The following is a 72089-nucleotide window of genomic DNA, read 5'->3' as shown; positions in this document are numbered from 1 at the left end:
AATGAATACAAACAGGATTATTCCAGGTGTATTGCCCAGTAATTGTGTGTGTGTGTGTGTGTGTGTGTGTGTGTGTGTGTGTGTGTGTTCATAAATATAGCCTGATCGATCAGTCCCTTTAATATTACTTGTTGGCATGCTTTCATACTGATTGTTTGACTCTGGATACCTCATTCGTATGTCTAACCTAAGGAAGACCATCTCTCCTACAATCTATCCACCTCCTTTTCTGTAGTCTTTCCTGAGTCTTAGACATGAGAGTGTTTTGTAGATGGGAACACATATCAAATTGTATAGTCTTTCGAAATGATTTTTAAATTCATTGAAATGCCCAGATGTTTGGGAAAGACACTTTTTTTTTCTACGTTTTTGCCTCTTCCCTTACCTTGTTGCTTTAAAACTGAGATAGGTAAAGACGTATCAAAGAGAGAACAGATGCTTCTAGTCTTCTGCTATTGTTTGTTTCTGGAGTAGGAAAGTTTATTTTTTCTGCATTCTGTTATCTTTATTGTTTGTTCTTAAGGATTTCATTACGTATTTATATTCTATGTTCTATAAATTTAAGTATCTCTTATTTTGTCATAGATAGACTTTTTATTTATTAAGTGGTGTGTGTGTGTGTGTTCTATTTTTTTTTTTTTACATTTTAGTAATCCCTTATACATAATATCACCAGGGATTTTTTTTTTCAAGTTCCAAATTCTAGTGCTTTGTTATTCTCTGAGTGTTTGAGGTCAAGTAAGCCCCATACCCTGCAGCCTTGATGGCTTTAGTTATATGGAGAACCAGGCAGCTAAGCGTTTGGGAAACCCTGTATAATTTATATGGTATGAGATATGATGTAGGCAATATCTTAGGCACTCTGCATGAAGTTTCAAGTAAAATCTTTCTGGTCTCCTATTATATTGTAACACCTTTATATCTTATATGAGATCATCAAAATCATATGTGCACTTACGTCTTTGTAAAACCTTCCATGTGAGTAGGGTATTGAAACCCAACATGATTTTTCCATTGCTGCCAACTCTAAGGTCACAAGTAACTCTGACTCCAGCTGGAGAGATAACATTTTATTTCTTAAGGTCTTTTAAGAGAGAGAGAGTTTCCATATTCTTTATAACCCAGGCCACAGCATAGAGTATTTGTGAATACTTATTTGTGAATAAGAGACTGTTTTAGCTTCTGGTCCAACCTCCTCAAGTTCACATAGGTTTTATATTAACCTCTGGGTTTTATATCATCCTTTGCTTCCTATGGTGTACAAACAGTCACAACGCAATATGAAATAGAACGTTTAGGATTTCACTGCCTGCTTCACATCTACACTTGAAAAACAGAAGTCATATGAGAAAAAAAAAGTTATACAAAATGCATCTGTCCAGGTTTCTAGTGGAATTTGCAAAGGCTCCTACTATAAACTGAAAAGTTATATACTGGCCTCCCCCAAACTAGCTGCTGATAACCTGCTCCATCTGTCTTATGTCTGAGAGCAAAGCTTCCTTCAGAAATCAGGCAATTCTTCCAACTCAGAAGTCAACATGAGAAGAAACAGTGACAGCACATGAGCTAGGTGATTGATATACCTTTGACTCCCCTTACCTTCGGTGGACATGGAAGGCTTGCGCTGATCTTTCTGCCCTTCTAATGCACGATGTTCTTTGACTTCTTTTTCCTTGTAGATTAGTAGATACGTGACTTAGTGATTGTCTTTACAACAAGGCATTAAATACATTTCAGTGTATATCATCAGTCATACTATTTAGCTATTAGATGGCTCTAAATACAACTGATAATTAGCTTATTCTCATACTGAAAAGGCCTAAAGCTAAAAGAATTTTAAATAACCTTCCCCACATCACATATTTAATAGGGACTGGAGTAGAGGTCTAGATTTCTGACCCGTTATCTGGTACTTATTTTTCTATGTGAACATAAGAAGAAAACATTGGTTTAGTATTCATACCAAGAATCTTGTTCCGACATTTGGAACCAAATATTGTAAACCAATTCTCAACAAATCCTTCTATTTGTATTAGTGTAAATCAATTAACTTCATTTACTTGTGGCTGAAGGTCTCAAGTTTCAAATGGAATGCCCATTAATTCTGACCACGAGCCCTCTGTATTACAACAGCAAACACAGCACTGAGATATGTGTTGACTGCCCTATAATCTATCTGATTTTGGTCAGTATCCTTTTAAAAGAACCAAAGGGAATCAACCTAGACTTTTTTTTTCCACAGCAGCAATTTGAGTGATAAAACAACTGTGGTGAGTGACTTTTTTACGTATAACTGATTTTATTCAAACAATTTTCAGCAAGTCTGCTGATGCTAGAATGTTACTATTCTATATACCAAGTAAGCAGGTTTCCAGGTCTCACAGGTGTACTAGCAAATGATTTTTAATGCTTAGTGGGTTTTGCCCTTCGATAAAGTAATTCTACTCAGTATACTTCATTAAACAAAACAGGCTACAGAAATCTGTCTGACATACAGTTAAGATGCTGAGCTGCAGTCAGGCATGCCGAGGAGAAGTTTTCCAGCTTTAGAAGAGGACATGGTCGCTCTTTTCCAACTCTTTCGTCTTCTACTTCTCACTCCTCCGTTCCTCTCTCCTCCATTTTCTTCCTCATTCTTCTTTTCCTTTATAATGAATATATTTATGTTTTTTTTCAAATGTAACTCTTTCCAGATTTGTAAAATTCTAAGGGCGTTACATAAGCACATGGCTGCTACATAGTCTGTGACAATAGATCATGGGTAGATAAAATTCCATGAATAATCAGTTTTGTGTGCCATCTTGCTTGTATTAAGAAATTCTCAGAAGGAGAATGAAGAAAGAAATATCTAGGTATGTCTATGGTAGCAATTCTATGAATGATTGTATCAAAAGTATTTGACCCTGTCAGTAGAATGATATTTGATGGACTCGTAATTGCCTTACAGGGAAATGGGAAAGGTAGGAGGTGCTATCCCTGAAGGAAGTAGGCACCTGGGACCTACCTTTAGAGCTGTATCTTGCCTCAAGTCCTCGTGTGCCACCACCATGCTGCCCACTCTCCTTCCTGCATGTCAAGTAGTAAAGAAAAGTCTTCACCAAATGTTTCCACGACCATAAGGTTCTGCTCAGGTGCTCATGGAATGAAACTTTGAGACTACAATCAAAAGAAATATGAGGAGGTTCCCCCTCAACCACAGTCACAGGGGAGGGGAGTAAGGGGAAAATTGGAGGGAGGGAGAAATGGGAGGATACAAGGGATGGCAAACAATTGAGATGTAATATGAATAAATTAATACATATAAAAATAAATCTCTCCTGTTGTTCATGTCAGACATTTTGTCATAGTGATAAGAAAGCAAATCATGTGGCCAGATATTATTCACTTAAAAGCACTTGTGAGAATACAGAATAAATGATCAGAATTTCACTTAATCACTAATCTTTGTACACTCATTGTTTGACAATACCTGGTATACACTGTATTTTTTCAGTAAATCAATGATTTGCAGGACTGAAGAAATAGCTTAATGTAGGGCCATCCTGGTTTACATGAGTGTGTTCCAGGACAGTCTGTCTGAAAACAAAGCAAAACAAAAGAAAACCTTCAAAACACAAACAAATGAAAAGCTTAAAGCAGAACACTGAAATACCTGATGAACTGAGGTGCTGTTCTATCAACTGAAAGGACAGAACTGGACAGGAAACATTTGTTCTCTAGAAGTCAGAAAACCAAAATTATGGTTGGCAACAATTAATTGCACATCTCCAAAACAGTTAGTTGAAAAATTATGAATGTTCCTAAGACAAACAAATGCTAAATATTTGATATAATGAATATTCCAATTATCTTTATCTGACTATGACATTTTGTTTACATGTAGACATACACAGTAGTATGCATTGCTCTTTAATGAGTGGTGAAAATGCCCTATCATTTCATCAAATTGATCTTTGTAGAATTAGAAACATATTAAAAAAACATTGGATTGCATACTTTAAATAAATAAATTCTATTATGTGGAATTATACCCAAAAGATCTGTGAAGAGCAATACAAGTATTTGTTTATCATTCTCATTTTGTTATGTGTTCAGACTAAAAGAGACAATATTTATCTTCTGTCTAAAACAGGATAAACAACGTGAAAAACAAACTTCTATGTACACTATGCACCTTTTTCTGTTAGCAAAAGTTCATCAAAGGAGACAATGTGTTATTATTGTCTTAAGGCTTATATTTGACATTTGAATTACAGTCATTTCCCACAGAAGAGGATTCCTGTGGTATCATTCTGAGTCTCATGACACGTCTTTGTTGAATCATAAACTAGAAGCAGCCAAATACTTGTGGCAAAGCTACTGAGAAAGAGTGTTTTTGTTTGTACAAGAAATCTGACTCCTTCTTAGCCCCAGAGAAAATGATGGTTAGCTTTAACCAATCATAACTCTAGCATCCCACTGATAGAATCATGAAAAATCAAGGAGCTTTAACCTCAGAAGAGTAGACACAAAGGAGGCACAGTCTTCTTGTCTTTGAACAAGGTCACAGGAACACAAAACATGTAGGCAACATAATTATAAAGCTGGATGCACAGAGATATATCTAGAATTTCTGGGACTCCAAGTCTGGGGAGAAATTAATGATATTTTTAAGCTTGGCAGTAACAATAACATTCATGCAAATCACTTGTAGAAATTGATCAATTTGTGAGGATAATCAAGGGAGTTATTCATCAGATGATGGTTATGCAGCTTGCTTATAATCTATGGTGTTGGTGATAAAAGTTTAGGCTTCAGGTACATTGTAGCGAAAACACATCATACATACAAAATAGGCGTAAGTGTTGAAAACCAGATTTTTCTCTATGTGCCATCAAATACAAGTTACATAACCAGAGTGTATGGAGGCCAGGGGTTGATTTTCAGTGTCTTCATCAAATTCTCTCAACCTAAATTTATTTTAAATTGTTTCATTTGTGTGCTTTGCCTGCATATATATTCATGTACCATAATGCTTATGGAGGCCAGAGAGTGTCAATCTCCTAGTAACTGGAGTTACAGATGGAATCAAAGTCAGGTATTCTGGAAGAGTACCCTATGCTCTTAATTGTTGAGCAATTTCTCTAGCTATGCTTTACTTTTTAAGATGCTTCACACTGAACATGGTGCTAAATGATTCGGCTAGACTGGATAGCCAGAAAACGTCAAAGAACGTGATGTCTCTGCCTCCACAGAGTTGGAAATACAGGAGGCATGCACCAAAACCACAAAAATTTCACTTGGGTGTTTGTGATCTAAATTCAGGTCTCTTTGTGCAGCAAACGCTTAATTGAATAAGGCATCTCCATTGCCCCACGAGGTCTTTGAAACCCAAAAGTTATCAATGAGTCATACTTACTCTAGGGACCTTTCTATGAGAAAGCAATCAAATGCCTCTATTCTGTGATAACTTTTATATACATGTGTGTGTGTGCATGCGCATGTGTGCATGTGTTAACTTCTTTTGAACTTCCAGAATTGTCCTGCCTTTGCTAGAGAAACAACTTTTTAAAATTGATAGGTATTGTAAACTAATCATGTGGATTAGTGGGAATCCAATCAACTAAGAAACAAATGTGTTAACTTTTGGGCATGTAGCAGGTAGCTCAAAATAGACCCATGATGAGCATACATCAAGACATTGGATTCAATCCCCAGCACCACAACCAAAGGAAATACTGTTTAACTAAATTAACTGTTTGGGTAGCATTTCAACCATTTTAAAATATTTATTTGATTGTTGAATTTAATGTATTGACTTCATTTATCCTTTCCCTTTCTCTCCTTCAAACTCTTCCATATACCCCTCCTTGATATTTTCAAACTCATGACCTCTTTTTTATTAGTTGTTGTTATATGCATATACATATATTCCCAATTATAGCTTGTTCTATTTGTATACTGTTACGTATGTCCTCAGCACTGTGCCTTTGGTATTGGATAACCAAAGGTTTTAGATGCCAGATGAAGTAGCACATACCTTTAATCCTAGTACGTGACAACCAGAGGCAGGCAGCTCTCCGTGAGATCGACGTTAACATTGTCTACATAGAAAGTTCTAGGACAAGCCTGGTCTATGGAGAGAGTTCCAGGACAGCCAAGGTTACACAGAGAAACCCTGTCTCAAAACTCCCACCCCCTTACAAAAAAAAAAAAAAAGGAAATTCTGGTCCAGCTAGAGGAACATAAACTGTCTCATTTTTTTTCCAGAGAACTTTTAATGTAGACTGGAATCTATTGGAACAAGTAAAATACACTTAAGTCAGTAAAGAATAAAAGATGACCTGCATTATTTATTTTTACATGTCTCTTGTTTTTTTAATAAATTCTTTAAGAATTTCATGTAATATTTTGTCACATTTTCCATCTACAAACTCTTGTAAGATTATTGCATCTCCCTACTCACCCAGCTGCATGTTCCCTCTCTCAGGACAACAAAAAACTGCAAAAATCAAAACAAAACAAAGGGAAGATAACACACACACACACAAATGCACATGAGTCTATTTGTGTTGGCCAACTCCTGAATATATATGTATTTATGGGGCTGGCTATGAAGTGTAGCTGGTTTATCCACTATCATTCAATTGAAGAAAAGCGGCTTTCCCTATCCCAGACATATGTAAAGTTACATATGGGACATTTTGCCCACATCCTTTTCTCCATGCTGAGATTTTGTCTGGCTTGAGCTTGTATAAGTTTTGTGCCTTCTGCCATGGTCTCTGTCAGTTCCTGAGCACAACTAACTTGGTATGTCTGGAGAATGCTGCTTCTTCATAATCATGCACTACCTCGGGCTCCTACAGTCTTTCTACCTCCTCTTTTTAATATAGATTCCTGAGCCTTGAGGGGGAGTGGAGCGGTGTGGTAAACACATCCCATTCAGATCTGGGAACTCTGATGTTCTGTGTCTATGCACATTTTCCGTTTGTGGGTTCTGTGCTAAGTAACATTCGCTGCAAGAAGCTTCTCTGATGAGAGAGAGTTGGGAAATGCACTGATCTATGGGTATAGCTATGCATCAGAAGTCACTTCATTGCTATGTAAAAATAGATTTTTTAATGCAAGTTTTCTTCTTCAGGTCTTTTATTTTGATGCATCACAGGCATTGTCTGTGCCAAGCAATGCACATTTTATGAGGATCCCTGAAGTGAGGGGAAACAGAAGGATTGTGGCACAAGGGTCAGACTGGCCTGAGAGAATATGCATGTCCTCTTGTTGGACTAATATAGTGTGGGTCCAATATAAAACACATTCTTCAGTTGTTTACTTGATATTTGGAGGAAAAGAATGCTGTCTGCATGCATTGTGGCTATTGTTGTCAGTCCAATATCATGTATTTACCATATAAAATATGCCTTGAATAGTGAAAATGAGTGGTATAATTCCATCATGTTATTTTCCATATTTTCCCAATTGAAGTTAGGTTCAGAACCAAAGGTCCATTCTTTTCTGAGAATAAACAACTCTCTGCATGAGCAGCCAACGCAGATACAAGGCCAACCAATGGGTGATGGAATTAGTTCAGCAATCCAAGAACATGTTGTTGACTTTGGCCATCCTTTATGGAATGCTTGTCCATGTATTCAGGGTGGAGCTGTCTTTAGCTTTTTTTTTTCCTGTGAGCAGGATGCTTAAAATGAAAACTCCTTCTGCAGACCTCCTTCTTATAAATCACTATTCCCTGAAGAGACTATGTATTTAAAATTTCAATGAATTTTATTTTGTAAAATCCTGAGTTTTGATCCATGATATATTGTAACTCAATAACTGTGTAGGTTCCATCTAGTTTTTTAGATATGTAATTTCTAAGGGTACATTTATTTTCTGCTTGTCCTTACAGAAACAAGGTTGGTTCCATGCTCTAGTCAAACAAATTATTTTATGCTGTCCATCCAGAGAAGCAGGTAAGCTTCTTGCAGATTTCCACTTCTCCCTTCAATCTTCCCACCCAACAAATCGGTTTAGACCTACTACAACCATCCTTGGCAGCACTTTTTGCATTATCCCAACACCTAATTCCAAAGACATTCCCTGAAAACCCTCAGGCCATTCCCACCAGAAAAACAGGTAGACTAACTACACCTGTACCACCTCTCCTCCAAATCCAATCTGGTAACCTTATCCCCAGCTCTTTAGCCTAAGACCTGCTATGGTCTCTCCTTCCTTCCTGAACTCCATCCCCAACAGATTGCATAGACCTTCTCTTCCAAATTTCCTTCACCCATTGATCTCCTTTTCTCCGCTTCCAACAAAAACAAACAATCCAAGGGAACCTACAAGACAGTCCCACCAGAGAAACAAATAGGTTGATTGATATATCTCATTGTCAATGTTCTCCAATTCCTCAATAAAAAAAAACCCACAGACTAACAGAAGGGTTGTGAAACCTGCATCCATCCTTCTGCTGTATCTAGATATATATCTCAATTCAAGGATAGAAATCACCTTAGGAAAACAAGATGCAAAAAGATATCCCAAGCAAATGGACCTAGAAGCAAAGCTGAAAGGCCATTGAAATATCTAACAAAATAGACATCTTATGAAAAGCTAGTCAAAAGAGACAAAAAAGGACACTACATACTCACTAAAGGATACATCCACCAACAGGACATTGCAATTCTTAATATCTATTCACTCAAAAAAAAAAAAGGCACTCAGGTTGATAAAAGAAACTTTACTTACACATTGACCACCAGACAATGATATTTAGAGATTTTAATACTCTAGTATTGCCAATAGACGGTCATACAGACAAAAACTAAACAGAGAAATGCTTGATATAATTGATATTATAAGTCAACCCATGTATAAGTCAACAGATGTTTACAGAAGAATATAACAAATGTTTACAAAAGAATATAACATCTAAGGATCTCATGGAATGTTCTCGAAACATTCTCAACATGATTAAAAATGAAATAACATCCTGCATCCTGTCTGACTACCAAGGATTAAAAGTGGGTATCAAATCTTACAGACCAAGGATTAAAAGTGGGTATCAAAGCTTACAGAATCCAGGAAATTGAACACCTTAGTACTGAACAAAGAATGGGTCAAGGCAGAAATAATGAAAGAAATTAAAGATTTTTAAGAAATGAATTAAAATATATTCATAACATACTCAAACGTGTGGGACAGAATGAAGAGATTCTAAGAGGTAAAGTGCACAGCAGTAAGTGCCTACAGTAAAAGACAGAGAGACAAACAGACAGACAGGGATCTCATACTAGTAACTTAATGGAACATCTGAAAGCTATAGAACTGAAAGAAAAAAATGCACCCAAAAATGAGTAGATGGCAAGGCATAACCAAACTCAAGCCAGACATAAGAAAATAGAAACAAACAGAAATTAATTAGAATATATGAGACAAAGAATTACTTCTTTCAAAAAAAAATCAGTAAAATTGATAATCCCTTATCCAAATTAACTAAAAGCTATAGAGAGATACTAAACAAATAAATACAATTAGAAACCAAAATGGAGATGTAACAACAGACACTGTGGAAACCTAGAGAATCATAAAGACGAAGGGTAAAAAGTGGGGAGCACACGGGGGTGGTTTGAAAACCTAGTGCAGTGAACACATCAGAGAATCTACGAGCGTGACCCTATTTCGGACTCATAGGAATGAAGGTTATGGGGTATGAACCGACCATCTTTTGTAATTATTCAAGTCTTCCAGTGGTGGGGAATGGTTGTGTTCAGTGGATTTGTTGAACAAGAGGTTTCCATGGAGATGGGAGATGTCCAAATATCCCAGTCTCATGCTGGGGCAGAGGGTAGTTCTCCAAAAACTGTCAGCAGGACACCATTGCCAAGGACAGCAGCCAGACAGCCCATTGAATGTGGAAAGGCTGAGCTGGTACCTGCAAGGAGCTGTCACCCATACATTCTAGTCTCTTTGGTGCAGGAAGGTACTCTTCAGACTACCAAGAAAGAAACATGGATGACAACCCAGTGACAAAACCATCAACTTACAATCTGTACTGCCTGCAAGAAGTACTAGAGCAACGGTGGTGAAGAGCTTATGGGAGATGCCAAACAATGTCTGGTTTAACTTGAGGATCTCATGCCCAACTACCTGTGTGTCTAGGAACCAGAGGCTGTATAGCTCATAGACCTAGGAAAGAATATTCCTATCTGCAAATGACTAGTGGACTGAGAAAGAGGTTTGGGCAACAAAATCTTTCATGTAGCCTCAAATTATATAAAATATCTTGGAATAGCTGCAATCAAACAAGCAAAATATGTCTACAATAAAAACTTCAAATCATTAAAGAAAGAAACTAAAGAAGATATCAGAGGATGGAAAGATCTCCCACGCTCTTGGATCAGTAGAATTAACGTAGTAAAAATGGTCATTCTATCAAATTCAATGCACAGATTCAATGCAACCCACATCAAAAGTCCAGCACAAATCAACACAATTATTTACAGACCTTGAAAAGACAATTCTTAAGTTCATATAAAAAGTTAAGACACTCATGAATAATGAAAGAACTGCTGGAGGGGTGGTCACATCATTTCTGATTTCAAGTTTGTACTACCCAGCAATAGTTAGAACAACTACAAACACCCACATGGTATTGGCATAAAAACAGACATTTTGATCACTAGAATCCAACAGAAGACTCAGACAGAACCACACACATATAGCCATCTGATTTTTGATAAAGAAGACAGCCAGAAATAAACACTGGAAACAAGACAGCATCTTCAACAAATGGTGTTGGTCTAACTTGATGTCTTTACTAGAAGAATGTAAATAGATCCACTGCACAAAATTGAAATCCAAGTGAATTTAAAATCCTCAACATAAAACCAGATGCACTGAACCTGATAGAGGAGAAAGTGGAGAATAACCTTAAATGTATTGGTGCAGAATCAATAATTAATAAATAAGACCAAATGAAACTGAAAAGCTTTTTAAGATAAAGACAGTGTCATTAGTACAGCAACCTACAGACTGAAAAAAGATTTTTACCAACTCCACCTTCAATAGAAGACTAATCTCCACAATATATAAGGAACAAACAAACTAGCATTCACAAAAACAAATAATTCAATTAAAAATGGTATACAGATCTAAACGGAGAATTCTCAACAGAGGAAATTTAAATGACTGAGAAACACTTAACGAAATATATGGCATCCTTAGCCATCAGGGAACTGCAAATCAAAATGACTCTGAGATTCCATCTTACACCTGTCAGAGTAGCTAAGATAAAAAACATATGTGACAGCTCATGCTGGTGAAGATATGGAGCAAGGGAAACACTCCTCCATTGCTCGTGGGAGTGAAAACTTGTACAGCCACTATAAAAATCAGTGTGGCATTTCCTCAGAAGATTGAGAATTGATCTACTTCAAGATTCAGCTATAATCACTCAGGCATATACTCAAAGAATGTTCCATCCTACCACAAGAGCACTTACTCAAACATGTTTAATACTGATTTATTCATATTAGTCAGAAACAGGCAACAACCTAGGTGCCCCTCAACAGAAGAATAGAAGGAAAACACAATACATTTTCACAATGGAGTATTTATTAATCAGCTGTTAAAAAATAACATCATGAAAATTTCAGGCAAATGGACAGATCTAAAAAAAATTATTCCAAATGAGCTAAACCAGTCCCTGAAAGATTAATGTGGTATGTGTTCATTTATATGGGGGATATTAGCCATTAGGTTAAATGATAATCATGCTACAGTCCATAGGCCCAGAGAGGTTAGGTATAAAGAAAGAACGCAGGGCAAACACATAAATCTCTCTGAAAAGGAGAAAGAATAGATTTTACAGGGAGGAGGTGGGGACAGAAATGGGAGGATTAGGTGGGGAGAGGGAGAGGAGATAAAGTAGTGGACAGAAGGCAGGGAGAGAAAGCTGGAATTAAGTGGCCCCCAAGGGAGGGTATGGAAACATAGTGGATATGCTTCCTAAAACATATCAAGGTAACACTAATGAGGTATCCTAATAATTGAGGGCTATGGAGTCTCAACTTATCCTCTCTTGTTACTAAAGGATGTTTTCATTAGTGGGAATAGGTTGCGTTCAGTTGAGTTGTTTGCCAGGGAGGTCCCATAGAAGTCTCCAAAAAAAAAAAAAAATCCAGGATGCTGCTAAGACAATGAATGGATTGTTCTCTACAAACTGATGGTGGGCCCCATTGCCTAGGACAACACCCACATGGAGAAGCTCTGCTGGTGCCTGCATAAAGTCTCCACCACCATGTTTTAGTGCCATTGGTGCACATATATTTAGTGCAGGCTAGCAACAGAGAAATATAAGCACCAACCCATCCTCAAAACCTTTAACCTACAATGTGTCCTGCACGCAAGATATACTAGGGCAACCAGCGTCTGATTTGACTTAAGACTGACTCCATGAGATGAAACCCACACTTCATACTGCTTGGGTGGCAGAGAACCAGAGACTATATAGCCCAGAGATCTAGAGTGTTAAAAAAAGAAAGAAAGAAAGAAAGAAAGAAAGAAAGAAAGAAAGAAAGAAAGAAAAGAAAGTAAAGGAAAGGTCTCTATCACACAGCAAATTCAGTATTAATGGAACCAAATACTTGATCAAATGTTAAAATCATTGATAAAGAGGTGAGAACAAGTAATTTTAATTTAAACTTGCTCAAATATATAGCAGAGATTCATCCAAATTCATCAAGCATAGTGCATGGCCAAGCTATGCTCATGGGCTCAAGTGTCATAACATCATGGTGATATTTACCTGTTCTTCTTCATAGGATTTTTCTTTTAGATCTACTTGCTTTGTTTTGTGTATGACTTTTTCCTGCATGTATGTGGTCTATGTGTGTGACTCGTGCCTAGAGTTCAGAAGAGGATGTTTGATCCCTGGAACTGGAGTTGTGATTGGTTCTAAGCCACCATATAAGTGGAGGAAATTGAACCCTTGGCCTATGCCAAAGCAAAAAGTGCTCTTAACTAATCACTCATCTCTCGGGTCCCTTTCATAGAAATTTTCTGGAGGAGGAAGGATCATGCTGGAAACTGTACAGTGAGATTGGTGCACTGGGATCGTCAAGAATCCCATTTGTATTGCATTCCCTGTTTATTGTTATCATTGCAACCAAATAATTGACACAAATTAATTTAAATGAAGAGAGATTTATTTTAGCTTATGATTTGAGGGGATACAATCCAGCATTGTGGAGGCATGGTGATAGATGGCTCATGGCTTTGGAAGCATGTGCCCGGGATTCCTGACCTCGTCGTATTTCAGTAGAACATGAAGCAGAGACCAAGTAAGCAATGATGCTCTTTAATTTCCCATGGCTGGCTATCTGAGGGCCAAAGGTACCACCAGTTTCAAAGGCAATGGCCCTCAATGGGAATCCCAAACTCTCTCTAACACTTGAGCATATGGGAGACATTTTACATTCAAACTGAAGCATCAAATAACACAAAAATCAGATATTTCATCACCTTTTAATAAATACATTGATGCATAAAGCTCCATGCTTTGATTCTATGTTAATTTAAATGTTCATATAAAGTGACCATATAAAGATTTAAAAATACTTTAAATGATCAAGGTGTGACATCATAACAGTGAACACTTGGAAAATAGAGATAAAACTAAGATGTACATGTGTTGTGTTTCAGATGCTCCAAGTGGTATATTTATAGTTAGAGTCTTCGCTTCCTTCATACAGAAAAAGAGCAAGTGAATAAATCAATTTGTGTTTAAGCTTCAGAAGATGCCATGGACCATTGTTATACTACAGGTTACTGTGGCTATTGTAGAAAAGTAAAATTATATGTCACTGATTTCTTTTTTATGAAGAAAATCAATATAAAACAATTTTTCTTGAGCTGTGATTTTCAAAATTATAAACAACTGCTTCAGATTCACTGAACAGCCAATTCTGTGATGACTATAACAGGGTCATCAGAAACACTTTATCCAAACAAGCTATTACAGTAGAATGTGTTTAGGCATCATACAGAGCTTATACACATTAGTTTTTCTATAATTAAAGAAGCATGCATAATAACAATCACAGACCTGCATGATAGCCTACTTTCTAGAATAGCACTTATCTTGTTTGGAAACTATAATAATGCATCTTCAGTGTTGGCTTGAGCATCTATAATAATAGCTTATATTACCCACTGAGTCCTTGCTAGGAAGCAAATGCTGTGCAAAAAGCTTGTATGAATCTCTATAGGGCAACAAAACTCTGAAATGCAGCTGGGTTCTTTCTTTCTTCCTTTCTTTTTTTTTTTTTTTTTTTTTTTTTTTTTGTCTGTTTATTTCATTTGCTTTGGTTTTTGGTTTTTTGAGACAGGGTTTCTCTGTGTAGCCTTGGCTGTCCTGGACTCACTTTGTAGACCAGGTTGGCCTTGAACTCACAGAAATCTGCTTGCCTCTGCCTCCTGTGCGCCACCATGCCTGGCTAGAAACTGAAGCTTTAAGTGTTTTTATGTCTAGACAACATTAGTCAGTATTTGTAATCACATTTGAGTCTAAGAATGTGGACTTCAAGGTATCATGTCTACTTCTGGTGGGTTGTTTTATATTCTTGTCATTATTATCATTCCTCTTTTCTCCTCCTCTTCAAGATCATCATCATCTTCATCTTTCCTGTGTGTGTGTGTGTGTGTGTGTGTGTGTGTGTGTGTGCGCACGCGCGCACGTGCCTGTGACATGTGTTTGTATGCACTCGTGCAAGTGAATGAGTTCTGTCTCCACTGTGGGTTCGAATGATTGAGTTCAAGTAATCAAGCTATCAGAGTAAGGACTTTCATGCTCCTGGTCATTTACTGGTGTTATTTTTTAATCAGTTTGCATGAAGTCCTCACCCAGTTTTGAGGTTGGAAGATAACTGGCCAATTCTCATTTGTGAGCAATGGAACAGCTATGTCCACAATTAAATCCTAAATCCTTTAGTATTCTGCCACTTTGAGCTCTGTATATCAACTTCAGTTATCCCAGGGTTAAGTGTCAGAGTGCCAGAGCCATTTCCTTTATCCTGGACCGCCTGAAATTATTAAGTTAGCCAGTCACAAACAGCTCAGCACAAGGAAAAATCTTCTCTCTTTGGTCATACATCAGCTGCCTCTCCATCTCCAACCTGCTGTTCCGCCTATCCAGGGAGCAAACCTCCATGCCCTCTTAGGCCCTGTCTGGCGGTAGGACCTGTAACGCACCAAGCTCTACCTTTCATCTATCAACCTGGCCTCTTTGTGTTTTACCTTTCAGTCTTAAATCTTTTAAAGCATAGGGTCACTCCTTCCATCCTCTGTACTCCCAACCTGAGACTGCATCATCAAAGTACTTAAAGAGTTATTTATCATCTTAGATCAGTTATTGATATAAGCACTAGACCAGGACTATAAATTATAAATCAATTAATCCTACTTTCTATATCTATCAGGTTGGCCTTGCTTCTTCTTAGCTAGAATTTGTTGCTAGAATTTCACTAAGATCTTTTCTCCCATGGGGGAGTAGAGATCATATTTAGAATATCATTACATTTAACAAGGCAAAAAGGTGGCTATAAAATGAAATAAAATGAGCAGGCTTTAAATAACAATGGTTTGTGTCAGGTTTGTGAATAACAAATGGTTAAGCAGACTTATCAGAAAAGTAAAAGAATTATTATTATGTATGAGCAACCACTAATGAAAATGTGAAATAGCTAATATGAAACGTGAAAAGGGAGTACTAATTTCAAGTAGGTTCATTGCACTGGAGCAGTTCATAGATAAATTTATTAGTGGTGGTTCCTCCAAAGGTCAGAAAATGGTGACTGAATGGTATAAACAACAGTGAAGCTCTTTAGCAGAACAGAAAACTCATGAAGAGTCAAAGTATAAATGTTTTGAAACTTTGGTCTGCAAGGTATCAATGCCCACTATTCCACTCTGATTTTGCCGTGTACAATTATGAGAAGATGTCAATGAGCAATGAGCAATGTGTCTGTCTTATAGTAAAGCTGTATATATAAGAATAGGCCACAGATTGATCATCATCCATATATTATATTTTTGCTGACCAGTAGCTTAATATTTGGAATTACGATTTTTAGTTTCCTCTTTCATCTATGATGTACTGACATTGATATAAAGAACCACATGCCAGCAACAAAATAAAACTGGTTTAATTAATTGCAGGATATACCTCTCTTTTAGAAAAATATTTATTAGTTCTTTGCGAACATAGTTTATTTTGATCACATTAACCTTCTATCCCTGCACTCAACTCCTCCTGTATTATGTCTATTTTATTTAATTTTTAAAAATGATATTGTCTCACAGTAGGTGTCCTGGTCCTCAGTCTTTTGTTTTTGTTTGGCTTTTGTTTTTATGAGACAGGGTTTCTCTGGGTATCCCTGCCTGTCTTGGACTCACTTTGTAGACCAGGCTAGGCTGGAACTCACAGAGACCCTTCTGTCTCTGCCTCCCTGAGTGCTGGGATTACAGGCGTGCGCCACTGTGCCCAGCTGTCCTCTGACTCTGACAATCTTCCTGTCCCCTCTGCCCAGCTGTCCTCTGGCTCTGACAATCTTCCTGTCCCCTCTGCCCAGCTGTCCTCTGGCTCTGACAATCTTCCTACCCCCTCTTTGGTGTGAGAAAGGAATAACACCCTTTCATGCTATGTAATTAATATTATGAAGAGCTGCTGTGTGACATCTTATTCTTCTGTCAAGGAGTCAGATCCATTTTTCTCAGAAGCCTTCTCTGCTGGCACAGACATCATCTTCTATTCTCTTTTAATTTTCTATCCAAAGAGACCTTTGAGGTTTCTTCATATCACAGTGCTTATCACACTCTGAAGACCTCATTATTATTTCTTTCATAAGCAGAGGCAAGCACAGGCTTCAGAACACATATAATTTATTCAACATTTATTCATGCATGCACAAGGTTATCTCAATGCCTAGTTACTAGTAGACTCTTATGCTTATAAAATAAGAGAACAGATGCCTATTTTGGTCAGTTTGCATCTTGAAACCTTTAGGAACCTGAATCAAGGGAGCCTGTCTAAGGCTAAGCTGTATGAGAGGCCCCAAATCTTTCCAGAACAACCGAGGAGTTCCAAATCTATGTGAATGCTTCAATCTAGAACTTACAGCAGGATAAGATATAATGCATTTCATTCCCCGGGGTCCTATTCTGATCTTAAGTTGGCTTGTTCAGTCTCAGGAATAAGAAAGCAAACTGGGGGAAAAAAATGATGACGTCAGAATGTTTTTCTTGTCTGCTCCCTGCTTGTTTATTGTTTATCAGAGTCTGGGAGGGAGAGCGCCTGTGAAGATGTGTGCAGATAGGCTACTAAGAACGAAATCCCAATTTAACCTTGGCACCGACTGAGTTCCTCCCCAAATGCCTTTTACAATGTGCTGACTGTAATACTTTGAAAAGAAACCGCTGGTAATAACAAGAAATTAGGCCCTGGATAGAAACATATTACTGCTTTGCCAAATCTACGGTGGAATTTAACAACTACATATTTTAGGTCAAAGAAAACTAGATCTTCTGCATTTTGGCCAAATTTGATTTGAGTTTCAGACTATCTCCAAGGAAAAGTTTAGCTGATAATTCATTTTATGCGATTAGTTTCACATGGAGATATATTTACGCTATGCTTGGGAAATATATATCTTTGTAGCAAAAAAAAAATGCTTTAAAAGTACACCTAATTCTACAAATAACCGATGGTTCCTTAGGAGAAAATTCTAGTTGTCTTGGGGGGGAAAACAGAGACAGATAAATAGGAATGTTGATATTTGGACATTTCATCGAGGGATGAGCCCATGCAGAGACAAAACAAGTGAAATAAAGACTACGAAGAAGAACAAAACCAAACAAAACTTCTGAAGTCCTCAGATTAACCTCATTCCAGGTTAATACTTAATTCTCTAATTCTGATTTTGGTTCACTAAGCCATGTACTTGTGACTTTTGTATTTGACGTTATATTTTTAAAAACCTTCCTCCTTTAGTTCACTGTTTCTCTTTCATTTTCTATGCAATAATAAAGTGAGAAAGCAGGCATCTAGGCTGTATCCCTTGAATGCAGTGAAATGAGGTACAATCTGGAACAAATATATATAGCAGTTTTTCATCTACCACACTGATTCAGTTTGCATATTGTGATCATTAATACTCTAGGAAACATTTCATTAGCTTTTCACCAAAAAGAGGGGCAAAAAATACTTAATGGAAGTAGTTTGTGCCAAGGAGAAACAACACTTGATTACTTACACATTTGACAAATATTATATGGAGTGTTCACTATGCAGAAGTAGGTGAAAGTAATTTTAAGACAATGTAATGCATAGTCCTTTCACTGGAGGGGCTTAATGTATTGTATAAAAAAAAATTTACAATTGACGTTTAGTGCCATGTGTTCTCAGACAATTTCCCTCCCAAATTCCAACAAAGATTATCTTCTGTGATAACCCTGAACACTGAAGCCACTAAGTTTTGTCTGTTTAGTTATTCATGCAGTTCATCTTAGTACGTGCTTTCTTGTGTTCATTAGTCTCCATCTGTCACTCCTTGACAATTTTACTCACTACTAAAAAAAAAAAAAAAAAAAAAAAAGTCTTTAAAGCCAACTGCCCTGCGTGCTGTAAGCTCATTGCCAATCTAAGAGCTGTTAGTGAGAAGGAACATGGATATTTTTAGGTGCAAGTGATTTAACTTAGGCTAAATTAAATACGCTGGCTTTAATGATAACACTTACTCATGGTTCATTGTCACCACTGGGACTGTTACTGAAAACACTGTTTGTGTTTAAAGAGTAAAAACTTTCCAAAATTTTATTTACTTCATTATGTTAAGAAGGCTTAAATATAGACTTGGTAAATGTTGTTTTGGTAAATATTTGACCTAAAAACACAAAAAGGTAAAATTATATTTTGAATCAGAGTTTCAAAGTTTTCAGTTGGTGGTCAACAATCTCCCTTCTCTATAGACTTTACTGACGTAGTATATTATGATAGAAGACTATGAAGAATTAGGTTGCTCATGGCAGAAAAGAGGTGTGTGTGTGTGTGTGTGTGTGTGTGTGTGTGTGTGTGCGCGCGCGCGCGCGCGTGTGTGTGTGTGTGTGTGGTGTGGTGTGTCAAAAAGAATCAGAGACAAAGAATGGCTAGGGAAGAGAATGAGCCAAGGTATAGAATATCCTGCAGAGATTTGTTCTCAGTGGTTAGAAACCTCATTTCTAACATACTAATTCTACCTCATATTAGCCAATTTAGTATTCACTTACAATAAACTAACTAGCAGGTGATGACAAAATTCTCAGGATGCCATCCTCTCTCAGTAGAAACACCAACTAATGAATAAACCTTTAAAACGGAAGAATCCCTTGGGGACATTTCATACACAAACAACAACACGGCATATGGATACGTGAACAGAAAATAGCTAATTGAAGTAAATGTAAAAAGGAGTGCACAGAACAAAAATGCCCAGTTTCTTCAGAATTTAATATAGTCATATGTTATACGACTAGGTTTTCAAAAACCCAGTTGTGTTTATTTTTGAGTTTATTCTTCTGGCTTCCACTCTTATTAGATGAGCTAGAAGTAAGCTCCCAATATCCTTAATTTTAAATAAAATTCATATTTTAAATGTACTTACTTACTTACCTAGTGTATTGGGGTGGGAAGGGTGGGTCTGCCACACTAGGTGTATGGAGGTTACAGAAGAACTTGTGGGAGTTACTTTCCCTCTTCCACCTTGTGGGCATCTGAAATTGAACGCATATAACCCAGGCTTGACAGTAAGGCCTTTACCCACTGAGCCATCCTGTTGGCCAGGGTAAGCTTAAGCCTTTTCTAAAAGAAAAAAAACAAAAAACAAAAAACAAAAAAAAAACAAAAAGCAGTTTTTGTTTTTTTAAACCTCTACCTTGTAAGGCCTGTAAATTACCATATTCATAGTGGTGAAGAAAAAAATCTATGCTGAACATTGATCTTCCTCTTAGATTTCTGTTTATACTTTAAATAGATGGCTGCTGTGGATAATATTAAGAAAATAATGATAATCAGCAACGAGAATTCAAATAATTTGCATAAGATCTGGAAATAAGGAACCCGTTTACAATCTAATCTTCCTGTTAGCCAATAGATATTCCCCACAACAATAAAAGCTAATATTGAAAAATTGTAATATATACAGCAAAGCATAAGTTATCTACATAAACAAACACTGATTCCTATGCATATAAATTTATAATTAGGAATATTTATTTCCTGATTAAAATATATAGAATTTTCAGGTACAAACTGGTAGATTTGAAAATTTGCAGAGCTATCAAATAATGTATTCTAAAGAACACTGACTCTGGACCTAAAAAGACATATGTTCTGACTTATACTCTACCCCGCTTGCTATGTGACACAGGGAAAACATTTCAGCTCTAAAGCTTTGGCTTCCTTATCTCTTCAATTTCTCCCATTCAGCACTTCCTCTTGGCTGTAAGACTATATAGATATAAATGATCTGGTTTGAATAACTTCAGTGTATTCAATTGCTACCTAACTTCCATGAGTGCAGCACTGTTTTATTTGCTTGCTTCTCATAGCATGGTCTTATAAGATGACTTCATTGCATTTTGTCATTAGCCAAGTGCTTGATTACATGTTTTGAGTCAGAGAAGATTCAAAGTATTAATTGAAAGATGAAGTAGAAATACTAAGACAGGTTTGTGTAGTTACAGGTAGTGATTTGAAGGTAAATAGCTTATATTGCCAAGATTGTGTGTGTGTGAGAGAGAGAGAGAGAGAGAGAGAGAGAGAGAGAGAGAGAGAGAGAGAGAGAGAGAGAGAATATGCATGCGTGCATGAGTACATATGTGCATGTGTGCATGTACACATTTCTGCCTGCCTGCCTGTCTGCCTGCCTGCCTGTCTGCCTGTCTGCCTGTCTGCCTGTCAGTCAGTCAGTCAGTCAGTCAGTCAGTCAGTGAGTGAGTCTGTCTGTCTGTCTGTGTTTGTGCACATATGCGCGCAAATCCTGCATATAGACAAAGGGTGCTATTGGGTGTCTTCCTCAATCTCAATTGCTCCCCACCATATTCTAATTTTCCCTTAAAATATTTCTAAAACTTCTTAAATAGCAAACCATCATCCTTTTATATCTTCAGTGAACCTCAGCTTGTTTTTTAAAATGTGATTCCAGCTCCCATAAATACATAGTCTTTTTTTTTTCTTTTGGTCATTTTGATTTAAAATAGCTTGCTTTCTTGCTGCCCTCTGACATGGATCCATCCTTAGGTTCCTCCAACTCCTATTTATGACACTGAAACAATGTCCTCCAAGTACATGACCTCTAATTTTGAACCCCACCTGAGGCCCAAGTTTGTTTAATGCAGTATACTTGTTTCATGTTTCCAATAAAACCTTTAAATTCAACATAAATAGAAGTAAATTTGAAACATGAGTCCTCCCAAAAATATCTTTTCCTCCAATATTTATTTTTAACACTAGTTTACCAATATGGGTTTTGTTTTTGTTTTTGTTTTACCTTCCAGTGGCTTTAGGAAGTGCCAGAGATCATTAACATTAAGGGGGAAAAATACATTTAATTTGGCTCACAGTTGTAAGGTTCCAGCCTACAGATTTCTTGCCGCTTGTTTTGTGCCTCTGGACATGCAGAATATCATTGTATGAGAATGTGGCTTAGCAAGTTGCCAGACCACAAATGAGAGGCATAGGGAAGGTATCACAATCCGTTTTGAGGGGACTTTCTCAAGCCTTACTTTTATTAACTGTAAAGTAGCAGTAATAACACTATTTGGATGATTCAAAATATTAAATCTATTATATATGATATTTTAGGAAGTACAGGCAGAGTGAGCCCTCAGTAATATGTTATCATCAGCATTATGGGATACCTCTCTTACTTGAGACTTCTTTATTCTCTTTTTCATCCTCCCATGGTATCGTTATTTTATAAAATCTTCACACTACTCTTATTTTGGGTGATTCTCCTTCATAATTTACAGTCTATTCTACTACTAGAATAATTGTTCAGTTGTTCATCAATCAACCCTACAATCTGATCCTGTCATTTGATGTTCTTCTACCTCATTAACATTCATAATGAGATGGATAATAAGAAGAGAGATGCCATGGATGTCATTTAATTTCTTGAGTTTGGTATAGAGCTAATACATGCACTGAAAAATCATGGTTATCAGACTTGACTTACGAATGAACGTACTGAACAAATACAGGAAGTGAATACTTCTCGCTCCTGTGCTCCATTAAAAACCTATCGTGCATGTAACTTTCATGAACTCCAGTAATCTGTAATTTCTAAAAGTTCTAAGTCTGTTTGGTTTGAACGTCCTACCCCATTTTGTATGTATTTCTGCCTGAAATTCCCAGGTCTAATCTGAACACTTCCTATCCAAACAGCCTTTAACCATTGCAGGAGGCCAATTAGAAGCCACTTGTTAATGTTTTCTTAGAGAATTAAGAATCCATGATAAACTGGCTCAGAATAATCCTGTTAGGCAGCTCAAGAACTTTAGGGAAGGCTGAGCGCAGCCCTCAGAAACAAATATTTGACACCTATTTCTTCTCTAGAGTATTCAGGATAGCACAGCAAGACCTCTCATTGGGGAAGGGATATGCTAAAATCCCCAATCCACATCTTACTCTGGTTAGCTAGCATCTAATTGATTGTTAATAAAAACTAATGACACCTTTCACCCTATGATTACTTGTTTTGAAAACAACAGACTCAAGGATAACTTCTCCAAATTTGTACTTTGATTATGCTCTGCTTATGCCAAAGGAGTCATTAACTTCTTCAGTGTAAGCAATTGTTTTAAGTGACCCAGAAAATGTGTCAGTCTATTCGATTATTTCACAATCAAATTTTTATGTGATCCTAAAATTATAATCAGGACAACAGTGCAGAGCATTGCATTATGTCTTTTATTAGCCTTGAAAAATAATTAGTGCCTTCTAGGAGCAGCCTTACATATAATTATTTCTTTTATGGTGAAATTTCTGAGATAGACAGGACAACTTTTCTTGGATTGAATGCTAGAGCAATTCACTTCTCAATGAATAAGGATTTCTGCATAACTGCCTCAATTATCAGACCTCAATAGTTCCTGCCTCACAAACTTGTCTGTCAGGTACATTGGGCCAGAAGGCTGAAGAAGATGCGCCAACTTTATAGAGAATTTTGGGTGACTGTTCAGGAGGCACCCAATTCTGTCTTTATTTTTTCTCATTTGGGAAGCTGCCAAGCTGCACTCCCTGTATACTCAGGTTATTAATTTTATTCCTTCTCAAATTTCTGATGGGATTGAAGACAAGGTAGTTTAGTTTTACAATTAAGATTGGTTGTTTAGGGGTTAAGATGTCTTTAGGTAGAGATAGATGTTTTATGTTGATAATGACAAGATATGATAGATACTGATTTACATTCAGAATTTTTGACACACCAAGATAGCCAAATACAAATAGCCCAAACACTATGAATGTAACATTTATATAATTCCTTATTGTTTTGTGGTTCTTCTTGCTGTAGGTAGTTTATTGTATATATGTGTAATAATATAAATATATATGTAAAACTATTTAAGAAAAATATTTTAAACTTCTGTGTCTTATGTAGCTGCTACAAAATCAGAGTCAACCATAGAAAGTTGCCTAGTATTCCAAGTACCTATATAAATTCACCAACAATGTCTACCAATACCATGCTCATTTTCATTTTTTAATATTTGAGGATTTAGAGTCATTTTTATTAAATTAGAAGCCAAATACAAACAGCCAAAAGACTGTGAATGTAACATGAAAGTAATTCTTGAATGTTCTGTAGTTCTTCTTGCTGTATGCAGTTTATTTTTTAAAATACATTTTATTAATTTATTCATACTACATCTCAATTGTTATCCCATCCCTCGTATCCTCCCATTCCTCCCTCCCTCCTGCTTTCTCCCCTACTCCCTTCCCCTGTGACTGTGACTGAGGGGGACCTCCTTCCCCTGTATATGCTCATAGGGTATCAAGTCTCTTCTTGGTACCCTGCTATCCTTCCTCTGAGTGCCACCAGGCCTCCCCATCCAGGGGATGTGGTCAAATATGGGGCATAAGAGTTTATGTGAGTCAGCCCCCACTCTCCACTCAACTGTGGAGAATGTCCTGTCCATTGGCAAGATATGGGTAGGGGTTTGAAGTTTACTGCACGTATTGTCCTTGGCTGGTGTCACAGTTTGAGTAGGACCCCTGGGCCTATATCTGCCCATCATAATGTTCTTCTTGTAGGTTTTCTAGGACCCTCTGGATCCCTCTATTTCCCCATTCTCCCATGCTTCTCTCACCTAGAGTCCCAATAGGATGTCCTCTCTTCTGTCCCACTTTCCTGGTAAGTGAAGACTTTCATGGGACATACCTCGTCATTGGATATAAGTGAGTATATACCATTTGACTCTTTCTGCTTCTGGTGTAGTTTATTATATATAGGTGTAATAATATAAATGCATATATAAAAATAAAAAATTAATTAAAAATTCAAATAAAAAAAGAAAAAAGTCATTTGGAATGTATTCTAAACGACATAGTGTGATGCAAATTGATTTTATGTTTTTTCTAGAACACTAGTCAACTCTTGGTGTTGAATGCCTTTAATCCCAGCACTTGGATGACAAAGGCAGGTGGATCGCTGTGAGTTTAAGGCCAGCCTGGATGATAAAGTGAGTCTAGGACTGGTAAGGCTACACAGAGAAACCCTATCTTGAAAACAACAACAACAACAACAACAACAACAAAAAATATATATATATATATATACACATATATATATATCCAGGATTTATTATGTGATCATCATAATAAAAATAAAAGTAGGAAGTGTAATTGAGTCATCTTTCAAACTTCTATTCTGCTTTTTGGCTGATCTCACTGTGCTCTGGACCACATTATTTTAACAATCAAGTTGCTGTTGATTTTGCTGTCTTCTTTCTATGGTTGGTCTCTCCATGCTGTTTGTTATTTAGAGTTTCACTGGTTGTTTTTCCTTAGTTATTTTTCTTAATGAACTTCAGAATAAACATATATTTGATTATATATGTTTATATATAGGAATCTGCTTAATAAGTACATTAAATTTCTTTTTAAAAGTATGTTAAATTTCTTAATTTTATCTTTCCTTCTTGCATTTTTCACAAGGGCTTCTCTTTCATTATGTTTTAATTCAGTAACATAATCGTTATCATCAACAAATACATATTATTTTACAGCCACTGTAATATTGAATTATATTCATGGTGGGATAGATAATAGGTCAAAGTTTTCATTATCTCAAATGATTAGTAATTTCAATCCTGGATAATAAAATAATTTGTTCTTTATATACTACTCTCGGTTCCTCTAATTGCTTTCTGCTTCCTATTATCACTAAAAATATAAAGTTTTAATGTCATCATTATCTTCTCTGTAGTTTTGATGAAAGTCTGGTGGTGTTAGTGCTGTTTTGGTTTGTTGTTTGTTTGTTTGTTGGGGGATTTTGTGTTTTGTTTGTTTGTTTGTTTGTTTGTTTGTATTTGGTTTTTGAGACAGAGTCTTCCTATGTAGACCAGAATGCCTTAGAAGTCATAGAGATCCTCCCACCTCTGCCTCCGGAGTGCTGGCTTAGTGTTAGTAACTTTTTTTTTTAAAAAAAGTTTGATGATTTATAGGACTAGCCAAAAAGCCTATCTGTTACCTATATGAATCTTTTCATTTCTCTAAATGCCTCCTTCTGGAAATACCATGAAACTGTCCTATCATAGAACTGTCAATGGATATAGTATTCCATTTTTTCTTGTCATTCCAATGCTCACATGTTATCTTATGTCAGCAATCAAATATACTCATCATCCACAGTCCATTCATTTACTTATTCTTGAACGAAAAAAAAAAAAAACCTTTGTTGGACAAAATGAGCAACCTTAGCAAGAATTGTGGGATTATGGATGGGAGGTAGCCCAAATGGAAATTTTTAGAAGCAGATGGCATGGGATGGAGACTTGGAGTTATTGGAGGACAGCTTAGCAGGTAATATCTGCCTTGTCCCAGGTAAAGGCGTGCTCTAAAATACATCAGGTGTTTGTGTCTTTATTGATTGTAAAAGCAGGTTAGATAATACCACCTTGATAATTATGGTCTAATAGTAAATATTTATTAGGTCATACTTTTAAATGAACCAAAACAAGGTCCATAAAGCTCTGTTAGTTTTCAAGTCTAAAAAGGAATAATTGAAAACACTTACTCTATTTTTGAGTTCCAATGCCCATAAGTTAAAATGACCCCCACATTGTTGCAAAGCTCTCCAGGGTTCTTCCTCCTGGTACATATTTTTTTTCCTCTTTGTATTTATTCTAGTAGTCCTTGCTCAGGAGATGACAGTCAGCAAATGGACAATAGGCTCCTACGTGTTGGAGGTGCAGACACTTAGTAAAGATAGATATAAAATGTATTTGAAAAGAAACAGTATGTAGAAGAATAAAAATTGTGAGATAAAATGTCCTAAGTAATAAACTGAGGGCTAATGTCGAAGGGATGAGGAGGGCCTACTTCTTATTGCACAGTCATGAATCATAATGTAAAGAGAAATTCCAGGTGAGAGATGAAAGTGAGGCCCCACCATGCAAAGAGCTCAACTTATCTGAAGCCATAGATACATATTAAGATTTTCTTGCCACATGTCATCAGTAAATACAGGTTTCCCCATTACCTTTCTAATTTAGTATTTTTCATTTTTTGTTTTTGTGATATCCTTGTTTTCTTTTTTCACCATTGGTAGATTTCATTATAAGCTCTGACACTTGTTGAAAAGTATAGGACATGGACTCATTTCTGAGCTGGCTTCCTCTTTTCCCTCGGGGACTTTTAAATCATTACTATCAATCTCTCTGTCTATCCAGCCAGACTTCCCTAGTTTTTTCAAATCCTGATTACAGATCTTTATATAGGATTTTTGTCTATGTTAGGATGACTTCTGTAAGAGTTAGTTTCACCAAGAAATATCATGATGCAATTTATAAATTTATATATCAAGCCACCCAATATTATAAGTGCAAGTATATTTTCCCCGACGTATGGTTATGCATGTGTGTGTGAGCTTCTACAAGGATGCAGGAAGATACCATTCTCATAAGCTCTTTACTTCTTTAAAGTCATCACATAGGTGGGCAGAATAACAACATATGAATTCCGAAGGCACACAAACAGACAGTCTATGACAGCGGTTCTTGGCTTGTATGTCACAACCCTTTGGGCTTTACATATCAGATATCTTACACATTAGATCTTTACAGTGTGACTCTTAAGAAAATTACAGCCATGAAGTAGCAATGAAGTAACTTTATGGCTGGAGGGTCAGCACAGCATGAGGAAATGGTGGCAGCATTAGGAAGGTTGAGAACCGTTGCTCTATAAAATTCATATAATCTGCATGCATACCTATAAGATTTCAATTATAGTTCCTGCATCACGATTCCTTTTTCAGTTCTGTCTATAATAAGTATAATTCCTTTTCTTTAAGGCAGGTAACAAAGACTCGAATGTCTCCCACTGTGATTTTATGGTCATGAAATTCTGGCTGTTCTGCCTAACAGTAGATCACTGAACACTGTTCATCCCAGAGAACCCCTGAAGCAAGCAAGGCCTTGATGACTTTTCTAACTCAGGCCATTAGCAGTGATGTTTATAAAAATAACTCTCCTTGAAACCCCACATTACACACTCAAAACATCATACAGACTGAGCGGGTTATATTTGGAAGGTATGTATAGGCATATATGTTAACAATTAATGAAAAAAAAAAAAAGAGGCTACGAGGAGTTTGAAACCAATCAAGGAAGGATATGTGGGAGGATTTGAGGGAGGAGAGGGGATGGAAATATGATATAATTATAATAAGAAAAATAAAGGATAAAAAAAGAAAGCTAGACTCTTTTTTAAATCTACATTTAGAGGATTTAGAGACCTTTTAATCAGACAGGCTCTTGGAAGTCTCTGGAAGCAGATTCAGAAGGTGAGAGTGTGTGCAATGCCCCTGCGCTTCCCTTACACCTCCCCTCATCCTTTCTCCACCTGTATTCTTTATAATAACTTGATAAGCTACTACAGTACTACAGATCACATAACTCCAATGCTCGGTGTACGGTGCAAACATATTAATCAAACCAAAGCAATGGGTATGGCTCAATCCTGGCTTATAAGGGGTTGGCGAGCAACATAATAAAACAAACTGGTGCTTCTGACCAGTCAAATCAAGGAGATGGAAAAGTCTTAGAGCCTGAGCCCCAAATCTGTGAGATCTATAGTTATCAATCAGAAATGATTAATGATTAGAAGGGTTCCCATTTGACATCAATGTACAAGTTGCTTTTTCACAGCTTGTGTGACTGTGTTGGTATTGGGGGAGGGCTCCTTACAATGTGTAGTCAGGGAAGTCACCACCTTTGGATGTTTTGGTATGAGAACAGAAAACAAGGGCAGTTAATTTTTTCCCCGCAGAAACACTTTCCTAAGTAGATGTAGGTTTGCCTTTTTTTTTTCTTTTTGTTTTGTCTTCAAGTAGTGTCTCCTTTTTTAGTCCAAGTCAGCCTTGAACTCCCTGTACCCCTGCTCCAGCAGCCTAAGAGCAGAAATTGCTGATGTCCGCCATCATGCCTGACTTTGATGTAGGTTTCTTGAAGAACGGAATGGTGTCTTTGTCTTCACAAACCAGAGAGCAAGTGCCAAAGCACACAGGACACAGCCATGTGCTCAGATGTTTCACATAATGTTCCTTAAGTAATGGAATTCTCATGTCTCTGTGTTCCCTATAGTGCTAAGTGGGGCTGAAGGCATTGTTACCACTCAATAAATAGTTGTTGATTGATTGATATGTTAGTGGAACATAAAAACTAAAAGTAGTTGAAATCAGACTAATATTTTATTGAAATGCAATAAAACTATCTTCAGTTTTTAAGTATTTTAATGCTTTCAACTGTTGTTTCATCTTCCCATCACAACTAAATTTTTATGCAATGTCATGAGGCTGTTGTCTGATCAAATTTATAAGACCCCTGAAAATGCTCAAGCCCCATAGCAATGCCAGGATCTCGGAAATGTGCAGTCATTTATGATTAACGACGCTCTGTGTTTTGTGAGGCATTATTGAAAACAGAAGCCTATGACTTCACTGTTTCTGACAATAACTTTGAACATAGGGTCAGTCCTTCAATTTTAACATTTCTTTGTAAGATTAATAGAAAGTAAAAACAATTGCGTTGAGAGCTTCACCCAGATGTGACAAAGTGGGAGACACAAGTTTTCAATCTGTTTCTGCCAATGAAACACCACCTCGTTTCATAGAATATTGATGATGAGCAAATGTTACTGACGGCCAATCTAGTCATCGGGAAAACATAGAGTTCAGGACTCTCTCGGGCACTCCATAGTGAATTCGTAGAAGGAGATGTTAAGTGAAAGAATGAAGGCGGTGCAAGAGCTGATTCAGAACACATGCAGAGCCACATTGTATCATCCTCCGGACGAATAACTGCAAAGAGGATGACCAAGCTCTTAATTTAAAAAAACAGAAAAGCCAAGCCAAGGTTATTATTTAAACATAAGCAATTACTGGATGTTTTCTGAAAAAAAAAAAGAATAGTTATATAATATGTGGACGTTTTCATTCAATCAATTTTTTAAAATGTGTGCTTCAGAAAATGAAAAAACAAAAGATGTAGAAAAATATAATTTCCACCAAAGAGACAATATTGGATTCAAAAAGCATACACGCCTCTCCTTCCAAAACAGATTATAATAAATAAATGTGTCTGAATAAATGTATATAAAGATTATTTTATATAAACTTGTTTTTTTTTTATAAAAGGAAAAAATGCCTATACAAAAAGAATGTCTCAAGCATGTCACCTCTGCCTATTAACAAGCCTTTGTAGTGCATAGGAAATAAAATGTGATGTTACCTGCAAATGTAGCCTGCAAAATAAAGCACAACACCAAACTCTACCTCTCCTACCTTCTTTAATCTGTCTCTTAATTGTCAGGTCACAGGTATAGATTATTCGAAATAGCCACGTTTGTGCAAGTTTTTCTATGTAGCAGGAGCCTCTGAGGTTGCTAAACCACAGCCTGACCTTAAATTTGTATGAAAAATTAAGTGGGAGGGCCACAGTCAAGTTGTGGTTTTTCTCAGTTTAATGTGATTGCTCTGGAGTCTGGCAAGAGAAGGAAAAAAAAAAAAACAGCTGCTTGATAGGAACTCTCACTTCCCACCCTTGCCTGCATAGCATTGAAGAGGATTTAGCTGGAGCCAGTCTTCAGCCCACCCATCTCTGAAAAAGTGATGATGTGAGGGTAGACAGGCCTAAAGACAGAAATACTTAAAATTTTCCCCTCGATTTATTTCTAAACGTAAGTTTGAGTTAAAAGCGTCCACCTGCTCCACTTGCTTCTAAGTAGTAAAGTGATGTATCAAAAAGTAGGCACATAATCAGTTCAAAGCTATTAAGAATCAAATTCCTATGAAGACATGTTTTCAGGGGTTACAGGACCCCACCCCGAAGAAGTTAACCCAACAAAAGTTACCCAAGAAAGGTGATCCATGCATAATGTGCCATGTTTGCAGTCCCTATTCTAGGTAACGAAACAGGATTTGTGAATTAAGGGGTGCTTTGCACATGTGCTGAAGTCAAACTCTTTGCAGTTGATACTGCACAGGAAATCAATCGCAGCTTTTACAGTATGATGTTTTCTTTTTAAGCAATAGCAGTTGTGGTATTGTTGTTTCCGCCGATGGACATGCAGGACTCATGGTACAGATTTAGAGGATGTTCTTCCTTTACTTAGCCCATATCTTCAATATTAACGCAATTAATAATAATAATAATAATAATAATAATAATAATAATAATAATAATAAACATTATATTTTTCTAACCAGTTTCATAAAAGGTTGAATAAATCCCAATAATGTGATTCTAGAAATAATTGGTTCTAAAAGATTATTGCCAGAATTTCTCCTTTATATTTCCTAGTTTCAATGCACTGGAAGCAAATGCAGAGACCTATAATGCACTTTGATGTGACACATAAAATTCATGAGCGTAGGAGTTGTTTCCCCTACAAAGGCATTATGGCACTTCGTTACCCTCCCATCTTCCTGAAGGCAAATGTTTATTCAGCAACTATGCTGATGAGGTTTTATGCTAGATCTTATGATAGAACAATAAGGAAGGCAGGCGAACGAACATTCTGGTGTAGTAGAGATGTGAGACTGTTCAAAAATAAGTCTTACAGGAGTTTAGAGTCTACTGATAATCGAAATAACCATAAGTAAAGTAAAATGAAGACAATAAAAATTTCAAAAAGTGGTAACATTTCACCATGGAGGTGGCTTTTAGATGAGAGGTAATAACAAACATATAAAAGTGTATATGAATATCTTCATTAAAAATTACAAGCAGAAGACACAGAAGCCCTGGCAGAAGCAGTTGGTGCGGCAATGTGTAAGTGTAAGAGACTCAGGAAAAGGGAGCAGAAAAAGTGTAGAGCAGACAGTGGCTGCCTCATAGGCTCTGGAAAGAGACTTTAATTTCCTGTAGCCATCGCATGAAAATGGCAAGCCATCAAAGGTATGAAAAGTACTTTTGTCTGTGATGCAGAAAATAGGTTCTCAGGGGCGATTGTTGAGGCGGGTTCCTGGAAACTTTGCTAAAGTAGTAGGGTGGATTCTTCATTTCCTGTCCATATCAGCAGCTCTCATATCTTCTTCTTGAAATCTCTTTCTGTCATGGTGAATAAAACCCCCTTTCCACAAGCAATTCTTCATCAACAAATTATAATTTGCAACAATATATTAGCCATAACAATACTGGAAGCTATTTCAGTTCATCTGAACTGTACTCTTCATTAACAGTAAAGATGAAAAAAAATAGCCAATAAATTGGCTGGTTGCTCACTGATGGAGCCAGAATTTGAATGCTGAATTTCCTTTTGTTATTATTTTAATTTTATCGTTTATTGTAAATATTGCAAACATTAAACACATCACATATAAAAATTAACCACAATTGAAGCATATACAACTCAATAAACTTCTACAGAGTAATAATATGCACTCAGAAATGAACCTCTGATGCTTCATGGTAAATTCTACATATTCAATGCTAAGTGCATTTTAAGTTACATATGTACCACCCAAACCAAAAGTTCTATGGCAGAGTCAAAAGTAGAAAAATTATTGCTTTATATACAGTTTTGTAACACATGTCAATTACTTTCAAGCAATCCTTCCGTGTCTCCTTATAGTCAGGCTTTCTCGTCTCGTTTACTCATGTTATACATGCTCCTATGTACGTTTGTCTTTGTGTGTGTGTATGTTTCAGTATGTATATTTTTTCTTTTTAATTTGTTCACTTTACATCCCAATTTTAGCCCCGATCCCCGCTTCTCCTCTAGTCTTCAGAATAGTGGAGCCCTCCTCCCCAAACATCTGACCTCAGTCTATCAAAGTTGTACCTGTACTTCCCGTATCTTCCTCTGTGGCCTGGCAAGGGCTCCCAGGCAGGGGGAAGTGATCAATGTGTGGGGACCAGAGTCCAGAACAGAAGTAGTTCCTACTCCTCATATTATGTGACCCAACCACAAGACTGTACTGTGTATCTACTACCTCTGAGCAGAGGGTCTGGATCCTCACCATGCATGGTCCTTGGTTGGTGCATCAGTCTCTGGAGCACCCCCCCCCTCCTCTGTCTGGATTTGTTGGCTCCATTGGTCTCCTTATGGAACTCCTGACCCCTCCAGGTCCTTTTATCTCCCAACTCTTCCATAAGACCCCTTGCACTCCACCCCGAAGTTTGACTGTGCGTCTCAGCATCTGCTTGGGCCCCTTGCTGGATGGAGTCTTTCAGAGGACCTCCATGGTAGGCTCTATCCTGTTCCTTCTCTTCAATGGCTTCCAGTGTTTATTCTACTTGCCTTTTTGTATGAGAATTAGGCATTTTCTCTAGGATTCTCCTCCTTATTTAGCTTGTTTTTAAAGGGTTTTTATTTGTTCTTTGGGAAGTCCACATTATGTACCCCAATCCCACTCCTCTACCTATCCCCTTGTACCCAGCCTCTGCCCTTGGAACCCCACCTCCCAAAAAGAAAAAAAAATTTATTGTAGAAGCTTCAGCGTGTCACAGTATACCTTTTTTTCCCCACACTTCTTTGCTTGCAAATGTCCATTGCAGGTACTCGTTGGTCTTGTTAGAGGCCTCTGACTATTGCTACACAGGTGAACAGACATGAGAACATGAGAGCTGGCACTGCTCCATGCTAGTTTGAGCATTGGATGAGCTAGCAGAGACCAATGGCTGGAGAGCTTGTCATGTTGGCGCTGGAGAGCTGGCAGGGAGACTAGCTCAGCTATCACCCGGGGCCCAGGTCCTGGCTTTGAGTTGACCCACACTAACCTCTACCCAATCCTCACATGCATAACGAGAGCAGTCCTATAGATCCTAAACTGCAGGTTCTCCATGACACAGGGCAACAAAAGAAGCAACAATATTTTTTTGGGGGGGGGAAAGCCTATCCAACAAATAATGCTGACAAACTGTATTTCTATCTACAGATGAATGAAATTAGATTTCTTTCACCTTCTGCAAAAAAGTCAACTCAAAATGGATCTCAATTTGAAATTCTAAACAGTGAAACATTTAGAAGAAAAGACGGGACAACGTTCTAAATATTCAGGTAGGAAACAACTATTTATTTATTTATTTATTTATTGGTTTATTATTCTCTTATGGCATAGATTGCAACCTAAGCTTCCTCTCCCTCCTACAGAGCCACTGCCCCTTCATTTCTCTTCAGAAAAAAACAGGCATCCCAGGAATCTCAACTGCACACAGAACTACAAGTTACAAAAAGACTAAGGCCAATTCTTCATATCTATTCTGAACAAGGCACCCACATAAGAGGAAAGGAGTCCCAAGAGCAGGTGAGAGAAAGTCAGAGACTCTCCCGACTTCCATTGTTAGGAGTCCCCCAAGAGCATCAAGCGACATTACGAACATACAGAGGGCCTCTTTCGGACCCATACAGGCCTTGTGATTGTTGCTTCAGATTCTAGGAGCTCCTATGAGCCATGTGGACTATGCTCTTCTTAAGTAGAATACTAGCAACACAGCAATTAATTCCAAGTATCAACAGATAGGAAGGCATGAAAAAAAAAAGTTTCTGACCAGCAAAAGAAACCAGATGCGGAGTTAATATAAATACAGACTAGGATGAAAGTTTTAGGAGATAAACTTAAGACAAGAGGATCATATTTTGATTTTACAAAGAATCACAGAATTAAATACCAAGGAAATAAAACTGTCAATCAACAAATAGTCAAATGAACCAAACTGTTTGGCTTTGTTGTTGTTTATTTGTTTGTTTCTTAATGACACATGGCCAATCTATTAGATATTTGACTATTGTAATAAAACACTATGGTCAAGGCAACTTACCAAAAAAAAGCATTTTTTTTGAGATGTAATATGAATGATTGTATTTTTCGATTAAAAAAAGACACCATAAGACAGCATAAATGGAGAGGACCTGGTGCAGACCCCTGGAGCCCCTGTGCTTGCCACTTCAGTCTCTGTGATCCTATGTGCACCCTGCTTGTCTGACCTGGTGGACCAGGTTCTCCTGGTATCCTCCATCCCTTCTGACTCCCACAATCTTTCAGCCCTCTCTTCAGACATCAATAGAAAAAAAGAAAGCATTTTCAACAAATGGTGCTAGTCAAAAAAAGCATTTAAATGAGGTCATAGTTTCATAGGTTCCATAGCATTATGGTCCATGATGGTGGAGCCAAAGTATTTGGGCAGGGACAGCTGAGACCACCCATCTTAAACCACAGGCAGGGGGCAGATGAAGTCTTTCGAAATCTCAGAGCCCACCCCCCAGTGACATACCTCCTCCAACAATGACACACCTCTTAAGTCCTTTCCAAACACAAGCTCTTTAAGTATATACCCTACCCATGATGACCTACCAGGCCCCATCTCCTACTTTTCACCATCTGAAACAATACAAGCATCCAGTAGGTTTTTAATTAATTGAGTAAGTCAAAGTTTCCATAATCAAATTATTCTTCAGTGATTAGATCCACTAACTGGGGACACTTCAAGCCTTCTACAACACGGTAACATACCATGCTCCTACTCATATGTAAAAATAGATACTACATCCTTCATAACCTGTAGTCACATTGACACCTTTCTCAGACAATGTCTACAGGTTATAACTGTACACTGCGAATACAATATAATAACATGAAGTTGTCTTAATTGTTGTTGCATACTGTACATCAGACAAGCTATCAAACCAAAGCACATCATGCAGCAGATGAATCCTTTCTTTCAAGTTCTTTTCATAACCGTGTGAAATTAAAGTGCTGTAAAAGAAAAATGGAGCATGGTGGTAGCTACGATGACTGATTTGGACAGCAAGGAGCTGCATCCGGGCACCTCAAGGACTCTTACTTTAGGCTGTTTACTCAGGTGAGTCTTCAATCACATTAAGATCTTAAAAGTTAGGTGTTGTAAGTCACCAGGATGATCTTGGCTGTGATGAACTTCAAAGAATGGGTAAACTGAGTTAAAGCTCGTGGCTCCACTTGAATTTTTAACGAGATTAATCGTATCTTAATATCCCTCATATTGATTTCTCATTTTTACTAGTAGGAATTTATTTAGATGAAACTCAGTTAAGTAACATCATTTCTCTTTGTTGAGATACCCTATGGTGAAAAACTGTAACTATTTCAAGCCATCTAAATCTCTAAAACCGAGTGTAAGTTGAAGCTACTCTTTGCAGCAGCACAGAGTTGGGTCCAACACTAGGAGCAGTTGGTTGATTATTCAATCAGCACTGACAGGACTGTGTTTCAAACAACTACTCCCAGCCTATCCTGACCGCATTACATTTAATAGGGCATATTTAACACTACTATGTAGCTATTTGACATTACACAATTATAAATGTTAACATACAACTGCTCTGTTAAAACTGAAACTTCACAGAAACCTGCTGAGAGAGGGAAATCTGTGTTCTCCAATGGAGTATCTCTGGGTACATTAACCACTCCAGAGCAGGTCTTTATGTTCAGGGGTAGTTGACCAACAAATAACAGACTCCATAATTTTGTGTGTGTGTTCTTTTATTTGGTAACAGTTTGATGTTTTCCTTGAGAGGGGATCTTATTTTGTTTTCTAAGTTTTGGAAGTTTGGTTGTTGTACTGTACCTGGTTTTTAGTTTGTTTTATGGGAAAAAACTTAAAGTTGGGTGGGTAGTGAGGAAAGGATATGGGAGAACTTGGAGGAGGAGATGGCTATGATTGAAATATATTTAAAATTAAAAATTGTTTTAAAAAATGGAAAGGAATTTTTTTTACAGGACTTTAAGGGAGAAATACAATAAATGCTGTGTCCTCTCAAATTAGGTTGAGAGAAACTAGCAACATTTCCACATGTAAAATGAAGCTCTACATTAAACATATGGTTGTTTGTCTCTATAAAATCAGCCTGAGAAAATTGACAAGCTAGGCGGCAGCAGTGTGAAAGCATTATGTGTGCATGTATGCGGTATGGTATGCATGCGATGCGTGCATGTGTGTGTACAGATGTGTGGCCTGTGCACATGCCTAAGCAAGGAAGAAGAGGACAAGAGGTATACAGCTCTCTCACTTATTCCCTTGAGACAGATGCTCACTGAACTTGGAACTCAACTTGTGGCCAGTAAGTCCCAGAATCTTTATGTCTGTGCCATCCACGGTGCTTTGTTGCAGGCACCTTGGACATAGTGACCTAGACTGTTACATGATCAGTGAAGATTCAAGCTCAGATACTTAAATTAGTGCAGTCATTTCCTAAAGCTTTAGAAGCACTTTAAATTCTAGTTTTTACTTAGATTCTTAGGCCTCATATATAAATAGTATAGGACTAAGTTTTAGTTAGGTAATTTTATCTATTATCTATCTATCTATCATCTATCTGTTTATCTACCTAATATATCTATCATCTATTTATCTGTCAACTATCTATCATCTATCTATCATAGATGAATATTTATGGTATAAGTGCCTTAGTGATGGAGAAGCAGGATGCAGGCAATTGTTCTCACTGTACTTGCTAAGATTGTGTGTGTGTGTGTGTGTGTGTGTGTGTGTGTGTGTGTGTGTGTGTCTGTGTGTATGTGTGTGTGTGTGTGTGTGTGTGTCTGTGTGTATGTGTGTGTGTGTGTGTGTGTGTGTGTGTGTGTGTGTACACTCAGTTAACACCAAGAACCAGTTAGCAATCACTGCTGCTTAGCAACATTTCTCTGTAGTATGTAGGAAGTATATTTAGGATTACATTCATCTTTTCCCTCAGAATGTGTGCAAATAAGCAAGAAATCCAAATACATTTCAACTCTTTCTAGGGTATGGGACACATTAAGATGGATTTGATAGTACATACATGTAGCCACTTTATTATACTGTGAAATTACTATTCATTTCTATGGAACAATAAAATTTGTGGAAAAAGCCCTTTTACAATTTTTCGTCATAAATGATAGATTTTTATATACCCCAGACAGTAATATTACTGATAAATTTATACCATACATCATTTTAACTTAAACTTTTTTTCTTTATTAAGGCAACTGATTCAAGTCAAACCACATGCTGTGCTTTTGGCTTAGGGAACTCTCTCTCTCACAGCAAGAATAATTGTTCCTACTTAATGGGGTTACCAAAGGGAATGTGGCCCTGGATTGCACGACCTATACAGTGTAATGAAAACCCTCTGCTGAGCTCCAAAGGCTGTGCTAAGACTTTCTCAGTTTTGTGGATTTCTCTCTTATTAAGATAAAAAAAATAGCCTTTGAAATATTTAAAATAATAGATGGATGGCAAGTTTTCAAATGTTCCTTAATTAGTTTACAAGCATTCATTGCAAGTCTGTAAAGAAAATGTTCTTAACATTTGGTGGATGATTTGAGGGAGCGATGGGGGGGATTGATTTTAAAGGTAGTTCTCAAAACCTGTCATGTAGAATGTTGCTATCATCTTTGGAAAGTAAACCATAGCTTTAGACTCTGGGTCTTCTTTGAAAAATTAAAATATAGTTAGATAATTTTCCTCCTTCCCTTTTCTCGCTCCCTAACACGTTTTCTCTCCCACCTCAAAATCAGGGCTTCCTTTTTCTTTAAGTATTCATTACCTACACATTTATGCATAAGTATGTAAATACAATCTGCAGAATCAGTTTGTTGTTGCCTGTATATATATGAGCTCAGTGTTGACAAGCTGACCATTGAACCATTGCACTGGCAGCTGGCTCGTAATCTCTTTTCTAACCGCATCATTTTTCAGAACTTCATTTGCTCGCTTTCCAATTCACAGATCTGGAAGTGTTTGTCTCTGACCTCCAGATCTTCAGTCCCCTTAATGAGGCATAGCATTTCTCTTACTGTCTGCTGTCCATTCTTACAAACCACAGTCCCCTCCCCAGGCTTCATCCTGCAGATCTTCCCTCCCCCTCTGACAATGCCTGATCCTTATTTATTTATTTATTTATTTATTTATTTATTTATTTATTGCTTTGGCTGTCCTGGACTTTCTTTGTACTCCAGGCTGGCCACCAACTCATAGAGATCCACCTGCCTCTTCCTCCTGGAGTGATGGGATGACAGGTGTGTGCCACCATGCCTGCCTCTACTGACCTGATCTTTTCTGCTTGGTGTCTTGGCCCCCCTTTTTTTCCCCCTAGCTATTGTCAAATTATCTAACAATACCAAACATTTAAAAAATTCTCACAAATATCCTTTTGATGATGTCACTTTACTGTTTTCCTATATTTGAAATTTTATCTTCTCATGAGCAAGCACATCTGTAGAAGCAGAGAAATATGTGGTTAATCTTTCTGCCCTACCGCCAGAATTTGGGGCTTATATTTTATACACCTATTTGAAAAAGCAAAAGTTAAAAGACTACAAAATCAATCAGACTCTAAAAAAAAAATGAAACACTCACGTTGCTGCGGGAGAAGTTAAAGAGAAACAATGCTAGTGACCACTGGTGTTCAGGGAAAGGAGAAAGGATCGAGGTCATAGAACGGTTACAAATCAGATACTAAATTCAGCTGGGAAAGGGAAATTATTTCTAGTTTTATGTACAGAAGGACAACCATGCAAGAATTTGTCATGTATTTCAAAATTATCTGAGAAGCCTGAAGTTCTTCAACACACAGAATAAATATTAAAGAAGTGCTAATAACTACAATTTGATCCATAGTTTTGTATGAAGTTTGTGTACTTTATCCTCTATGTACAATTGCTTTATGTCATTACAATTAAAACAGTAAACACTGTTTAAGTCAACCTACAAAATGCCCTCCTCTGTAGCGGTCAGTGGGAAGAAGGATCGAGGTTTCTGAGCGAAGAGTGGAGCGCATCATGGAAGGCTGGGGAAGAAGCCAGAGAGGAAGGAGGAAAAGAGGCTTAATAGAGATGTTTGGAGTGATGAGTATGCACAGAATATTTTGGTGATGGTTTCATGACTACAAACACATGTCAGACTTATTACGTTGTGGGTAATAAATATATGGAACTTATTCTAAGACACTAAAACTTTCAATAAAGCTTTCCTGAGAAGTAAAGAGGCTGCAATTATGGTAAAAGGACATTTTACAAGATAGATAATAGTGATTTCGTCAGGTTCTAACAGGATAAGCACACGTAGCTATTGATAACATGCGCGTTCTTTTTATAAGAGCCAACAGAATTAGAACTGAAATAGTAGAAGCCGAACACTATCAATCATTTTCACGTGCCTTTTGTATTTTCTGTGAATCAAATAAATGACGATTTAATACTTCTATTGAATAAAGCGGGACAAGAAGGAAAACTGAACCAAGCATGATTCTGTGATGATGCATAGGTGATATCTGACTTCAGCAAGTAACAACATTGTTGGCTAATACCACAATTGTTTCTCAAATTAAGGCAGCTAATGTAGAGTGAATTAGGCCAGTTAAAGAGACAGAATGCTTGTAGATTTGCTTAGGAAAAGTGTTGAAGGAATCATGACTGGTCATCACATCCTCTCACTTGGTTTCACGAAGACAAAGTCAATAGGTCTGTACACAAATAACTACCAAGAAGTACCAAGTAGAAACGGGACATAATTCAAGAAGTGCTGCCCAGTGCACTGTCTGGGAACCTCAGAAAGACATCTCATTGCAGGTAGCTCTTCTTGTCAGACAGATATGATCCTAAGAAGGAGCAGTTGTGGTTTTGTGAATTGGCACAGTATTAAATATTATTAACTAATCAGACATGGGAGGGAAGATGCCATAAGGAGATGTCCAGTGAGTATGAAATTGCCTTCAAGGTGTTTCAGTACACACAATGTTGGCAAAAACTCAAGATGGGACTTTAAAAGGTAATCTAAGAATTTATTTCTATAATCCAACTCACCTTCATTCACAATTTGGGTTTCACTGCAGAAAAGACTTCCATAGTGAAGGAGTGCTAGCAGTGTGGTCACTGAACAGCTACAAAAAATAAAAAATAAAATATTGTTTTGTCCAGATCTTTACGTATGCAGTGGAAGTGTATCTCCATCCTCTGGCAGGAGCTTAAATAACACCTAAAAGTTTCACAGTTTATGTTGATATTGAATAATGAATAAATGAAATTATTCAGGTATCTGTCTGATTAGCTGTTGTATGTATATATCCCTTTATCCACTGTTTTCAGTACTACAGATTTGTTTGTCAAAGGGGTGAATTTCCATAGACCATGTATCAACTCAGTAAAGGGCAGGGAGGAGTATTGAAAGCCAGCATGTGCTCTGAGAGGCTTATCAGCTAACTAGTGAAATTTGAACCTGGTGGCTCAGCTTTATTTTTAGAGTGTCCCTGTGTAAACAAAAGAAGCCACTAGGAGAATCTTGTTTTGGAGTTCTCACCTCATTTAAATTCTTAATTTGTCTCTTGAGTTTAGAAAAAGACACCTGAGTGTGGTCCTGCTTCCCATTAATGAGCTCCAGGAAAGGATTAGTTGAGCCTTGCTCAGTCTTTCCAAAACAGACTAACCTTGAATCACACAAATCCAAGAAAAAGTAAATACTGTATTCTGATTCAAATTAACTTAGACAGAGAAGACAATCCAGGGTTGTTTATTTTATTACAGCTTGAGCTTTGAGTCCCAAAAGTTAAAGTCAATAAAATAGAGACCGGCAGTTTGTTGAGAGCTAAAGAAAGAGGAGACGCTGCGAATCTGGTGCTTTCCTTACCCGCCGCCCCCCTTTCCCTTCCCTTTCCCTTCTCCTCCTTTCCTATATGCCTGCCTTCTCTATCCACTCAACAAAATGTCAACAGTCACTGCAATATGGGTGTAGGGAAAAGTCCAAAATATTAAGAAGATTTGCTTTGGGGATTGAATCCTAGAGACCTGCTTACAAAACAATAGTAAATATTCTTTCATGAGATTTTAAAGTGAGCGTATTAAAAAAAAAACATCTTGAGGAAACGTAGGCATTATAGTTTAATGACATTTTGTTGGCTTTCATATGTATCAAGACATCTGATCCCAAGTTATCCTTCTCTTCTTCTTCTTCTTCTTCTTCTTCTTCTTCTTCTTCTTCTTTTCTCTCTCTCTCTCTCTCTCTCTCTCTCTCTCTCTCTCTCTCTGTTTCTCCTCTTCTTTCTTTCTTTTTTTATGAAGGCAGACAGCCACCATTCCCTCAAATCTGTCCCTCTGTTCAAACCCCAAAATGGAGATATAATTCAGTTGGAACTAGGATGGCATAATTTAAAATCCATTCTCTGAGAATTAAAACAGTTATAAAGTATATTTTGAGAGGTCCTTTCCTGCTAGTGCGCTTCTGGTAAACTCCTGCAGGCACCCTTTTCTGTCTGATTTACTGTGAATTCAATTTCTTCATTTTCTATCTGAAAAACAAATGTCCGGCCATGTTCACAAGAACTAAACATTGTAGTCCATCTCACAGGCAAATTGGGCTGCTAGCTTCTATAAAAGAAAAATGTAATAAATTTACCACTCATCTAATTGCAAAAGATTGGCTATTTTTCAGAAGTAGTAGAAGAAATAAAAAATCATTTAATCTTAGTTTTACATTTTTATCTCATGTAAGTTCTTGAGCCTAAAGCAATCAACAGAGTTGGAAATGAAAATATTATTGAGTGAAAACAATTAGCCTTGGTGCTTTCCTGTCTTGCATCTCACAGCAGGTTTTAGGCACAATCCAGACTTGATGCGTTGACACCTGTAATCAACACAAGAGGTTTCTTTTAAGCTAACAAATCATTCTTTCCACTGGAAGTATAAACAAAACCCTAATTGGTGATTTTGCTAACTCATCTCCCTGCTGTGAACACTTGTCAGCATTTGGTGTGTAAGCAGTAACAGCCACTACAATTTATAATTGGCAAATGGTAAATGCTATTCCACACTTAAAACCTCCACTGGCCAATGGTTTCCTAATTACTAGCTCATATCAATCATCTGAAAACCATATTTTAATTGCAAAGAGATAAGCAGTCACAACTAGCACGAAGAGTGCTGCTGGAGAGGACAGCTCTGGGTTTTTGTTGTTGTTTCAGTTCATTTTATGTTTTACCACACACGCTTAGGAGAAATGCCAATCTTATTCCCAATGTGCTGAGGAGGAAAAGGAAGGCAAGTAGTATCTTATCCAGAGCCTAGAACCACTAAGGTGTCGAGATGAGATTTAGCCCCATGCAATCTCTTGTTTCTTCTACTGAAAACAGCATTCTACTTAAATGGAAATTAGCTAGCATCTCATGCACATGAATTAATGGTAGAGTGGATGGAAATAAATACTTTGTTTGCATAGCGTGGATGTTTTAGCACAATTTCCTTTTTGGAAAGATATAAATGAAATGTAGGTCAGCTGATTTAATCGTGTTAAAGCATTTTAAATGTATATTTATATATTTTTCATATATATTTATATTACTACACATATATGAAATAAACTACATACAGCAAGAAGAACCACAGAACGATCAGGAATTATATTCATGTTACATTCATAGTGTTTCAGCTGTTTGTATTTGGCAGCCTTGAGGAAAACATATTTCCTATCTTGGCTAGTCTACAATTCTGAAGGTAACTCAATCTCTATCGTATCTTATCTCTATTGACTTATAACATCTATCTAGACCTAAAAACATCTTGACCCCTAGACAACTAAGCTTTGTGAAACTAAACAATTTGGTCTTCAACCCCATCAGAGACTTGAGGAGGAGTAAAATTAACTACTTGAGTAAACAGGAAATACAGGTTAGCAGCTTCCAAATTAAAAAAAAATGCCAGATATAGTTTGCTGCCTGGAGAGTTACCCAAAAATCTCTGAAATGTTGGAGCATCATCTTCAGCCTTCTGGCCCAGTATGTATGACTGACATATTTGTGCCACAGGAACTATTGAGGACTTGCTTTCCCCATCTTGGCAGAGTTTGGCCATCGACTCTGCCTGCATCCAAGCTTGTCAAGTTTTGTCAGAACTCTATCAGTGGTCGAAACAAGGACATGTTGCCCAATGGCTTGTTACCCATATTTGAAGCCTTCTCCATAAGGAGGTTCTTTGATGTTCATCATCATTTTTTAAGTAGGCTGGATGTTGCCAGAAGTTAACTTGTTTTGTTGTCAAAGAATCATTTAAACAATATAAACATCTTTAAATGCCATATTCTGTAGGACTCTAAGGTTTTTGAAGACCTTATCTAACTATTTTACCTTTTCTGTCTATAGAGTTTAAATGTATACTTTTAAGTAGTATACTGGGCTCATTAAATATGAAATTATTTTTTCTAATTAACCCATAAATTGTTATTCCATTTATACTTTCAAATAATTAGGTATGGAAACGCTTCTTAATATTGCAAACATTTCCTAAGCATGGTCTTTCATTTTTACGTATTGGCAGAAACCTTCCCAACTAGATATTTTACCATTGTCAATCCCAGGGAAGAAGTTTTCCATCTGAAGTGAAGTATCATTGTTTACTGAATAACCCACTTTACCTGTCATCTTTTACAGAACTCATGCTTTCGCTGCTGTATAGGGTTAAGCCTGAGATCTTGCACATTCAAGGCACACACTCATCCAACTAAGCTCTCTCTCTATCTGCCCATGAGCTGTGAGGCATGGTTTTGGAAACATTGATAATTGTTTACTGAGAAGCAGAAAAAATTAACCCTCATAAAATTGTAATAACTATAAATAAAATAAGCTTATATTTGACTTTAGAATCTCACTTGGATTTTTCTGTTTGGGGTAAAGGAGGACCTCTGTTTGAGTCAGTCAAGTAGCCAGGTTGATTAAATCTCAGACATTTTTGATAATTACTTCTAAAAACACCTGAGTGTCTATTTCAAGCTTGTGAGGTAAGGAGAGATACAATAGAGAAAGCACACTCTAGTTTGACACTACAATGAAAGGAAATCAGTGGAGCTGGGATGACCTTAAATGTAGAAATGATAAAACTTAGAAATGACTGTTTCACATGCTTGAGAAGGACAATGAGAGGAGCAACTGAAAATGTGTTATTTTATCCGAGGATGGAGTGACTGCACCAAGGTTGCAGGGAAAAAAATAGAGTTTGTAGTAAGCTAAATTTGAGTGGCCTGAGAACATGCAAGTGAATATATTATGCAAGTATTTGGACCTAAGTTTCAAATACTTAAAAAGCATTTTGTATGAAATGTTAATGCAAAGATATATAGGTGGATCCACAAAAGTCAATCATATTTTCTTACCTTCAGCTTTTCTGTTTTTAGGTCTTGTTATTCTGTGCTGTTTATGGGGTTCCTGTGCCTTGTGGGGGTGTTCAGAGCATCCTGAGCCTTTCTATCCATCAGATGCCAGACTGATTCTTCAAATCACACCAGCCAGAAATGTCTCCGGACCTTGCCCAACATGCTATCTGCAAACTGATCCCTTGTTGAGAGAGATGGCTTCAGCGATAGTAAGCAAGAAGAAACAGAATAACGAGAAAACCACATATCCGTGCTGACACCAGAAACCTTAAGTGTAATTTGGTTCCAAAATATGTGGCTCAGAGAATTTTCTTTAATTGAAATAATTGTCATGGATATGAGTGGATAATTTGAACAAGGACACACATTTTTGTATGTGCTATTGTGAGTCTACTAAGAGGCAAATCCAGGAGAGATGGAGAAAGGAGACAGGAAGGCTGAGAGATTTCAAAGTGGTTGAAGATGGGAATTTTGGGAAATAGCTCTTAAAAGGTATAAACTACTAACAAGTTCTAATGTGGTAGTTCTGTGTCTTAGTTGTAACACTAGTTAGTATGATATATCTGGGAATTGGGACTGAAAGTTAAAGTGTAGGCAGATTTCCTTTTCAGCAAAGAAGCAGGCTGCTTTGTGGCTCTAGTATTAACAGGGCACAAACTAAACCAGAGTCCTCTATATTTTATTGCTTCTGTCTTGTTATAGCTTTTTGTTTGTTTGTTTGTTTGTTTGTTTGTTTACCTAAGCACATATTCTCACTCTTTATGCTCAGCTACCAGAACTATGTATTTCAAATTTGCCTCAGATGGGTAGTGACTTTCTTTCTCTAACATTTCATGTGTTGGGACTGTAGTTGTTACCTTTGGGTCTTTCCAGAGTTGTGTCATCTTTTACGCTTCTTAGAATTCTGAGGTTTAGTTGAATTATTAATGTTGAAAACATTATTAGCTACTAAGTAATATTAACAAAATTTTCAATATGTAGATGCATTTATTTGTTTAAGTTCAGGCTTATTTACATAAAATATAATTTCCACTGTTTTTACTATTGTTTTGTTCAGGAGCAAGGTATTTCTCTATTTCATTGGTCAACAAAATAATTTCTTTTGATCTCTGAAAATGTGCAAGTTTATAATAGCTTGTAAAATGAAACTGGTGGAGCCTGAAATAGTTATACTGCATAACATTTTTTCTTTCACAAAAATTATATTTTCTTCATTTACAAATACTTCATTGCACAGTATCTTCTAAAGAATGCACACTTAACCTTCAGTTGATTGTGTTAGACAATGCTTGTGATATATCAAGTCAGTTTCTCTTCTGTACAACTTTCATTTGAAATGTTACTGTGGAAAGTTGTAATTTGCCGACAGTCGCAAACTCCTTTGAAAGTGAGAGTAAAAACAGAAAGAAATAGAAATCTCTTTTAAAATTATTTAAAGAGCTTTATTTCTCCCCCCCATAATGACCAGATATTACTGAAATTCTGTTTTCTAAAAAACCATGCCATTTAGAAATTTCCCTGGCGGACAATATGGCTTTGCTGCCTTACATGTGGTTAGCGTTAGTCCCATCCTTGATGTAACATAACACAAGCTGGCTAAGGTAATCCAATGTGACATATGACAGCATTGGGAGCCAGTCTGGAATATTTGAAAATATGCCATCTCTTAAAGAGCATGGGTAGATAGCATGGTAAACCAAACCGGGGAAATGTTGGTGCTGTGTTTTGAAGGGCAACACAGTATGGCTCCGTGACAATTAACAGCAATTTCCAACCTGGTAGATTGTAATTTTTTTTTTTACTAAAGCACATGTATTTTTCTTACTAGTGAGTTTACATACTTCAGACCACTGACATTAAATCACTGAAAAGGCAGCCGCTAAAGAGCAGCGATTATGCATTATTATGGGTACATGAGAAGATTTCTCAGATAATTCAGAGATGAACTAAAAGTACCTAACAGTGTGTATAAATAGGTGACATTCAGACATGTGGGACCCAGTTACATTTCATTTCTTAAAAGTGCTCAGCTTGAGTCAAATGTCATTTTACTAGCATTGGAGGAAAAACAATCTAGAAACATGAGCACTGAGGCAAAAATATAAGTATTCTACATATGTTGCTGGGTTTCTCTGTAAAAAAAAAAAAAAGCCTTTCTCTCCTCAACCTAATTTATTGTGCAGGCTGTGGAGAATTTGAAAACCATGTTTTCTTCTAGGATTACTTCAAGATCAGATCCTTTGGTTTTTAAATTTGTTTCACATTTGTTTGAGCAGAAAATACTAGCATTAATAATTCTTGATGAATAGCGATGAGTTTCAGAAATGAAAATAACCTGGACACTAAATTCGATAGGGGATGGCAAAGGAAATTGAACATAATATGAACATCTCAGAATGAAAAGGTAAAAGTGAACTACATGGTAAAGGATCACCATAGCTGTTCTTCCCAACAGCTGGGATGGCCCATTGCCTTACTCAATTACATTTTAAAATACGCCCATGAAGGGCTGTCTTATCGTCCCATGTAAGCCAAACATTACAAAGTGTTTTTACACAGATCTCAGAATAACTTGATTTGGATGAATGGCAAAAAAAATTCAATTCACTTTTTTTTAACAAATTAAATATATATATATATATGTGTGTGTGTGTGTATGTGTGTGTGTGTGTGTGTGTGTGTGTGTGTGTGTGTATAATATGAGGGCTGTTATATATGTGTTTGTGTGTTTTAATAATCATTTCCACATATAATATGTTTTGAAATAATGCATGGGTATTTGCCAAACTGCTGCAAGTACATAGGAAGTAAGAAGAAAATCCCTTTTGTTTGATGATCTTAGGTAGGATGACAAAACTCCCCAACACCTTAGTATAAAGTTCGTAGCATTTAGTAATATCCTTCTGTTTTCTCCCTTGAAGTAGGAGGGTGTCTTGTCCTTTAATGTGGATAGGATCTTTTATCAGCATAAAGAGAAATTGAAAGCTTGCACTTATGTAGTCATTAGTTGAATCCTTATGACTCAGGCACTGAGGTTGGTATCTACCATCCTTCCTTTTATGCTGCTCATAAAATCAGAGCTTCATTAAAGTAACTCAGGACATAGTACGTCTAAAGTCAACTTGACGTTAAGTGGAATGATGAACCTGTGTCACCCTGAAGTTATACTTTGTTAAGGCTGAAGTGGGAAGCAGGGGTTATAGCTGAGGTTCTGGGTGACACTTAACGTTTGCTCAAGTTTGCCAATAACTAAATGGCAACATTTCCCTTTTAGGGTAGAACACGTTTCATTAGAAGGGATCCATAATCATCCATGAGTTTAAAAAGTGGGATCTGATATAATGTGAGCTTAGTGGAGGAAACGTCAAGCCAAATGGGCTAATGTGAGGGAGATAGAAGGTGAACCTAATGACGTCATTCACTGAATTGGCTTCCATCATACTGCCTGAACTTTTTATGAAACTGGGTTCCCGTGTCTCTATCTTTACAAACAGGCAGTGCCACAGAGAGGGGGAATGTGGTGGTGCTGGAAGAACATGCTAACATGTTTGATGGGAGCCTGCTAGTACAGTTTTTCAGGGATCATTAAAATTCACAGAAAGTTGGTGAAAGGGATTTTTTTTTTTTTTTTTTTTTTTTACCCCAGGATAGGTAAGAAGTGAGACCTACTGAGTTTGTGTGACATGTTCAAAGTCATGCAGTTAATAATTTTCAGGGTAGTGGTTGGAAGCTAAATGTGTAATTGAAAGTTTGCTTAATCAACAGGAGATACACAAGTGAATGTTTCAAATAAATGGCATACAATAGGAAAGTATGTAAAACGGAACTGGTGTTCTGGCATGTGCAAAGGCCTACTTGGACAGATCATATGGTAAAGCTGAGCCATAGTTTTGTGGTTGCATCGGTGAATTAAGCAAGTGAGGAAATTCCTAGAGAGTGGTTTGGCATGCATCTTGCCCTCCTAAAACACCATAAGGTAGAACATGGCATGTGGATTCAGAAAATTCTGAATTAGTTTCCTTGAGGTCTAGTTTGCTGAATGTGCTGCTTTGGGGAACATACTGAATTCCTTATACAGCCCTCTGTGAAATGACTAACAACATTCCTTACCTATATTCTGTCAATGACAGTGTGCTAAAAAAACAACAACAACAACAACAACAAAAAAACAACAAAAACATGGCCCAAAGATGTGTGGGCTCAAAGTCACATCCATCCTTGCTTGATTTTTGCAGGCCATCTACATGCTCTGCTCCTCAGCTGCTTCCTCCATGGTATGTGTTGGTCTCGCAGCCTAGAGAATGGTGCGATGGCATCAGTGGATGGCTCTGAGCAGAACAGGTGAAGTGGCTACGTCATCATTTACTTATCGGCCAAGTGAAGTCACACACCTGAGCCCTGTGAAGCTGGCTTGGGAGACATTTGACCTCATTGAGAAAGAAGAGCAGAAAGTAGCTAGAAGCTATGCTGCCCACCAGCCTCCAAAACCCATCCTCCATCCCCCACCTCCCCAATCCCCAGCCCCTCAGCCCCCAGCCCAAAGACCACCAGCCGCCCCCCCCCCCCCCCCCCGCCGCCTCCATCCTTGGATTCTGGTGCTGACTAGCAGGGAGAAAATGGGGTTCCGGAACTTATAGTAAGTACTCTAGAAATGTAATTTCACTTCCACTCCCAGTTTGAGATTGATGATTAATCTGAATAAAGACCAACCTCTTGCAACACTGAGGCTACGGGTAGCAATGATCTAGCAGTCATTTTTCCTCTTAAATTCTATTATAATGACTGAGTGATGCTAGGTACTAAATTGCTGGGAGTTTTTGTTGTTGTTGTTGTTGTTGTTGTTGTTGTTGTTGTTGTGTTGTTTTGTTTTGTTTCTGTTGTTTTTTGAGACCAGGATTTGCAAGAATGAAAACTTCATTGAAGAATCCTAGTGAGCAAGAAACACTTTAGTTTCCCTTTGAATTCTCAAAAAATATATAAATGAAATTATAAAAGGATTAACAAATGAAGTGCCAACCTCTGAAAGTTCTTTCTTATTTTCTTAAGCATTCCAAGCATTACAGAAACTGATTTCATAACCACTGCACAAGGAAAGAGCCAATACACACAGATGCACAAGCACTTTGGGTTCGTGTGTGTGTGTGTGTGTGTGTGTGTGTGTGTGTGTGTGTGTGTTTGTCTGTGTATGACAACATTTTAATTGGAAGTAAGTTTGGGAATATCGGATGCAAATAGGTTTGGAGAAAATGAGAAAATTCTCATAGGCTTTGCAAACCTTAGGGCAAGAGGAACATTCTCGAATGGATGTTTCTTAACAGGTCCCTTTTCTATGTCGTGTGATCAATTCCCTCAAGAGGATGTTTTAAAATAAGTAATGTGTTTGGTCTTATCCACTTTTTGGATGAATACTTGCAGAAAAAGCCAAGACATTTGGACTTCCTTCACTGAGATCAATGACTCCACTGTATTTTTGGTCTAAAAAGGGTTTTGCCATGATTGCCAAAAAATCTACTGTTTTGCCATCAGTTATACAGTGGCCACACTGTGATTGACAGCCAGCGAAGTTTCTCCAGGATGGCTGTATTCAACTTAAAGCAGTGCTTAGCCTGAAACGTAATTGGAGTCTCTTTTGGATACAGCCAAAAAAATGAAAAATTTAAAAAAAAAAAAAAAAGTTTTTCCTTTCAGCCGACAGCCAGCCAGTCAATGACACCGACTACACAAAGGTGCTTGATTTTATTTTATAATGCATTGGGTACACTGAACACTTCTAGGAAACATTTCAAACCTACAGGCATATTCATAAAATTTTCCTCACGTTTGTCATATCAAAGAGGAGTTTATATGTGTGAAGGCCTTGATAATATGTAGAATGCTTTTTGGACTGTGTAGAGCTAAATGACTAAGTTGTAGGTTTTTTTTTTTACCTTATTTTTCACATTAAAGTTTAACGCACACAAATAGTTTCAGAAAAAACCTGAATTGTTTAAATACTCCCATGAAAAGAAAATCAAAATTATCTTGCAGAAAAATATATGAGGATGTTTTTGGTTTTCCATTCATGATAAGATAGAAATGTTTTCACATGAATTTTGATGTACTATAAAGACTTGATCTCGCTAGTTATTGATATGACATATAGCTGAAAAATTAATGTAAAATGGACAGATGAATGTTTTTCATGTGTTTTTAAGAACCTCATGACAAATAAACTCACTTTGATATGACAATGTAAAGAAAAATTTAAGAATCAGTTTTTAGTTTTAAAATGCTTCTTGGAAGTGTTTAATGTATCCAGTTCATCACAAAATAAAATAATCTGAAAATAAACTGGTAAAACAAAACTAAATTACCAAAGAAATGTCGGTTAAAAAATCTTACCGGTCATTGGTTTGGCGTAGAAAGATTATACAGATGAATATTGCCATGACATGATTCCTTGGAACTTAGAGTAGGTACATAAAAAGATCTACATACCTTTACAGGAGCGTTTGCAACCTTGAGATTTGTAGTATCTTGTAATTTTTTCCTGGAATTTCAGGTCCAACTAAATAAAGTAATGTGAAAGAAAACACTTAGCCCCTTTGTGCTCCAAATCACAAGACTAAGGATATGAGATCTTGGCTAATTAGAGCTAATTGGTGACTGACTGCAGACAGAGACCACAACCACATTTGCCAGAAAAGCTGCTCTCCTCTTTGCTTCAGCTCACAGGCACTGTTTAGAATCAGAGGTTAAAAAAAAAAAAAAAAAAAAAAGTTTGCATGTTGTGATAATTGACTTAGGAGTATGTTTTGTGCTCACCTTTGATGATGTAAAGTGAGATGCAACAGTTCGAAACATGGGCAGTGTGGGCGTGGCACTGCCTCAGCTTCAACCAGTATGTTGTTTGCCAGTGGACAAGCACTTGTCTCTTTCCTGAAACCTGAGCCTGTATAGAGAAAATACACAAATTCTCTGTGAGTGAAGTCCTAGGAACTTCATGAATTTTATTTTACCCCAAATTTCCAAGTCATTAATCTCTCTCCTTCAGCTTGTATATTCTTTTTCTTTTTTCTATTTTACCTATTATTTTCTTTTTAAAGATATTTTTGGCATATACATTTATATTATTATATATAAATTAAAAAAAATACATACAGCAAGAAGAGCCACGACACAGTCAGGGATTATATGAATGTTACATTCATGGTGTTTTGGCTAATTGTATTTGGCAGCCTTGTGGAAAACATCTTTCCTATCTTGGTGATTCTAAAATTCTGAATGTTAATATCTATCATAGTTCATCTCTGTCAACTTGAAACATCTATCTAGACATAAAAACATCTTAATCCCTAAACAGCTAAGGATAATTGTAAGACTAAACTATCTGGTCTTCAACCCCATCAGAGACTTGAGAAGGAATGAAACTTAAATCCTGAAGTGAACTGGAAGTGCAAGTTAGCAGCTTCCAAAATGAGAAAAAGAAACAAAAATTACAGAGACAGTTTTCTGCGTGAACACTCACCCAAAATTCTCTATAAATTTGGAGCATCATTTTCAACCTTCTGGTCCAATATATCAGACAGACGTATTTGTGAGGCAGGAACTATTGAGGACTTGCTTATCCTGTCTTGGCAGAGTTTGGACATTAACTCTGCCTGTATCCAACCTTGCCTATTTTTAGGCAGAATTCTGTTTCATCTTAAATATTTTGATGCCCACAAAAGACATTTAGAATGACCATATTGTACAATGTTTCCTATTTTTTTAACTCTAATTTTAGATAGCTTGTGTTCTAATTATTTTGCTAAGTATTAAAAAGGCTTTCAAATAAAAGTCCTAAAAATGATGAAAAATAACAAATTGACGAGTCCACCTGAGGAAAAATTTGTTGACAAATTATGCTGCTTATGATAATAATGTTGGTATATAATGAACATATATCCTTTTCCAAAACTGAAAATTGATAAGACATCTTCTTTCTTCTCATTTGGCTTTACAAATACTTAGAATCTGTGTAAAAGTTTAAAGTGTCTTCTAGAAAGAGTCAGCTTTTTGGCAGAAGTACACACTGTGGACTTTACTTAAGAATAGAAAATGTTTAAGTGGTCATTACGTGTTGTCTCTTCATATATTTGAATTTACCTTATTGTTACCTCCTGAGTCACTTATCTTTTTGTAGAGATTTCTCTCGGCTGGGAAGCCTTCAGTCAGTTTTCTTTCTATGGTGAAATGAAGTATTACCCTTTGACATAACCAAAATTCATCTTTTCTCCAGTGTATTTCTTCTCACGGTGCACTTCTTGTATCAGAGATTATTAAAAATCTATGCAATATTAGTTAAAAAGCTTCATTTAATGGTCTGGAAAATGCTGGGGAGAAACCCAACCCTCCGGTTGTTTAAATTCCCTAGCTTTGATTAAATTCTAAACACAGCATGCAGCAGCACTCAAGTAATGTGGTGGAAACACTTGGTAACTGTTCACCTTATGCATCCCATCTACAGATGACCTGTGCCACCCTCTTTGAAAAAATAAACTCGAACACCCAACTTAGGAATAAAGACTCAAACAGCAGTCTGAACACTGAATTTAAAAAAAGGGTAGCAATGTCTGAAAAATAAAAACAGAAACCTCTAAAACAATGTTTTATTTATCACATACAAACGTGTTTTCCTAAGAATTATTTCCAGTGTGGGCCACCATATGGAAGCAGGAAGCCATTACAGGAATTGGTCTAAGATGGTTTGTATCAGCTGCACAACTTGTTTTGTTCTAATGCCTTCAGGCATCAAAACCCGCTTCCCATATTTTTTTCCTTTCTTTAAAAATAATGTACATCAGTTTAATTTATCCCAGGTCCTGACAGGGGGATCAGATTTTAAGCATTTAATGCTGCGGTTTCAAATCCAATTTCTCAGTGTTCATCGTTTCAAAAGTGGCAGAATTCAGGTTTTGAAAAGGTTTAAGAGCTCGGAGGACTGGCCCCCTTTCTGAAGTTCCACATTAACGTTAAAGGCAGCTCTGTCCGAGAGGCGGTTTGGTCTGAATTTGTCTATAGCGCTTCAGGAAATACTCAAGCTTCTGACTCTACAACAAGAGCCTCTTCTTGCTGGTGTCAACCTAGGAATACTGTTTAAACTCAAAAGGCATGTTGAATAAATCATCCATTTACAGGTTTTCTGAGCTAGCACACTGATTGGCTGTTGCGCTTTCCTAAAAAGGAGGGTATCAATAGATCTGCTTAAGGCTTGATTCCACTGAATGTGTTCCGAAACGGCTTTCTCTGTGACCGATGGAATTTTTATCCATTCAGACGCTAAGGCATAAGTCTCTGCACAGTAAATTCATTGTAGGCTGTCTTTATTGCTGGTGGGGGAACCTCAAAGGTCAGGAGTTCCAGGTTGCCTCAAATAAACATGCAGGATCTCAGATGCTTTTTTGAAATGGACCCAAGTTTATTTGAAGCTCTTTCTCTGGCTTGGAAATCAGGCTGAAAATTTCACAGAGACACATTTTTTCTTGTGAGATCTCAGAATGTTGTGGTTTAAGTAAAGTAATAAACAAACTTGAAAAATGAAAGGCCAAATTGGCCCAAACTCACCTGGTTTCATTCTGTTAAATGCCTGGAACTGAGTGGCATTGTGCATACTTTAAAAAAAAAAAAAAGATAAATGGCCTTTGGCTGTGGTTTAGCCTAGCATTCTAAGGTTTAAGACACTTTGCCATCCTGCTCTGTTTTTGTCTTCCTGGGATGGTGATGTTTTGCCCTACAGCTCCCCATATCTTCAGGTTCAGAGACTTCCGTATTCATAATCTATTTTCACATTGCTAACGAAGAAGAAGATTTCTTCAGTTATTCAAACTGGGATACTTTCTGTGTATTTTTAGGCATGGGTGGGTTGAAACTGTGGTATTTGCATGATACGTACAAAATGAGAAAGAAGGAAGAGCTTTCAACACTTACGTTTACATACTAGGTGTAACAAGTGTGTTGTGTTTTAGACACCAGAGCAGAATACTTTAAGGCATCTTCTCTCCAGTTACAAACCATGACACGCAGCTTATGGAGATATGCTAACTTGCTTCAATGTACATTTATATTAACTGCTCTTAGGTGAAAAGGCAGGATCAGTGCAGAGGGTGCTCGGGTTCAAAGGTCACACACTTTAGTACTAATTTGTGAAATTTATTGTTAAGTTGTTAAGAGCAGCTCAAAAAGATGCTTAGCGTGCTGACTTCTAGTGAAAGTCACAAATAATGTCTATCGTCTCCATAATGAATCGTGTATCCTATATGGTACAAAGGATGTGTACTAGATTTGAAAATCTAAGGTGCTAATAAGTAAATTCTGGGCTAAAGAAAGTACATTTTAATACAGCTGCTGGGTCTCTTATTCAGAAGATTCCAGCAAGCCGGGAAGAGGATTTTGGTAAGCTCGCGCGTGTGAAGAAAACCGAGCACCTAGGAAGGTAAAAGATTTTCTAAGTCTTGAACGTAAGAGATGCCGTGAAAAAACAAAAACAAAAACAAAACTCCAAGTCAAAACCTTTTCCCTAGTCTAAACAGTTCTTTGCTAAGCAATGCTTTAGAAATATGTGGGTGTTCACTTTCTATATTGCCTTTTTAATTTTCTCCTTCCTCCATGTTTCAACAACAGTGTATTTTCTCAGCGGAGTTATCGCGTATTTCAGCTCTGCACATATATTGAGAACTTCTGATACAACGAGTCTCCTCGTGGCCACTGATAAAAATCCAAGCTACTTTTGCAAAGCTCAAAATAGTCTGGACACATGATACCAGGACTGATCGTGAGCTAGCCATTTAAGTTATGTATTAAGCCTAAATTTAATCAAGGCCACATTTTATTTATACATTTCATGCATTAAACTCATTTAAACCTTTAGTCAGATTTCATTAGAAGAAATACTACCGTGTACATCATGCAGTAGTAAAGCCAGTGTGCTTCAGGAATTTGAAAGGAGTTAGAGATGGGGAGTCTGATTTCAACATTTCTTTTTTCTTTCTCTCCTTAGCGCTTGCAGCAGGTCTGTTGTGAGGCACACAGTTTGTTTCCTAACACACTAATACAGTCAGCATGCTCTGTACAAATGTGTAAACACAGACATTCCCTGTAATCAGGGAGGCTGGTATCTTAAGGCAAGATTATGTTTTTTTTAGGAAATGCAATTTATGTTGAGGATTGGGTTTCGTTTGCAGACTGATAGCGTCTGGGGTTTGGGGACATGATAATAGCATTGTGGCTTAGCTGCCTGCCTGGCATCGGAAAGCTCAGGCCATCCCCGGGCAGTTGTGTCTCCCAATCTCAAGTTAAACTACGCTAACTCTTCCTTTCTTTGAAGAATGGCCAAAGTAAGTGATACGAAAGTCTTCTGAACTTATCAAATTTGCAGCCTTTAAAAGCAACAAGGGCGAGTGCAAGGAAATATAGGGAGACATGAAAAAAACACACAGGACGCAAGGACTAACATCCATCCTCACAAGTCAGGAAATTAAAATTTATGTCTGGAACTCTGGTATCCTTGAGGTTGAGGTTGTTGGGTGGGGAGCGAGTTAGACACGATGCTTAGACTATAATCATTTTAGTCTGCTTGAGGCATCGCCCTAATATCATAAGACAAGTTAAATATATGACAAATATTCCTTCTTGTTTCAAATACAAGTTGAAATAAATCCGCCCAAATACCACTTGGTATTATAGTGTTCTATATAAATCTATCCATTTACTTGAAGAAGAAGAAGAAGAAGAAGAAGAAGAAGAAGAAGAAGAAGAAGAAGAAGAAGAAGAAGAAGAAGAAGGAAGCAGCTGCCGAATATGCTTTCTAAAGCATTTTTAAAAACATGTTTTCACAAGTTTAAAGAGCAGTTTTCTTGACCCAAACACAGGTTTCCCTGAATATTAAGTTCACTGGATTACTTTTATTACTTCTCTTTTTCTCCCTCCTCCCCTTACTCCATCCCTTCCTTCTTCTGATCTTTTCATTGCCTTTTAAAACGTTAATCCGTGAAAGCGGAGAGCGGAGGTCCCACCAGGTCCCCCGTGCAGTGAACATGCACATCCCATCTGGTCAGCGGACTTTCTTCATATTAAAATAAAAATAAAGAATTAAAGAAATCCCGTAATGATCTCAGTACCCAGAACTGAAGTCCTAGGTACTGAAGCAAAGGAGACCAGACCACAAAAACCTGCCTCGCCTCTGCTTTGCAGCGACACTGACCAGGCTGAGAGGACTTTAAGACAGTTTGCTCAAACATATTTTCTAAATGACCCGTGTGTGTGTGTGTGTGTGTGTGTGTGTGTGTGTGTGTGTGTGTGTGTGTGTGCTAGGAGTGGAGAATGCCGCCTTGGCCTGCTTTTACAGCACGAAGTCCCTGTACAGCATTAGAATAATCTGAATGTCTAGGAACGCCCTAACCTTATAGGCACAAGTTTGTCGACAAACTTTATATATTACCATTCTTCCATTTTTGTTCCAAAACACTTGGGAGAATTTATTGGACTTTAGAAAAATTATCTTTCGTTGTAGTCCTCGGCTTGTTCCACCTCATTGGAAATAGAACTTAGTGACGCTCAGTGGGTCTCTTTTAAGGTTATGCATTTAATAAGAAGGTTTTGGCCTGAGATGCAGGTAACTGAGTATGTATTTCGTTGCTCATTGAATGTTTCTGACAGAGTGCTAAAGCACTGAAAATCGGGAGCTGAAATGGAAACTCTGATATCATTTTAGCTGCCGTCCCGCTGCCTTAACTTGGGGGAAAAAATATTAGCCCTGTCTAAGTTACCTTTTCCATAAGGTGTAAAAAGCACTCCTTACAAGTGGAGAATATAAAAGCCAGTTCCCGCCTGATTGCTTGCATGTTATTCCTATGAACGCCCATTGCCCTAAGCTGGCGCTGGGTGAAGCCCTGATTCTAACCATATGCTTCAGGCAAAAAGGCTTGGAGGAGTTTCCTCTAGAGTGCCCACACCAAGTCCTCCTGGATCCCTTGACTCCAGAAGAAAATGAAAACTGCGAGTTCTCCCATGATGAGATTTCATCCAGATGCTCGCCGGTTTATTATGTATTAAATAACGAGTTCTGGACTTTAAAAATAGCGTTTTTTAAAAAAAAATTGTTCAGGCAGTATAAATTTGTCCACTGGGGGGCGCGCAAAGGCCATACTACGGAAGCCAACTCTCAGGCAGGAAACTGAAAATCTAATTTAAGATACATCACTTGAGTGGATTAATTCATAACTACTGTAATTCTAATAGGATTAGTAGTTGATAGTGTCTAACGCCGTTCTTGCTCTGATTTACTCTTTGCAGACTGCTAAGTGGTTGAAAATAGTTCTATATTAGAGATCATACAAAAACTTAAGGCGCCTCCACCCATATACTGGATTAAAAAAAAAATTATCAAGAATAAAATTATTTTCTTGGATGTGTATGTTGAATCACCAATTTTCATGATAATTTATGTTCAACAAAGAACAGTTATACTAATTCAGCCATATATTTAAAATATAGCATGACTCACTCTTTGCACTTCAATTTAAAAATAGAAACATGCCAGGTGATGGTGGCACATACCTTTAATCCCAGCACATGGGAGGCAGAGGCAGGTGTATCTCTGTGAGTTCAAGGCCAGCCTGGTCTACAGAGCGAGTTCCAGGACAGCCAGAGCTGTTACACAGAGAAACTCTGTTTCAAAAAACCAAAATGAAATTATAAATAAATAAATAAATAAATACATGTATAAAGATGAATTTCTATTGAAAGGCATTGAGACTATATACACATGACTATATATATTATCCACTATCCTACTAAATATATATCCTACTAAATATTATATATACACATATACATATTAATAGATAGCCTACTACATATATATACATATATATGCACATACATATATAGATACCCTACTACACATACACATATATATACACATATATATGTATAAATACAGGAAAATCTTATGCAGAAGGATTAAAATTCAAAAGTTGCTATGCTGGAAGGCTGGAAGGCATTACTAGTATGCCAAAAGCTCTACTGTATAACTGCGCAAGATTGTCTAGTTTTTGTTTTGGTTAGTTTTGTTTCTTGGGTTTTTTTTATTATGTTTGCTTTGCTTTTTCTTTTGAGGAGAGAAGAAAGGAACATAAATTTGGGTGGACAGAGAGGTGGCAAGGATTTGTAAGGAGTTGAGGAATGGAAAATCATGATCAAAATACACTGTATGAAAAAATTGCTATAACTAAAAACAGAAATGTTTCTACTCATTTTTGAGTATATATATACTTCATCCAGGCCTTCTCTCCATGTTTGTGTTTGTAACAATATACTCTATGGAACAAAAATTTCAGTGTTAGCTTATTTTTTGACTCTATGGCCAACTGAAGATTGTGAAATGTGTGTCCACATTTTTCTAAAACTATGTATTTTTTTCATGTCTTATCACATTGTGAAATAATGCTGGTCTAGCTGGAAACATAGTACTGGTATTTAACAGCATAAATTTTGTTCAGTCATTATAATATTTTTAAATGGTCCTTTTTTCTCTTAAGAGGAAGTAAAGCATTAGAAAAGTTTTAAAACATATTACTTGTAATTATATTTCAGAATTTTTGTTATTTGATTGAAATATCACTAAAGCATAATTCACTGGATCTTATACCTGTAGGTAAATTGTTTTGTGAATAAATCCCATGCCTTTCATTATGAGAGTATACTTTTATGACCACAGTATATCTTTCAACACTCCACATTGACTTATTTGAAAAATTTTCTTTATGGAACAAAATTTTCTGTCTTCAGTTACACTGTCACATGTTTTCTTTTTCAGTTCTTGGTATTGGTGTGACTTCACCTTTACTTTTCTATAAAGAAAAATGGAATGGTTGACAAGAAAAAAAATTAATCAACAAATTCCATGCTCTGTGAATTTTAGGGTTTGTATGAATTACTGGGGTTTCTGAGCTGTTTTATTGAAAGTTCTTCAGATTTCTCCCTAGCTGTTAAATAGTGACGCTTTCTGGAGCTTATTGGAGGATAGTAGAATTTAATTCAGCACTCTAATTCTGTAGTTTGTAGTTAATGATGGCATTATTTAAAGGGGTCTTTGTATTCCCCACTCACCTTGATTTAGTTGGCATCATCTAAATAGTCGCTGTGCTCTCTACTCTCCTCAACTCTCAATCCTTCTAGAAAAGGGAAAAAAAAAAAAAGCAGAATCAAGTGGGTAATATGTGTCTCAACTTATTACAAGCTTTCCCCCAATATTCATATCTCACTTGCTTTTCTTCATTCCATACCTATGTCCATTTGTTACTGTTCTCCAGAAAGGAAATCCAGATTGTATGTATAATACTGAAAGCCAAAATGATCCATGCAAGGCTTCCTGCAATTAGAGGCTCAGTGAGCCTGGGTTGTGGATCAGTATGAGGCTCAAGGACTGAGAAGTAGAGAAGCTTGCAGTCAATCTGTTGGTCCAGAGACAAAGGCATGAGAACCCAGAAGGTTTTTTTTTGGTGAAGATTCTCCAGTTCAAAGACTAGAGGTCTCAGAATTCTATTGCCAAAGGTTAGAGAGGATATTACCTCTGCTTCAGTAGAGTGGGTATGTGACGTGTGTTTGAGGAGAATATAGATTGTGATCACTCATAATGAGTAACCGTTAAGAAACTTTGTAAAATAATTTGTGATATAGTTTCTCAAGAATTACCTTGGATGTAACAATTGATGCCTTATCAAGCAGCCAGGTTTGCCTGCCACAATTTCATAGGTGTTGGTTGGAGAAAAAAAATTATAATTGGACACCTAAAAGCATTGTTTATCAGGAACACCATCATATCTCTTCAGTCCTTTGCAGATGATGGACAATGACCCAGCCCATTCCTGAAAACACACTGGTTTGCCTTCTGCCAAGGAATTACAAGCCTAGAAATGTATAATCTGTTGTTTAGGACAGTGAATAAGCCACCATGCAGTCTGGGGAGAGACAGCATAGGTCTCTGTGGGTTCTGTTGGCTATGCAAACATTCTTCAAAGGATTTACTAGAATAAGAGACACCTGTTCTTCTGCAGTAATGGGGGATTTAGGGAGAATTATTTTTTTTATTTTTTTTTTATTTTTTCCTGCTTTATTAATTTATTCTTGTTACATCTCAATGGTTATCCCATCCCTTGTATCCTCCCATTCTTCCCTCCCTCCCAATTTCCCCTTATTCCCCTCCCCTATGACTGTTCCTGAGGGGGATTTCCTCCCCCTCTATATGCTCATAGGGTATCAAGTCTCTTCTTGGTAACCTGCTGTCCTTCCTCTGATTGCCACCAGGTCTCCCCGTCCAGGGGACATGGTCAAAGGTGAGGCACCAGAGTATGTGAGAAAGTAATATCCCACTCTCCACTCTAATGTGGAGAGTGTTCTGTCCATTGGCTAGATCTGGGTAGGGGTTTAAGGTTTACCACCTGTATTGTCCTTGGCTGGTGCCTTAGTTTGAGCGGGACCCCTGGGCCCAAATCTGCCTATCATAATGTTCTACTTGTAAGTTTCTAGGACCCTCTGGATCCTTCAACTTTGCCTTTCTCCCATGCTTCTCTCATCTAGAGTCCCACTAGAATGTCCTCTCCTCTGTCGCAGTTTCCTGGTAAGTGGAGGCTTTTGTGGGACATGCCCATTGGGCTAATATGCAGATATAAGTGAATATATACCATTTGAGTCTTTCTGCTTCTGGGTTAACTCACTCATTATGATCATTTTTAGCTCAATCCATTTATCCACAAATTTCGGGAATTCCTTGTTTTTAATAGCTAAATAGTATTCCATAGTGTATATGTACCACAGTTTCTTTATCCATTCTTCTATTGAGGGACACTTAGGGAGAATTATTTTTTAATGAGTTTCTCTCTCTCTCTCTCTCTCTCTCTCTCTCTCTCTCTCTCTCTCTCTCTCTCTCTCTCTAAGGATATAGTACTTCAGAACATAGAAGCTTATTTTGTTGCTTGATAACACTCTTCTGATGATTTTATATTTCATAAGATGTAGAAACCTGCATCCATGTATTTGCAAAGCTTCATTGTTGGTTAAAGAACTACATAGAGGAACTTCATTCATACATATACATATATATAATTTATTCATATTACATCTAAATTGTTATCCCATCCCTTGTATCCTCCCATTCTCCCCTCCCTCCCACTTTCCTCCTACTCCCCTCCCCTATGACTGTGACTGAGGGGACTTCCTCCCCCTGTATATGCTCATAGGGTATCTAGTCTCTTCTTGGTAGCCTGCTAGAGGAACTTAATTCCTTTAACTAGTAAACACCTCAAGGAATTTCTGTGCTTTTCAGCTTTCTGTTACTGTAACAAAATAAGCAAGAAAATCAACTTAAAAGAAAGAAAGAAGAGCTTTGACCCGTGGTTTCAGCAATCTCTTCAACCCTGACTTTACTCCCAGGACAAAGCTTGGCATCATGCTAGGATACACAAGAAAGAGGCAAATTTCTCACATTATGCCAACTAGCATGTTGAGTAAGAAGAGGAGAAGGGTTCTTCTTCAAAGGCTATCTCCAATGACACTGAACCCCAACTTGTAATGCTTCTATAACCGCAAAAATGTGCTTGCATTGGGGTCAAAGCTTCAACATATAGACTTTGAAAGGATCTTTTCCAGACATTACTATAGCAACGTGTTTGGAAGCACTTATGACCTGGCTATGATCAAAGATGGTAGATCATCTTGAATTATTAATTTCAAGAATGCCTTTCTATGGTAGATGTATTGCTATACTACGTAATATATTTTACTACTCATCATCCAAAACCCATATGACATCATTTGAGATGACCAGTCCACTAGTGCTATCACTTTTCATTGCAAATGAAGTCATCATGTCTTTGATCCACTGTCACAATCTCTACCCACTGACCCATAATAATGATTCTCTCTATATAATCAATGCTAATACCATTGCATTTATAGTCTAAGTATGTGTCCTACCCACTCCAACAAACTGCTGCTTAACTTTAACTCCCAGGGTAATAATGTCCATAAATGGGGCCTTTGAAGGTGATTGATTATGATGGCTCTGTTCTCATGAATGGAAACATGGTCCCTATTGAAGAGGCCCAAGGAATCTTTCACCTCCTTTTTACTAACATAGCTATGTGGAAGAGCCTTTCTAGAAGGAATGGATCCTCATCTGACTTTGAATATGCTAGCACTTTAAGCTTGGACCAGACAGCTACAGAAACACGGTCACTACATTTATGCTATTTTAAGTACTGCTCCAAGTGTGTTTTCTATTGGTGTGATAAACACAATGGTGAAAAGAGCAGCTTATGGGAAAAGGAGTTAACTTAGCTTGTATGTATTGTTTGTAGTCCATAACTGAAGAAATTCAGGACAGGAATTCAAGCAGGAGCCTGGAGGTACGCATGAACTGAAGCAGATACAATGAAGGAGTGCTCCTGACTAGTGTGTTCTCCATAGTTGCTCAACTTGCTTTTGTTTTTTGTTTTTGTTTTTTTTTTTAATGCTGTTTAACCCTACCAACCCAAAAGCAGCAGCATATGCAATGGGTCCTCACACATCAATCACTAATTTTAAAAAATGCTCCACAGATTTATCTAAATGTCAATCTGATGAAGGTATCTTCTCAATTAAGATTCTTCTTCCCAGATGACCCTACCTTGTGGCAAATTGACAAACAAAACAAACATAATACAAACCAAACCACCACTGCCTCCACCACCACCACCACCACCATCAACAACAACAATACCAGCACCACCACCACTACCACCAAGAACAACAAACAAACCAGTAAGGTTGTGTAGTCTAAACTACTATGCTAAGGTAGCCTTGAATAGACTAAGAGAGACAAAAACATTGAAGAAATATGGAGCAAGCCGACATAGTACAAGTATTTTGAAAGGGGATGAGACACAGTTTTGCATATAGGTATTCAAGACAACTGTGTGCAGGTTTAATGAGTTCCAAATTCTCTTGAAACACAATGGTTTTGGAAACAGCCTCATGTAGTACAGGCTGGCCTTGAAATTTTTACTCACCAGAGGATAGCCTTGAACTTCAGACATGGTACACTACCAAGTCTAGTATGTTCCACATTCACAAGTGGATGATTTTATAGATGTGTAATAAAAATGCTCAAGACCTTGAAATCCTTAATTTTTTTTCTTTGAAAAGAAAGAGTTTGTATTTTCTTTGACCTTGCATCCCATATCTTAAGCTGGCAGATTTGACTTCACGGCACTATGAGCATAGCACCTGGGCCTTCCTGTTTAGAGAAAAGTGAGCTGGCAAGGAGAGAGAGAGAGAGAGAGAGAGAGAGAGAGAGAGAGAGAGAGAGAGAGAGAGAGAGAGAGAGAGAGAGAGAGAGATCTCTCACACAGTGAGTTGGGATGTCCTGGATGACGCTAAGCAACCTAAATAGCATCACCGCAGGAGGATTCTAATGGCTGTGCTGAAAATAGAATGACAAGATCAAGGGTAAAAGAGGCGATTGGTTTTTAGGAGAACTGTGGAGCAAAATCTCCGGAATACTTAACAGTCAGTGGGGGATAACATCTGGTTCTACATTTAAAATACCCTTGTATCATCCTGTTTTAAATTAAGTGCTCAGGTCCTGATGCATTTAGATGACATTTCGGGGCCAAAAAAAAAAAAAAAAAAAAAAAAAGAAAGTCTTATTACAAAGGCGTTCTTGCTGGTGGAATGCGGACCCTGAAAGAGGATTGTTTCAATGTTTTTAATGTTTCATGACTGTATGGAGCCATTATGATCATTATGATAGTTGGGGAGCGTGAATCTGAGAGGCATCTTTCCAGTGCTGGTTTGATTTGTTCCTTGTCTTTCCACCAATTAACACTATATCAGATGTGATTATATTTCATTCTGGCCCAAAACAGACTGGGTTTCTTTGGAGTCACATTTAATTCCGAGGGTGGTAGTACTGCCGTAACTTTTACATTTTAATGTAATTATATGCACATTTCATCTATTTGAATCAAATGAGATAATGTATATAAAAATGTTTTGGAAAGCCCAATCACTCTATAAACACAAAGGATTAAGCAGTGTATTAGGGAGACTGCAGTCGAAAGCTGTTCGAAATAATCTGTTTGAAATCTCACTTACATTTTCCAACCATTTAAGAGAACTATATACCCTTTTACTATAGCTAAAACACAGAACTTGCTTTCATTTTATAAAATTAAATTTTTGGAGAAGGATTAACCGGCAATTTTGTACATAGTGTAAAGATTGTTCTTTTGATTTTGGCACTTGTAGACTGTTTAGAATTTTCCTGCCAAATGTGCAGTTTCTTGAATTTTTTTTTTTTTTTTTTGAGCTGGGAGAGAATTAATTTTCTTTGCTCCTACTTGTTTTCAACTTTAAACGCCAATTTACAAGGATGAAAATAAGCTTTCTCTTCCTACCTGAAATGGTACCGTCAAACACTCATTCTCTGGATCAAGTTGTTGGCAATTACAATGGTGGCTCCAAACTTGTGTGTGTTCTTCTCAGCCAGACAATGATGTCATTGTAGATGTGTCTCTTTAGGAAGCTGGGGATTTTTTGCAGAGGTCCAGTCTTCCATCACTACTGCTGAGCTCAGCTTCAGAAGTTGAATTTGACTTTTTACCCACATCTCCCCTGTCAGCCCTCCCTGAGTTTCCCAATTAGACCACACCCTATTCCTGACCTCTAGCCTCTTCCCGCAGAGAATCTGTCTTATTGGACTGATGTGTTTTTTATTTGTTAGCCTGCTATCTAGATTGTAAACTTGGTTGGAATAGAGCCCATGCCTCTTTGTATTCCCAGTCCTATCACATTACTAGGCAGATACTAGATAGTCTCTCTGCTGATTAAATAATTAACAATGCAGTGGCCATCTCAAGGGGCACTATTGTGCTAAACTTTTTGAAATAAAATAATATGCATAAGACATTACTAGCTATATAATTAATAGTGATATGATAGCATGATTTACTGTGTTTTTCACAAACAAGACATAATTTTATAGTTTTCAATTAATCAGAGTGGCTAGCTACTCTAAAAGTTACCTGCTAAATATCCACACATATCTCACACGTCAGTGGAACAGTTCCTGCAGGAAGTCAGCTAAGGACTTCCACTAAACTCAGGGCCTACTGTGTTGGAAATTGCAATCTGTGATTTGATTCTCAGGTCTCCTCCAGTAGGGAAAGACAGTCATAGGGAGCCAAACTACTCTCAAAAGATCCAGATTACAAATAACAAAATGGCATTTATGGATATTTGCCTTATGCCTGTGTAATGGCTTCACACACCCACAGTGGTCTTCAGAATTTTGCACAAAAGAGAAAGGCAGGTAAACATGTGCAACAAAACAACAACAAAAGAACATGTGTAAAGTAACTTTTTATTGTTTTGAGTGTTTGAATAAGCAATTCTAAATCAGAAAAAAACAGCATTATGAAAAAAATCATTCTTGCCTAATGACAAGCCTTTATTAGGTAATATGCAGGAAACAAAGTGCCTTGAGTTATTTTGTTGTGTAAGACACAGTGCCAATTGAGAGTAATGTGGGTAAATTATTTAATACCTACCCTGCCTTTCATCCCTGCCCACCATTCATGTCCTATATTTGAAAGGTGCAATTTATGAGATTTATAAACTTAAAGTACAGAATATATTAGAAAGCAGAAACAGAACATAATCTATTTATAACCTTAGGGACTAAAATTGACCAACGTACAAAGAGTATGAATGTACAGTAGTGATAGCCAAAGTGAGGGTTGAGACTGTGGGCAGAGGAGCCAGGCTGCAATCAGATGCCACACTCTGGAAACCAAAGTGAGCATTCTCAGAAAGGGGAATACAGATTTTTTATGGAGAGCTTGCACTGACTCTATGTAATCAGTTTTGACATTTTAACTAATTTCAGAGTTTACTAACTACTCATTTTTCAATTTAGTCAAAAAAAACTAATAGCAAGCGGGTTTAGCCAAAGTAGTAAAACTATGAAAAGTAGTCAAATTGATAAAACATATAGTTACAGCCTCAACCATACCCAAAAGACTGACAGAACTGAATATGGCCAAAAGTTTTGGTTTGGAAAATCCTGATCCATTTCCTTGTAATTGTTAGAAACTTCCATATCCCATATCAGCCTCTTACAGTGATGTCTTACTGAGGGGGACACACTGACTCTTTTAGCCACAACCACTACCCTCCACTTAGCACATATACAGATTAGGCATAAAAGCCACAATTAAAACCTCACATAAAACAAACGCTGAAACCAAATTGAAGTGTGTGTGTGTATGTGTGTGTGTGTGTGTGTGTGTGTGTGTGTGTGTGTGTGTTTATGTGACAAATACATTTGTGTCACAGAAATGCATATGCTAGGAAACTTTGTCTTTCACAACCTTCTGATTCAACTTCTATTATCACCTACGGAGTAAGGATAATATCAGGTCATATCATGTCATTCCCAGTGGGACAGAGGAAGCTTTCAAAGTGCCTATTTTACCTACTCTTGACACATGCCAATTAGGTAGTAAAATGTGTGCCTTATTTTATTTGTCCATATTCCTATGTACAGAGACTTCTGTAAATCATAAATCAATTTTGGCTTTGCTTGAATGTTACCTGTTCATACGTAGAATAAATTCATTCATCTGATAGATGTTATCTACTTTTCAAGATCTTTGTCTTGGAGGTATTGAAGATGGGGATAGAAAGTATTAGAACTCGCCAAAGACGGCCTATTTGAAAACGAGGTGAAGATGGCGTGGCAGGTATCTGAGTGATTACTTGACTAAGCCAAGGAAAGCCCTGCGTGGAAATGCACTTCTGATTGTGGTCGCAGACGATCAAGGAGGCTCTGTTCCTTGCATGGAGAAAAAGAGGGTGACAGAGGATGGAGAATCTGTGCCTCAGGCTTGCACTAGGAGTGAGATGAATAAGACAGAGATTGTCAAGATGTAAGTCCTACAAGGACAAGATATGCAAACTGTGGCCAAAGCAGGTTCGGAAGCAGCTGGGATTGTTCATCCAATAATCCATTTCTTCAGGAACTCATGTTTCACTGCAGTAAGTCTGAGGTGACTGTTGCTGAGTTGTGAGAAAATTGAGTATTTCATGGGATATGACATGGAACTCCTAAAAATAGATTTATGCTGTAAGAAAAAATATTTGAGGAAGATAGACACAAAGAAAAATAGTTTGATGGTAGCTCATTTATAAAAATATTTCTATTTTGTCTTATATGCTAATGTGACATGGAAAACAATAAATCCTTTGCAATTCTAATTTGTGTAAAACATTATTTATCTTTTGTCCTTTATGCTGCATTTTATAGTTACTTTATTCATCCCGCAGATTGGTTTATTGGCTTGCTGGTAGGGAAATAGCACCACCTTGTGGATAAGAATATAATTTTATTTTTAAAAAAACATGAAATTTACACGGTGGCACTTTTTTTTTGCTGCACTATGTAATGTTTAATTTTAAAATTTTTTTAAATATTTATTTTTGTGGATGCATAAAAATTATATGCATATATGTTGTGCAATGTAAAATTTTCACCACTGTGCATATTGCACAAAGATGTAAATCAAAGCAATGGAAACATACAGGACAAAGAAGGAACTTATCTTTTTCTATGACGAGACTCCTCAAAAGCTGTAGGTCCAAAGGATGGCTCAGCGGTTAGAAGTGATTGCTGCCAGAGCATGTGGTCCTGAGTTCTAGTCCCCCGTCACCTCACAAAAAGCTGAGTGTGATAACCAGCACATCTAATGCCCCAACGTGTTAAGGCAGTGTTTCTCAACCTGCGGCTTGCAACCTCTTTGGGTTAATAGATATCCTTCATATTAGATACTTATATCATAATTGGAGTAGCAATGAATTTATTTTGTGGTTGTGGATCACCACAACATGAGGAACTGTAATATTCGGCTGCAGCATTAGGAAGGTTGAAAGCCAGTGTTTCAGAGGGTGAAGATGGGACAGTCATGTGGCTTGTTAGCCACTAGCCTAGGTCCAGGCTAGTGAGGGAACGTGTCTTAAGGGGTTAAAGAGCAATACAAAACAGAATGTCACTGTCTTCCTCCGGCCTCCATGCCTATTCGTGTGTGCCCAGGTGTACTCACGCATGCACATACCATTCAGACATGTCTCTTCTTAGTTTGTAAAGTTTCATTAAGTATTTTAAAACTTGAAAGAATATGGCCTTTTTTTCCCACATTGTTTCACATAGCAGTGTACTCCTATAATCCTGTGCTGGAAATTTAGGCTGGAGAATTGCAAGTTTGAGGTCAGCCTGGAATATACTTGGAAATACTATTAGAAAAAAGTAAAAAAAAAAAAAAAAGTATATCTGTCACTCCAGACTCCAGAAAATAACTCCAGTACTAAAAAGAAAAATTGAAGGTCACCCTCAGCTGCATACCAAGTGTGAGGCCAACCTGGGCTATCCAAGACTGTGTGTGTGTGTGTGTGTGTGTGTGTGTGTGTGTGTGTAAATAAAATTTAAAAATTCAGTTGCTGAGTAAGTCAGAACGGTATATAATAAGAGACTGGTGATTAAAGGGTAAGCAAGTAGTCACCAAATTAGCTTGAAAACAAATTGGCTGTGCTGTGAATGTATCAAGTACAGAGATTTCATGCTTAGCATGAGTTACATGACATCCCCAATAATATTTTAACTCTGTACTCAGGTGAATACATAGCGTGTGTTAACCAGTATCTAAAATATGTTTTTTAAAAATAATTTTATCAAATATTTTACATATACATTTATATTATCACACACACACACACACACACACACACACACACACACACACACACATATAGACAATAAACTACCTACAGCAAGAAGAACCATGAAGCAATCTGGAGTTATATAAAGGTTACATTCATAGTGTTTTGGCTATTTGTATTTGGCAGCCTTGAAGAAAACATCCTTCCAACGTGGTGTGTCAAAAATTCTGAATGTAAATCAATACCTAACATATCTCGCCATTGTCAACTTAAAACATCTATCTAGACCTAAAAACATCTCAAACCATAAACAACTAAGCTTAATTGTAAAACTAAACTATGTGGTCTTCAACCACCTCAGAGACTTGAGAAGGAATAAAATTAATTACCCGTGTACACAGGAAGTGCAGGTAGGCAGCTTCTGAAATGAGAAGATGACAGCGATGGTTTGTTGTCAGAACAGTCATCCAAAATTCTCTAAAACATTGGAGCATCATCTTCAGCTGCCTTCTGGCCTAATATATCTGAAAGACATATTTTTCACTTTTTTCTGATAGTATTTCCCAGTATATTCCAGGCTGACCTCAAACTTGCAATTCTCCAGCTTCAGCATTTTCAAGAACAGAATTACAAGAGGACACTACTATGTGAAACAAAATTTTACACAGCCTGTATGTCCAGTTCTGAAGAGTAAAATCTGTATTCAAACTTGACACAACATTAGAATATCTAAGTTACCATTAATATATTAGATTATTTTAAAAATAATATGATGTGATGGTATGGTTTGTTAGTTTGCATATATTTAACTTCTCAGTGTAACGAAAGCTTTAACAATTCCATAAATTTTATTTTCTGTTTTATTTTAAAAATTAGGTTTCAGGATATAAATACAGCCAAGCCACAGTTATAAGTCGAATTGTAAAACAATTCTCTTGAAACTCAATAACTTTAAAGTTATTTTATTTATGTGTCTGGCTCCTTTCTCCTTGTACTATTCTTAGCTCCTATCTACACCTGGCAATAAAAGTCTCATTCATTGGCAGAGGGAATTCTGAGACAGTTCACTTTGCTTCTCTTGGTAGGATAGCCATTTCCTTTGCATTAATTAAGTTAAGCAAAAACCCCTTTCCATTCTACCTGGCTCACACAGAGGATGCATTGAGGGGTACTATAAGGGGAGGACAGGGAGACATAAACAAGGAAAACATTCAACAAATGCAATGAAGAATGGGTATAAAATTCGGGGCAATAAACTGAAATAATTTTGAGTGTGGAAATTTTATGAACTCTGCGGAAGACACTTCAATTTTATGGGACAATATTGGCTAAAGTTAAATATCATATTTTCAGTAGACAAAGATCTAATCCAGTTAAACTCCATACTGTCAGGATTTAAGAAACTAAGAATATAATTGGTTTTTTATCAGGAAGTAACTACATGATAGGATTGTTATGTTTGTTAAAGACACATATAGCTGTGCTACATGCGTTGCAGAAGTACGTCACAAAGTATCCTCCTTTATATATTTCTGCCAAACATATTTAATGGAACTTGTAGCATAGCTAATGTAAGATATAAGTTCAGTTACATTTTTTTTCCAGAATCATCTATGTAACAAGCGTGGTGCTAGACAAATATATGTAATATACCGGAAATGGTTTTATTAGTTCAGTAGAGTTCAAAAGACATATATATCAACTTGTTCTTTTTTTTTTTTTTTAATTTCACCACCCACCACAGTATATAATCTCCCAAGCCAGGCCCTCCACTCCTCATCCAAAATTCTCTCTTGAAGCTGGAGGAAAACAGCCTGACAAGGAAAGCCTTTACCTTCATGTTGGAGCAAAACCAGAGTTAAGACAAACTGATTTTTATGCCTTCTCTTTCAACAGAGGTCTACTATTTTCACTATTTCCAGGGATTCCAGAATCATGTGTGTTTTAATCACATGTTTAGAGAGAAGAGGTAATTACCTTGATGGCAGCTTTCCTCTTACATTCCACAAATGCAACCTCACACCTTCCTTCCTGGTTCGGCTGCTGGCTGATCTGTTATAATGACACCTATGAACTCTTTCTTTTCTTAAGAGAGACATACTCTGGTTTTAGGGGGGAAAACAAACGAATAACAAGATGGCCAACATATATGGCATGGGTTATCAAGGAAGCTGCAAGAAAAATGATTTGAGTACGTTCTTGACATAGCTGTGGGCACAATTTTTGTCTTGAGTACAATGACTCGACAAGAATGTTAAGCATCACAGACTAATGGATTTAGCTATGATTCCTTTCTAGAAGAAAAAATAAGTATAACTTATTGTTATCTGGTTGTTTTTTTTTTTTTCATTTTTTTTTTTATTATTTAACCACTTGACAGCCTAATCCCAGCGCCCTCCCTCCTCTCCTTCCAGCCCCACCTTCATGCTTCC

General features: G+C 37.2%; 1 long non-coding RNA gene across 2 annotated transcripts; it reads right to left on the bottom strand.

Annotated features, from left to right (window-relative positions):
- Positions 1–41712: 41712 nt before the first annotated feature.
- On the bottom strand, positions 41713–60074 carry LOC311604495. 2 transcript variants are annotated; one of them, XR_014781518.1, is made up of 5 exons: positions 60016–60074; positions 51691–51817; positions 51364–51433; positions 44887–45084; positions 41713–42369 (listed from the first exon to the last, which is right to left on the bottom strand). It is a non-coding gene; the product is annotated as an uncharacterized lncRNA (long non-coding RNA). The 2 variants fall into 2 exon arrangements; XR_014781519.1 differs by having other exon boundaries at positions 44887–45067.
- Between the last annotated feature and the right edge of the window lie 12015 nt (positions 60075–72089).

The sequence above is a fragment of the Acomys minous genome, assembly GCF_964271855.1.
Source record: "Acomys minous genome assembly, chromosome: 9".
NCBI classification, from domain to species: Eukaryota; Metazoa; Chordata; class Mammalia; order Rodentia; family Muridae; genus Acomys; species Acomys minous.
This window is presented reverse-complemented; position numbering and strand designations above follow the sequence as displayed.